The 72,089-nt window shown below is 38.9% G+C and overlaps 1 non-coding gene and 1 pseudogene across 1 annotated transcript; both read left to right on the plus strand.

Moving 5' to 3' along the window:
* Positions 1–16,681: 16,681 nt before the first annotated feature.
* LOC144250001 (cleavage and polyadenylation specificity factor subunit 5 pseudogene) lies at positions 16,682–17,732 on the plus strand (annotated as a pseudogene).
* Positions 17,733–52,596: 34,864 nt separating this feature from the next.
* LOC113186924 (U6 spliceosomal RNA) lies at positions 52,597–52,703 on the plus strand. Its single transcript, XR_003301350.2, has one exon. It is a non-coding gene; the product is annotated as a U6 spliceosomal RNA (small nuclear RNA).
* The last annotated feature ends 19,386 nt before the right edge of the window (positions 52,704–72,089 follow it).

Consider the following 72,089-nt stretch of genomic DNA (forward strand, 5'->3'; position numbering starts at 1 on the left):
GTCTCTGCCACATATTAGCTGACAAATTGCTTAACATCCTTGTGACTTAACCTCTACTCCTGTTGCATGGAGGTAACTTCTACCTAGTCCTTCTCTTATTCCCAGTCTGTTTTTATTCTTCTTTGTAATTCTCTCATTGTAGTTTCTCTGTATTTTCAGAATGTTAGCCTTCTAATTGTATTCATACCTGAAGTCTTTGTATAAGGGGCAGACAATATACAAACACGTATCCATTCATCTACAAGTGTACACACCCCAGCTCTATTTCAATAAGACTGATAAAAGAATAAATTTGCTTAATGGATGCGAAAGTCATTTCACTACTTAAATTCTTCCCATGGCATGCCAGGCAATTGATCATATTCCAGCCAATATCTATATGAATAGCCAATTGAAGGGTGACTGGTTTATGCAACGTTTGTCTGTCAGACTCTCACTAATCCCTTCACTTTGCTTTATAAATAGCTTAAATATGAGTAACTGATGATACATACAAATCATTCTCCTGATAGTAACCCAAATGTCAGGTCTTGGTTAACTTCTTACGAAACAAAGACTTGTTTTAAATTAGCTCTGTAGCCTCTCTTCTAGCTCTAAAATGCTATGATTCTAATTCAAAGAGTCATAAAACCAAAACATTTGTTATTAAATATTTAAAGCCAGGGAAACATGATTTAATGTGCTCTTTTCAGGGCCAGTCTTAGATGCATCCGACTGAAAAGCAGACTTGACCTAAAATGGCCTCCCCAATTCTCTTCCTTTCATTTCAACAAAACCCAGGCTCAGAAATGCAAGGATGATGTGGATGAATGCTCTTAAGCAAACTCTAAATTTTTAATCCCAAGTCTCATTTCCACTCAATTATTTATCTTACTGCAAAAATGTCCTACATCTCCATCAATTTTCTTAAGATCCATATGCATGAAATTTGGACCCCAAAATTAAACTCTGGGATTTTAAGGTTGATTTTAAAATGAAGCTACATAACAAATTTAGATACTGAATATAAATGTGTATGACTGGGTAATGGAATCACTTAGCACTCCCCACCCTAGAGAAAATCTTTTCTACAAATTCCTTTTCTTGTAAATTCTGTGTGATTTTTCTGACCCTAAATCTTGATGAAACTGGTAATCTAAATTCTGATTCATTGTTCTGTACTGAATTAATAATACAAATTTACAAAGACGAATACTTCAGGAATTTCAGTACCCGCCTGGAAACAGAGTTATAAAAGTCCCTCCTTTTTGAAAACACAAATATATGTCACTATCCATATACTCATGACAGCAGATACGTCATCCTCAAAGCGCTCAGCCACCTCCAGTAGGGATGTAAGACTGATGGCTGATGATTGCAATAACAATTTGTCATACTTAAAACTTAGCTGCTAACTTATTTCCCACCTGCTTGTTTATGATTACAAAAACTCAGTAAGTTCATCGGGCTTATAATAAGAGGGTAAAGGATGAACCACTCTGGATAAAGTAACAGCATCAATTAAATTTTTTTTTTTTTAGAGAGAGAGAGAGAGAGAGAGAGAGAGAATTTTTTGATATTTATTTTTTAGTTTACAGTGGACACAACATCTTTATTTTTATGTGGTGCTGAGGATCGAACCCAGCGCCCCGTGCATGCCTGGCGAGCGCGCTACTGCTTGAGCCACATCCCCAGCCCAACAATGAACTTTTAATGATCATTCCACATGTGCCTGAAATGTCTGAAGGCCTTTCCTTGGGGTAACACATATCTTCACAAGGGCCTTTTACAGGTGGAGATGGAATGCCCTATTCAAGGTTACATGGCTGGTAACCATTGGAGTGACAAGTGGAACCCAGGCTGTCTGACTCAGGGTCCAGACCTGCTGTGGTTTGGATGGTGAATATCCCCAAAGAGTCCATATGTTCAAGGCTGGTGCCCCAGGGTGGTGCTGTGGGGTGGTGGTAGAGGCTTAAGAGGCTGGGCCTAGTCGGAGGTGAGTCTGTCACTGGAAGTGTGTCCTTGAAGGGAATAGCCACTTCTGTTTTCTCCTTTCACTTCCTGATGAGATGAGTGGTTTTGCTCTACCATACCCTCCAACAATGATGTGCTGCCACAGACCCAAAGCAATGGAACCAACTGAACCTGGATTTGAACTTCTCAAATTTATGAGCCCAAATAAACCTTTTCCCTTCAAAAGTGAATTATTTCAGTTATTCCATTATAGTCACTGAAAGTTGCCTTACACAACAGGCTTACCCTTGACCCTGTCATCTTAACTCCAGATCTAACATTTATTTATTCAATTGGACACTCATATTATTTTCTACCAATGTTAACAGTATATTCCTACATCTTACTATACGTGTTTTGTAATGTTCCATTTTTATATGATGGTGGAACTAGCAGTAGGATTGAGAAATAATAATCATAATTTAGCTTCAATGGGCTGAGATACTCCTGTTATCGTCCCTAAATCAGTTTGATTCTTGGGCTCAGGCCTTGAGAACAACATCAATGACAATTAACAGAGATAACAAATAACCCAAACAACAACAAAAGACCCACTTGCTGGCTCTACATCATAATAAAGATAGGGGACCTGTCTCTCATTGACAGTATACTTCTCCCTCAGGGGCTGGAAAATCAAATACCTGAAGAAATTAAACCCAGTGGAAACCGTGGGCACAGCCTGATAGGAGGGTAGGCACTCATCTGCTGAGCATGTGCCAGTCTGCAGGGACAACCACTCCACAGTGACTCTGGTCTAGGTGACCATGAATAAAGGTTAGCACAGTATTCTCAGACTCTCCGATTTTTCCAGGGAAGTTATAAATACTGAATTTCTGAATATTGATAATACCTTTAAAACCAAATTCAAAACCCTGCAAAGGCTGAAGAATCTGCTTTGGTCTTGGTCTTGAGGTCTCAGCTGTCAACTTTCTCACTGGATGACATCATCCATGTCCTGGGTTCCAAAGCTGATCTAATGCTTATGACTCCCAAACTGTACTCCTGAACTCCAGATTCCATTCTCTAATCACCTCTTAGACCAGCCCTTTCCCTGAGGCACCTGACACTCAATGGATGAGTTGTTGAAAAATCTTCCTTGCTATAAATCTCCTCCACCTGGAGTGATTTCTGCCTTGGCTAATACGATCACTTCTACGCACTCACACACTGATCTTGGACTCTTCATTTGTTTTAACTGCACAGATGTTATGGATAAATGAGTCCAATTAAATCTCAATCAAAATATTTCTGGAATCTATCCAATAATTACCACACAGTCTGCTGTTTAAGTAAACTGAACATTTTTTTTCTAATTTCTTTAAGCTACAATATATTTTAACAAAATTTTACTTACAAGCCCACTTGCAATCAATATCAGTAGACTGTGTCAGGTTGGAGTTGAATTGGAGGGACACCCACCCACTCACCCTCAGTGTCTTTTGAGATGGCACATGAAAGCATTTCTAAGGGACTCAGTATTCACAAAGCAGTTTGAAAACCAGAAAGAACCATGAACCTGCCAATTGGCTTCTCTATCTTCAGCCTTTCCCTTTGCTACACTGATACAAAAATTATCCAAAACATAGGTGTGGTCAGATTTCTATTTTAAAAGTCTTGGGGGTATACCACGAACTGCAGGGTGAAATCCAAACTCCTTCCCATGAATTCATACTCTTCCCAACCTGCCGGGTTTCTGTTCTCGCTACTAAAGGGCTTGGGGGTCACTCCAGTTGAACTGGGCTAACTGGGCTGTGCAAAATAACCACACAAGAGACACAAATACCTTTTCTTTGGGGTCGCTGTGATGGCTCCTCTGACCTTAAGGATCCACAGGAAGAGAGAGAGCGAGAGCACGCGCTGTCCCCTTTTATTGAGGAGAAGCTATACAAATGAGGCAAGGGGTCAGGTTTCAGGGGGCTGAGTCTATCTTCATGATGTCCACTGTCAGCAGGTTGACTGACACCTGGGTAGGCCATACCCAAGGGCACAGTGAGAGAAGGGGACACACACAAGGCACTTCCATGGAAGATTCTATCCTAAACAGGGCAAGGGGTTATATTACAAAGGAACAGGTGAGCACAGCTTCACCCATGGGGATGTAGCAAGACACACCCATGCAGGAGACACCGACCCTCGGACCCAAGAAGGGTTCTGCCACATTTCTGCGACTGAGCGCCTCAGCACCCAGCCGGGGAGTGTGACTCAATCACGTGTAAGGTTGGTCTCCCACACCAACCTGTGTGTTTATCTAGTCATGAGTCACAACTCAATTGTCAGTAGAGTCACACTGGCTGGTTCAAGTCTCTCTACTACTTTGCCCAATAAAAGATGGATCTGGGTCTAAACTGGCATAGGCAGTAGTAAGCCTAGAAAAGCAATTGCTTCCCTAATTGGACTATTGCCCTTCAACTGTGAATGAAGGAAGAATGCATTTACTTCTGCAAGAGGAGAGGGGTGCATGTGCTCAATTATTAGATTTTTTTCAGAGAGTGACATTCACAAGTATGTTCTGTAGGCCTGTGAGAGTCACCTTGTTTGTCATTAAATTGAACTATCTCTGCTACTACTCATTAAATATCACTTATGCAATCTATCCCTTAACTAACCAAGGCACTTCTAGTTATAGTTCATGGACTACTCATTTTCAAAGAAGCAGTCAATAAAGAAATGTTTTGAACATCTATTATGTGCCCCTAAATAATTAAAATCACATAAAATAGTGACATTGTTTATATGGTCAAAAATGTGATTTAATTTAGAAAAGAGAACTAAAATACTAATTTGTGAGCAGCAAAAATCAACATGTACTTAAGCAAGTAAATATTACAGATGATTAATGCCAAGGGAATTCAAGGGAAGGTGTTCAGCAATGTGTTCTAGCATTCTTAGGAAAAAAACTCATGAAAGTGATTATTTCAAGCTGAGGTTTGGAAGGCAGCAAAGATTTATATAAGAGGAGGAAAAGGTCCTTTAGGACACAGAAATAATAGGAGCAAAAAATGCAGAAGTTAAAGACAACCTGACTTGTGACTATACCAGGATGAGCAAAATGGTCTGGGTGTTGGATAATAGGAAGGGCTTCAAATCCAGAAAAAGTTTCAAGTTTTTTAATGGCATGAAACATCCCTGAAGGTCACATTGTGTGTGTGTTTTTGCACATGTTTTTCTGAAGAAGTAATACGAAAAGGACACTGAAAGAAGAATAGTCTTGTAGACTGGTAAAGTGTACATGATTGTAGGAAAAACAATGGCGTCAAAGAATCCTGTTAAGACAGCGGGAAGCCCACACAGTAATTGAGGCCCAGTAATTGAGTGTAGGTCCGGCCCAGATTGGTGTCCATGGTGCGCATTGGAGACATCAATGTTTATAACAGTTCAATTCACAATAGCTTTTTAAGCTATGGGAACAACCTAGTTGCCCTTCAACTTCAGTGAAAAGGAAAACCAATGGTGCTTTTGAGAATCTGCATTTTAGTAATAAAAGAAAAAATGAGCAATACAAAATGACCACAGGATTTTCATCTGGAGCCATAGGTGAATACTATTCTGTTTGACAGACAGAGGAACGAACTTGAGTGATGAAAAAAAAAATACTCCTTTTCTTTTTTTTCCTTATGTGCTGAATCTGAAGAATCCTCTTAACCTGGTTTCTCTAGAAAACAGAGCCTGAGGCGATGACTAAAGTGTTGATGCATTATTTCAGAGGAGGTGGACATACAGCCAAGGGAGGGAGGAAGGATGTTTAGTGAGGCAGCGCTTCATTCCTGAACTATGTGCCATCCTGCAAGGAGCCAGGGAGAGACACAGCAGGGGCTTATTAGGCACATTCGCCCAGCTTCAGGACTTGGCCACACATGCTGTGAGGGAAAACCACGCTCCAGATTAGGCTGTGGGTGAGAGGAGGGAGAGACATCAATCTGCCTGGCTCCCTCTGACTCCTATTTTTCATTAGTCAAAAATCACTCTGAGGGGCATTAACTTTCCTCAGCATCTGGCTCTTAGGCAGAAGCTTCATATGCCAGGAGCCACAACCTGCAGCATGGGGTTTCATCCAAGATCTGTGGAAGCAGGGGAGCCTGGAAGTCCAGGGTCACAGCTGGTCAGCCAGGGGTTGGGGAGTGGCCAAGGGGAGGGACTGGCACTCCCAGGGAAAGTGACAGGTGGCTGTGGTGGTGTCCTGGAAGTAGCTAGTGCCTTTTCAAGGAAAAGCAACAGAGATGCTCTAAGAAAAATATCTGATATGAAAAATGACTCCTCCAAGTGGAATTGCTTTCAGAAGGTTGAACTTCTGTGATAAAAGCCCAAGGCAATCTTGAAATAAATGGTTTAGGGTCAGAGGTTAAAATTTGCACCCATAAATTGTAACTAGAAGTTGGGAGAAGGGATGAAGCCCTAGAAGAATAAGCACACAGAAATAGAAAGGAAAAAAAATAAGAATTTAACTCTAGAATTGAAGAACAAGAGAAAAGAAGAGGGAAGAAGATTGATATGGTATGGTCACATAAAAATCAAGAACATAGACATCAATGTTTATAACAGTTCAAGTCACAATAGCTTTTTAAGCTATGGGAACAACCTAGGTGTCCTTCAACAGATGAATAGATTAAAAAATGTGGTATATAAAGAATGATGTTATGACATTTGTTGGTAAATGGATAGAACTGGAGACTATCAAGCTAAGTGAAATAAGTCAATCCCCCCAAACCAAAATCAGAATGTTTTTTTCTGATATGTGAAAGCTAAGACACAATTGAAGGGGGAGTGGGCTTCAGAGATGTTGGATTAGACAAAGGGGAATGAAGGGAAGGGAGGAGGAACGGGAATGGAAAGACAACAGAATGAATTGGACATACCTTTCCTATGTTCACATATGAATACGTGACCAGTGAAATTCCACATCATGTACAACTACAAGAATGGTAACCTAATTAGAATAAGTAATACTCCATGTATGTGTAATATGTCAAAATACACTCTACTGTCTTGTATACCTAAAAAGAAAAACAAAACAAAAAGAACAACAAAAATAATGAAACGCAGTGTCAGACCATTTGAGCTACTGTAACAGAATAACAGACTGCAGAGTGTAAGCAGTCTAGAGGTTGTGGAATCCAAGACCAAGGCTCTAGCAGATGTGGTTTCTGCTGAACCAGGGCCTGCTTCCTGGCTCACAGTTGGTTCATTCTCGCTGTGTCCTCACAAGGTGGAAAGGGTGAGGTGGCTTGCTGGATCTTCTCTTACAAGAGCACTATACTGGTTTTGAGGGCTCCACCCTCATGACCTAATCTTTTCCCAAAGGTTTGACCTTCAGGGATTAGGATTTCAACATAAAAATTTGGGATGGAGACACAAACATTCAGACATAGCATCAAGAAGTTTTATAACATGGAGTAGGAATGGGAAAATTAGAGGATTTATGATAGAAGCATGTCCAATACAGGAAATTGTTCCAAGAGAATGAGGAAGAAAGTTGAATCTGGCATCCGGTTATGTGTGTTATTCAATGAAACAAAATTTTTTCATAGTCCAAAACTAGACATGGGATAAAATATTTCTCTGTGAGCCAAATTCTCCAGGAAACATTCGACAAGGGAATAAGGGCCTTAGCATTGGAATCTCCACACATAGGCCTACAGGTTCTGACAAGGATGGCTGACATGGCTCAGGACCCTGGTCAGTTGAAGTGCTTCAGTGCCCCAGATGGGATCAGAGTTCTGTGGAAGCCAGAGTTGGTATTGATGCTGCAGGTTTGGAGCACACTGGTCATTCCTGGGAATTTCAGTCCAAGAAAACCCGAGAATGCAGTTTGAATAGGAGATGAGAAACAGGGTGAATCTAGATAATTCCTGGAGACCAGAGTAAAGAGAAAACTCGGGCACTCTGAGGTAATGCTCAAGAGAGTCATCCATCCTGGGAAGTGAGTCCAGGGAGCGAGAAATCAATCAATCAATCAATCAATCAAGGTATATTTTGGTGTGTACAGAAGTGGGACTATGGCCATGTCACTGTAATATGCTGATCTTAAATCCTTTGGGAATAAACCAACGAGTGGGATAACTGGGTCTAATGGTGATTCCATTTCAAGTTTTCTGCAGAATCTCCATACTGCTTTCCAGAGTGGTTGCACCAATTTGCAGTCCCACCAGCAACGTATGAGTGAACATTTTCCCTTATATCTTTGCCAACTTTTATTGTTACTTATAATCTTGATAATTCCCATTATCACTGGAGTGAGATGGAATTTCAGTGTAGTTTTAATTTGGATTGCTCTGATTACCAGACACTTTTGACATTTTTTGGACATTTTTTCACATATTTGTTGACCACTCTTATTTCATATTTCTTATTTTAAAAAGTGACTATGTAGTGCCTTTTTCCATTTATTAATTGGGTTATTTGCTTGCTTGTTTCTTTTTCTTTTTTTTTTTTGGTGTTAATTCGTTTGAGGTTTTTGCATATCCTTGGAATTAATGTCTTATCTGAGTTGTGGGTCACAAAGATTTTCTCCCATTCTGTAGGCTGTCTCTTTACAATAGCCTCAAAAAATAAAATAAAAATGCTTGGGAATCAATCTAATAAAAGAGGTGAAAGAACCTATACAATGAAAACTACAGAACACTAAAGAAAGAAATTAAAGGAGACATTGAATATGGAAAGATGTCTCATGTTCTTGGAGAGGCAGAATTAATATTGCCAAAATGGCCATACTACCAATAACACTACACAGACTTAATGTAATTCCTTTTAAAATTCCAATGACATTCTTCACAGAAATAGAAATAGCAATCATGTAATTCATTTGGAAAAATAAGAGACCCAGAATAGCCAAAGTAATCCTTAGTCAGAAAGAAAAACAGGAGGCATCAAATATTGGGTCAAATGGTGGTTCCACTTCAAGTTTTCTTAAAATCAGCATACTACAGTGATGCAATGAAGAAGCTTTTTAGTTTGAGGTCATCCCATTTATTGAATTTGTTTTTGTATTTCTTGCACTTTAAGAGTCTTGTTAAGAAAGCCAGTTCCTAAGCCAACATGTTGGAGTGTTGGGCCTACATTTAATTCTAATAGGTGTAGTGCTTCTGGTTTAATACCTAGGTCTTTGATCCTTCAGAGTTTTGTGCAGGGCAAGAGGTGGATATTAAATTTTATTTTACTGCATATGCACTTCCAGTTTTCCCAGCCCTATTTGTTAAAGAGCCTATCTATTCTCCAATATATGTTTTTGGTGCCCTTGTCTAGTGTGAGATAACTGTATTTGTGTGGACTTGTGTCTGTGTCTTCTATTCTATTCCATTGGTGTTCATGCCTGTTTTTGTACCAGTGCCATCCTGGTTTTGATACTATAGCTCTGTCATCTTCTCCAGTTTTGCTTTCTCTCTAAGGATTACTTACACCAAAATTCCATTGTGTACATATACCACACTCTCTTTATCCATTCATCTGTTGAAGGGTATCTAGGTTGGTTCCATTTGTCTAGTAATTAGAGCATAGCAAATCAAAACTACACTGAGATTCCATCTCATTCCAAAGATAACGGCAATTATCAACGATACAAGTAACAATAAAAGTTGGCAAGGATGTGAGGGAAAATGTTCACTTGTACATTGCTGGTGGGACTGCAAATTGGTGCAATCACTCTGGAAATCAGTGTGGAGATTCTGCAGAAAACTTGAAGTGAAACCACCATTTCACCACTTCTATTCAACACAATCCTTGAAACTTCAGAGCAAGTAGGCAAAGGGAAGAAATTAAATAGGATACAATAGATACAAATAGGAAAATAGATACAAATAGAAAAATAGATACAAATAAGAAAAGAAGAGCTCAAACAAAAGAAGTCATGAAAGAGGGCATCCTTTCTTCCAGTTTTTAGAGAAAATGCTGTTAGTTTTTCTTCATTTAGAAAGATGTTGGACTTGGGTTTGTCTTATATAGCTTTTACAATATTGAGCTATGTTCCTATTATCCTTAGTTTTCCTAGTTTTATAAAACATAAATGGATGCTGTATTTTGTCAATTGATTATGTATTTTGTCAAATAATTATGTCTATTGACATATCATGTGATTCTTGTCTTTAAGTCTACTGACATGGTGAATCACATTTATTGATTTCTGTATGTTGAACCAACCTTCCATCTTTGGCATGAAATGCACTTGACAGATAAAATATTCTACATATGTCTTTTAATTTAAAATTTTTAATTGTACTTTTTAATCCTATACTTTCTTTATTTAGTTTTTGTTTGGAAGAATAGAAACCTCTGCTTGTTTAGTATATATCCATGTGAATATATTTTTTCCCATTCTTTTACCTTCAATCTTTGTGTGTCTTTGTCTATGAGTCTCTTAGAGGCAGCATTTTGTTTGGTCTTATTTTTATAATCCAATTTGCCAGTCTATTTCTTTTGATAGATGACTTTAGATCATTTACATTCAATGTTATTATTAATGAGAGATAATTTTATTCCCTGTCATTTTGATTTATTTCTAGCTTTTAATTTGAATTATTTCCCCTTTGATTGACTATTCTTCTAGTGTATTTCCTCCCTTTACTGGTTTTCAGTTTTATTTTTCATATATTTTTCATGAAATATTTTAGTGAGTATATTTTGTAGTATAGACTTTCTAGTTGTGAATTCTTTTAACTTGTGTTTATCATGGACAGTTTTTTTTATCTTCAATTTTGAAGCTTAATTTTGCTGGATATAGTAGTCATGGTTGGCATCCATTTCTTTTCAGAGCATGGTTTATATTATTCCAAGGTGTCCTAGCTTTGAGCATATGGGTTAAGAAATCAGCCAACATCAGGACTGGTTTACCTCTAAATATGCCCTTTCATTTTTCTATAGTAGCCTTTAAAATTCTATATATATATATTTTTTTATATTAGGCATTTTCATACTAATTTTCCTTGGTGTGGTTATATTATAATTTTGTATATTTTGAGTCCTCTATGCTTTTTTAATTTAATTTTACATTTCATTTTTAAGGTTTGGGAAATTTTCTGATATTATTTCCTTGAAAAGACTGTTCATTACTTTAGTTTGTAGAGCCTTTTTCTATCCCAATAAGTCTTAAATTTGATATTTTTTTTAATATTTATTTTTTAGTTTTGGGTGGACACAATATCTTTATTTGTTTATGTGGTGCTGAAGATCAAACCCAGTGCCTCATGCATGCTAGGCAAGCACTCTACCACTGAGCCACAACCCCAGCCCTTAAATTTGATATTTTTATGTTATTTCATATTTCTTGAAAATTCTGTTCATGGTCTCTTCACATCTATTCTCCGAGGTCAACTTTATTTTCAAGATTATATATTTTGTCTTCATTGCCTGAAACTCTGTCTTTCATGTGGTCTTGTCTTTGGTGATGCTTTCCACTGACTTTTTGCTTTATTGATTCCTTCATTTTGAGGATTTCTGATTGACTCATTTTCAGAATCTCTATTTTCTCATTGAAATGGTCTTGGACTTCTTGTGTTTTTCTCTGATTTCACTCCTGCCTTGTCCTTTACCTCATAGATCAGTTTAACTATGAACTTTTTAAATGCTTTCTCTGACATTTCCTCCACTATGGTGTCAATGGATTCTGTTATTGAGGTATGGTTCTGTTATTGGTTTGTTTGGGCTGGATTGTTCCCTTGTTTTTTTTTTTTATATTGTTTGTGTATCTGCCCAACTATCAGTATGAATCTGAGGTGGTGAAGTTTCTTCCCTATGAACTTATAGTGTCCCTGAAGGTTTCTAGTACTTCATGGTTTAGTGGGAGATAAATAATAATCACAACCAATGCAAACAATATACAGCATTAAGCAAAATGCTTAGCTTCTACAATGTTAATTGGTGCAATAAACAGAGATGGCATGATTAGCAAGTTCCAAAAGTTAAATAGTAAGTTTGAAAAAGAATTTGCAATTTCAAAGGTGAACAGGGAGAATTGCTGGTAGCAGGCCTTTCCCAGGCCCCTGAGGCCCAGCCCCCAGGTAGCAGGCCTTTCCCAAGCCCCTGAGGCCCAGTGCCCAGTTCTTTGTAATGCATGTCAAAGTGGCCAGCTCACTAGGCCATGAAAGCAGGCTTGCGGTTTTCCTGCTTGTCTGCCTGAGACATATGTGTTCCACAGGAACGCCAGGAACGTCTTGATCTTTTTCTGCTCTGGTGGACTCCCTGATAAGAGAAGTTTCAGTGTCTAACAATGGCAGATGTCGTAGCCGAATTTCTCCCCTCTCCCTCCCTTTTCTGAGTAATTTTCCACTCCTGCTGCTTGGGGTATATAAGGGGAGGATGTTAGTAATAAAGAGAGACTCCTGGATGAAGAACCTTAGTGTCCTGTGTATTTCTTAACCTCATTGTCCCTCGCCGGACTCGGTTCCAGTTAGCTGGACGTGGCAGAGAATGAAGAATAGATATAGGATATGATGGTTATGAGGGATGAGAATGGAAAATAGAAGTGAAATATTAAAGGAAGAGTGAAAGAAAACAATAGAAGTTGGCTGTTAGCAAAAGAAAAGAGAATCAAGAGACACAGACAAGTGAAAAGTAGTACAAAACAACCGAAATATAGAAACCAAAACCCCTTATCCTCAAAACAGTCATAGAAAAATAACTACCTTCAAAAATGCTAGAAATGAGACATAGAGACAAGTGTGTACATGTATAAATGTCCATGAACCATTCAGCACACAAACAATGAAAGAAAGGGGGGGAAAAGTTTCAAGGAATTGTTTCCATTGTGGGGTTTAAAACTTTTCTGTTCCCAAATGTCTTTCTTTCTGTTTCTTCTTGATTGCACAAGATTATTCTTGTTGCATAAGATTAGTGGCCACAGGCTATCACATCATTCCTATTTTTGTATTGTTACTCAAGTTTCCAGATGGAGTTCAAAAATTTTCAGCCTCCCCTCTGGGCAGCATGAGATATTGTATGTTGTCTGCTCCACTCTCAGGGTGGGGTTGCTGTAAAGTTCTGTGAGAGGAATGAGTCAATCAGAAAGATCTCCTGAAGATAACATTTAGGTCTAATTTGTCCCCAGGTGTTTCGTTGAATATTGATTGATCTAAAGAGTTTAAATAAGTGCACCTCTGGGGCCCAGCAGATGCAAATCCACTTTGGGAGACTGCACCCCAGGAGTCTCCCTAGGTTCCACCATGCTGTGGAAGAACCAATCCTTCACCCCCTCCATCACCTGTGGACCCTGCCCTTCCTGGCCGCCTAGACTCAGTTCCCAATCACACAATCACACTCACCCTAGCTGGTCCTGTAGGCTGTTAGACTCAAAGTGGGCTGGGAGGCAGGCTCTCTTGGGTCTCTATGACCTGTATCAGCCTGGGTGAAACATTCTCCACACCTGATTTTCTTCTGGTCTCCCAGGCACTCTCTGAGTTGTGTAGTAGATATCTGCAAGTCTGTTTTTTGAACCCTGCTTGGATTTCCCAGGTCTCAGCTCCTGGACTTGCCTCCCCAGCTGCCAGCAGAGTGGCAGAGAGAAATCTCTATCTTGGCAGACCTGAGGTATCTTTTCCTACGAGGATATAATGTAGCACACCCTCTGGTTCATTCTGACAATGTCTTTGACCTCTGGTTTCTCTGTACCAAGACACACCACAGTGACATCTGAGATACGGGTTCCCTTAGTGACCCTCTCCCTGCTTTGCTTTCATTTGCTTGCAGTAGATCAGCTCTGGCAGCGGACACCACCAGCAGTGTAGATTTGTTTGTTTGTTTAAAACCATGGGTTGAACTTAGGAGTGCTTAACCACTGAACCACATCTCCAGCCCTTTTTTTGTATTTTATTTAGAGACAGGGTCTCACGGAGTTGCTGAAGGCCCCATTAAGTTGTTGAGGCTGGGATTGCAGGTGCGCACCACTGTGCCTGGCACCAGTGGGCTTTCTGCTTTATTTTATTGTATCCAACCTTCTGAGTTCCCAAACTGTTCTGAGACTCCTTTATTAAATCCCAGTAAAATCCCTGTTTCACCCACCTCACTGAGAAGCTGTTTCTCTGCTTTCTTGGTCTCATGCCATGGAGCAGCTTGGAAAGCAACCTCCTCTACTCCACCACCTTCTGAGAACAACAAATTCGATTTATCAAATGCCTTCTAGTGCTTTGTATTTCATCTTACTACAATTATGTTGAAAACATGTCATTTGTTTTTTCCTCCACGAACACTCTCAAGTCCCCTCTTGTTTACATCAGGGCATGGAAGAAAAATCATCTTACTGTCTGTGTGCCAGGGCGTGGAGGACTGGGGGTAGCAGTGCTCTTATCTACAGTCAAAGCAGCCTTAAGCAAAGCCAATCTGATCAGACAGCTCCTCTGTATAAGCTTCACAATAGTCTCAGAATGAGATCAAGATAAACAAAGTGGACTCCTGCCCTGTGTGTCTGCCCAGGCTACTACCCATGTTCTCCTAGGCCACTCCTTCTCTCACTCTTGGCATTTACCTTGACTCCTTTCATTTCCTAAAAAGCGCTACACTCTTTTAAGTCCAAAGGACCTCGTGTGCTGCTCTCTTCTTTGAAGGAGAGTGGCTCACCCCACCAGGTTCAGGCCTTGTTAATTTCACTTTATTCTATCACTTTCTGCTCAAGAATAGCTTCCTCAAGTAGCCTTCCCTGTCGCTGTCCCCTTCCCAGTCCAATTCAGGGTTCTTAATTATCAAATGCCATGTAGACATATGCTTCTCCTATGTATCCCCAATACCTAATACAGTATTTGGCACTTAACAGAACTTGACAAAGAACTTTTGAAATACAGACTGAGGGTGAAGTCTTGGCAAGACCTGGGTCAGATTATGTCGCCCTGATTCAGGTAAGCTGATGCCCCCTGGGGGGGCGGGGGCTCAACTTGTTCATTATGAACAACTTTCTGTGATAAAAGGGCTGTTTTATTTTGCTCAACTTTGAAAACGTAAAAATCATTAAAGGACTTTTCATGCATGTTATGGTTTGGAAGTGAGGCTTTCCCCAAAAAATTCACGTGTGAGAAAATGCAAGAAGGATCAAAGGCAAAATAATTGAGTTGTGAGATCCTTAACCCCATCAGTGTTTAATCCCCTGATAGGTAACTGGAGGCAGGTGGGGTGCGGTTAGAGAAGATGGGCATTGGGGGCATGGCTTTGTGGTATATATTTGTATCTGGCAAATGGATTTTTTTTCCCTAAAATTGTTCTGATCAAATCTTTTAGTCACAGCAGTGATGAAACTGACTAAAGCAATGCAGCAGCAACCAATGATTATTAATCTTCTTAATATGGCAAAACTATTTTATTTTTGTGTAATGTCTTCTGTTCTTTGTTGAATATGTTCACATTTTCCATAAATGGGTGCACAGATAATGTGATTTTTTTTAAGAAAAATATTACATAGATTTTCTTAACCACTATATAGCCTTACAGCTATCACTTTATATAACTACACAATCAGGTCAGCTGAAATACTTAGTGAAGGGGTTCTCATGAGACAAGTATCATGGAAGAAACAAGGAAGCAATAATTTATTAATTTATATAAAAAATGAGTAAAAATGGGGTAAAATTGTAAAGGAAGTGGGGTCAAGAAAATCTGTGGATCCCACTAATATGTAATGTGAATTGTGCAGTCATAATTTATTGTAAATATATGTACATAACTGCACTTCAGCTATAAAAAGTATCAAATTCTCTAGCATATAGAAGATATGTAAGAGAAGGTGATACTTGAGAAGCTGAGGCAGAAGGATTGCAAGTTCCAGGCCAGCCTGGGAAACTTAGCAAAACTATCTCAAATAAGATTTTTTAAAATGGAATTGGGATGTAGTTCAACTGTAGAGTCCTTGCCTATTTCCTGGGTTAAATTCTCAGTACCCCCAAAAAAGAGGAGGTAATACCCATCTTATCCATAGAATCCTTTCCACTCAGGGTAACTTACAAACATTTTGAATCATTTTCTGCAGATTATTTACCATGGGAATACTGAATTGGTCAGTTCTTAGCAATCAGCAATGCCTCTGTAATGTGTGTTTATTGCAGTTTTACTACACAGCATCGTTAGCACTGAGTCTCTCTCTCTCTCTCTCTCTCTCTCTCTCTCTCTCTCTCTATATATATATATATATATATATATATATATATATATAATATTTGGTACCAGGACTCTATCAAACCCAATGGTGCTTAACCACTGAGCCACATCCCCAGCCCTTTTTATATTGTATTTAGAGACAAAGTCTTGCCCAGGTGCTCAGGTACTCACTAAGTTGCTGAAGCTGGCTTTAAACTCATGATCCTTCTGCCTCACCTTCCCAAGCCATTGGGATTACATCCATGCACCACCACATCTGGCTGAATGCTATATTTTTAATGATATTTTCAAAGTATAATTGTTGAAAACTTCTTTAGTTAGTGAAATTATCAAGTCTTTTAAAACAATAGATTGTCTGAATTACTAAACATGCAAATCATAATGCACTGCCTAATGAACTTTTGGTTAATAATCCCATTAGTTCTATTACCTAGTAATGTTCTAACAGTCTGTTATGTCATGCATTACTCAGGTTGTTGTGGTGATGCTGGTGTAAACCAATCTACTACAACACCATCTATAGAAAAGGGTTTTTGTGTATTTACTACAATATACTTATCATTATTTTAAGCTGTACTCTTAGCTATAAGAAAAAAGTTTATTATAAATCAATATGCTGGGCCTTCTATTGCGCTCTCCTGTTAATGGCGGGCGGCGGCTGCTGAGCGGGACGCTGATAACCGCTGCCCGCACGGGGAAAGTCTCCCCTGACTCCCGCTTTCTGCTCCCCGCCATTTCCGGAGCTCGCCAGCATGTCTGTGGTTCCACCCAATCGTTCGCAGACGGGCTGGCCCCGGGGGGTCACCCAGTTTGGCAACAAGTACATCCAGCAGACCAAGCCCCTCACCCTGGAGCGCACCATCAACCTGTACCCTCTTACCAATTATACTTTTGGTACAAAAGAGCCCCTCTATGAGAAGGACAGCTCTGTTGCAGCCAGATTTCAGCGCATGAGGGAGGAATTTGATAAAATTGGAATGAGAAGGACTGTAGAAGGGGTTCTGATTGTACATGAGCACCGGCTACCCCATGTGTTACTGCTACAGCTGGGAACAACTTTCTTCAAATTACCTGGTGGTGAACTTAACCCAGGAGAAGATGAAGTTGAAGGACTAAAACGCTTAATGACAGAGATACTGGGTCGTCAAGATGGGGTCCTGCAAGACTGGGTCATTGATGACTGCATTGGTAACTGGTGGAGACCAAATTTTGAACCTCCTCAGTATCCATATATTCCTGCACACATTACAAAGCCTAAGGAAAATAAGAAGTTGTTTCTGGTTCAACTTCAAGAGAAAGCATTGTTTGCAGTCCCTAAAAATTACAAGCTGGTAGCTACACCACTGTTTGAATTGTATGACAATGCACCAGGATATGGACCCATCATTTCTAGTCTCCCTCAGCTGTTGAGCAGGTTCAATTTTATATACAACTGAATACCTGCAACAGAGGAGAAGTAAAAGAAGCCGTCTCTGTGAGCACAGCTATACACAGTGTAGAAGAATAAACGTCTTAGTAAAGTTTTTTTGGTTTTTATCCCTTTCCCAATCCCTAAATTGCCGCTACTTTCTATTGTTTGAATAGTAAAGTTAATATGAGGAACTAGAGAGTGGTGTAAACAAATGTGATAATGTTTATTTACTTTTGGTTCTACTCATAATTTTTTGTACAACATTAAAGAAAGCAAACTTCTTTCTATTTGTACTATTATTTTTTAAACTTTAATTTCCATTTTTTTTACTATCATTATAAAATTTTTTCTTTTTTTTTTTTGGTTTTAAATTTTTATTTTTTTTCGTTTCTTCTTTCTTTCTTTTCACTTTTTTTTTCTTTTGTCTTCTCACTTCTTTTCAATTTTCCTATTCCCCCTTCATTGAATTCTACCTGCCTACACTCATTCTCTTTAGTGACTTCTTCCCTCCCCTTCTAATATCTCTCCTCCCCAGTGCCTGCAAGCTAGGCAAACCTGCAACCCACGGGCGGGTCAGGTCCAGCAACCTGCCGAGTGACAGAACAGCTACACGTGTCTGCAGGGAACTCGGACAGGACCCAAAAGTAGGACAGGGCCAGTGGCTTGCTGAGGGGCGGAACCGACCCCTCCCCCAGTGCCTGCAAGCTAGGCGAACCTTCGACCCATCGGGAGGTTAGGCCCAGCAACCTGCGGAGTGACAGAGGTGCCCCTCGTGCCTGCTGGGTAGGTGGACCTTTGACCGACCACTAGGACAGGTCCGGCAGACGGCTGAGGGCTAGGCCCGTCCCCTCCCCCCAGTGTCTGCAGGTAGGCGGGACTGTGAACACCAGCAGAGCGGGCCCAAAGCCTGCTGAGGGACGGAACCGGCCCCTCCCCCAGTGCCTGCAAGCTAGGCGAACCTGCAACCCATCTGGAGGTTAGGCCCAGCAACCTATGGAGTGACACAGGTGCCCCTGGCACCTGCTGGGTAGGTGGACCTTTGACAGACCAGCAAAGCAGACCTAGGGCCTGCCAGCATGGTAGACGGATCACACTAATTGGAGGAGGATCACAGCCACTACCTGCCCTGCAAGGGTGATTTTTCAACTATACAAGAGCAATATAATTAAATAGAGGGGGAAAATATCAAAGACACAACAATTTCACCAAGCAGAAAGAAACGCCAGCAGTATGAAACGACAAGGAAAGAAAGGACCACAGGCAATGCAGGTCAACTCAACTTTAGAAGAGGTAATAGCTGCAACAGATGGAATGTCAGATAGAGAGCTCAGGACATACATGCTTCAGATGATCTGGAGTCTCAAGGAAGACATGAGACAGCAAAATCAGACAATGAAAGATCATATTGACAAACAAATCCAGGAAGTAAAAGATCAATTTCACAGGGAGATAGAGGTAATAAAAAACAAACAAATTGAAATTCTAGAAATGCAGGAAACAATAAACCAACTTAAAAACTCAATTGAGAATACTACCAGCAGAGTAGATCACTTAGAAGAGAGAACATCAGACAATGAAGACAAAGTATTTCAACTGGAAAAGAACATAGACAGCTCAGCATGTCTGCTAAGAAACCATGAGCAGAACATCCAAGAATTATGGGACAATATCAAAAGACCAAATTTAAGAGTCATTGGGATACAGGAAGGCACAGAGCTCCATTCCAAAGGAATAAACAGTCTATTCAGTGAAATAATACGAGAAAACTTCCCAGAATTGAAGATTGAGACAGAATCCCAAATCCTAGAAGCCTACAGGACGCCAAATGTGCAAAATCATAAGAGATCCACACCTAGACACATTATAATGAAGATGTCCAACATACAGAATAAGGAGAGAATTTTAAAAGCTGCAAGAGAAAGAAAGCAGATTACATTTAGGGGTAAACCAATCAGGATAACAGCTGATCTCTCAACACAGACTCTGAAAGCTAGAAGATCCTGGAATAACATATTTCAAACACTGAAAGACAATGGGCTCCAACCAAGAATCGTGTATCCGGCGAAATTAAGCTTCAGGTTAGAAGATGAAATTAAAACCTTCCACAATAAACAAAAGTTAAAAGAATTCGCAGCTAGAAAACCATCTCTTCAAAAAATCCTTGGCAAAACATTACAGGAAGAGGAAATGGAAAATAACATTGATAACCAACAATGGGAGGTAGGACAGTAAAGGGGGGAAAGTAGTCAAAGAGGATAACAAATCAGGTTTAGTAACATCAATAAACAAATATGGATAGAAGAACAAACCATATCTCAATAATAACCCTAAATGTTAATGGCTTAAACTCACCAATTAAGAGACACAGGCTAGTAGAATGGATCACAAAACAAGACCCAACAATATGCTGTCTACAGGAGACGCATTTGATAGGAAAAGATGTACATAGACTGAAGGTGAAAGGTTGGGAAAAATCATATCACTCATATGGACCACGGAAACAAGCAGGAGTGTCCATACTCATATCTAATAAAATAGATTTCAAGCCAAAGCTAATCAAAATGGATAAAGAAGGACACTTCATACTGCTCAAGGGAACCATACACCAACAAGACATAATAATCATAAATATATATGCCCCAAACAATGGTGCAGCCGTGTTCATCAAGCAAACTCTTCTCAAGTTCAAGAGTCTAATAGACCACCATACAATAATCATGGGAGACTTCAACACATCTCTCTCACCACTGCACAGATCTTCCAAACAAAAGTTAAATAAGGAAACTATAGAACTCAATAACACAATTAACAACCTAGACTTAATTGACATATATAGACTATACCACCCAACATCAAGTTGCTACACTTTTTTCTCAGCAGCACATGGAACCTTCTCAAAAATAGACCATATACTATGTCACAGGGCAACTCTTAGACAATACAAAGAGGTAGAGATAATACCATGCATCCTGTCTGATCATAATGGAATGAAACTGAAAATCAATGATAAAAGAAGAAAGGAAAAATCAAGCATCACCAGGAGAATGAACAATAGGTTGCTGAGTGATCAATGGGTTTTAGAAGACATCAAGGAGGAAATTAAAAAATTCCTAGAGTTAAATGAAAACACAGACACAACATATCGGAATCTATGGGACACATTGAAAGCAGTTCTAAGAGGAAAATTCATTGTTTGGAGTTCATTCCTCAAAAAAAGAAAAAACCAACAAGTAAATGATCTCATACTTCATCTCAAAATCCTAGAAAAAGAAGAGCAAAACAACAGCAAAAGAAGTAGAAGGCAAGAAATAATTAAAATCAGAGCTGAAATTAATGAAATTGAAACAAAAGAAACAATTGAAAAAATTGACAAAACTAAAAGCTGGTTCTTTGAAAAAATAAATAAAATTGACAGACCCTTAGCCATGCTAACGAAGAGAAGAAGAGAGAGAACCCAAATTACTAGCATACGGGATGAAAAAGGCAATATCACAACAGACACTTCAGAAATACAGAAGATAATCAGAAATTACTTTGAATCCTTATACTCCAATAAAATAGAAGATAGTGAAGGCATAGATAAATTCCTTGAGTCTTATGATCTGCCCAGATTGAGCCAGGAGGATATAGACAACCTAAACAGACCAATAACAATAGAGGAAATAGAAGAAACCATCAAAAGACTACCAACTAAGAAAAGCCCAGGACTGGATGGGTATACAGCAGAGTTTTACAAAACCTTTAAAGAGGAACTAACACCAATACTTTTCAAGCTATTTCAGGAAATAGAAAAAGAGGGAGAACTTCCAAATTCATTCTACGAGGCCAACATCACCCTGATTCCGAAACCAGACAAAGACACTTCAAAGAAAGAAAACTACAGACCAATATCTCTAATGAACCTTGATGCAAAAATCTTCAATAAAATTCTGGCGAATCGGATTCAAATACATATCAAAAAAATTATACACCATGATCAAGTAGGATTCATCCCTGGTATGCAAGGTTGGTTCAATATACGGAAATCAATAAATGTTATCCACCACATCAATAGACTTAAAAACAAGAACCATATGATCATCTCAATAGATGCAGAAAAAGCTTTCGACAAAGTACAGCATCCCTTTATGTTCAAAACTCTAGAAAAATTAGGGATAACTGGATCATACCTCAACATTGTAAAAGCAATCTATGATAAGCCACAGGCCAGCATCATTCTGAATGGAGAAAAATTGAAGGCATTCCCTCTAAGATCTGGTACAAGACAGGGATGCCCTCTCTCACCACTTCTGTTCAACATAGTCCTCGAAATACTGGCCAGAGCAATTAGGCAGAGGAAAGAAATTAAAGGCATAAAAATAGGAAAAGAAGAACTTAAATTATCACTATTTGCAGATGATATGATTCTATACCTAGCAGACCCAAAAGGGTCCACAAAGAAGCTATTAGAGCTAATAAATGAATTCAGCAAAGTGGCAGGATATAACATCAACACGCATAAATCAAAGGCATTCCTGTATATGAGCGACAAATCCTCTGAAACGGAAATGAGGACAACTACTCCATTCACAATATCCCCCCAAAAAATAAAATACTTGGGAATCAACCTAACAAAAGAGGTGAAAGATTTATACAATGAAAATTACAGAACCCTAAAGAAAGACATAGAAGAAGACCTTAGAAGATGGAAAAATATACCCTGCTCATGGATAGGCAGAACTAGCATCATCAAAATGGCGATATTACCAAAAGTCCTATATAAGTTCAATGCAATGCCAATCAAAATTCCAACAGCATATCTTGTAGAAATCGATAAAAGAATCATGAAATTCATATGGAATAATAAAAGACCCAGAATAGCAAAAACAATGCTAAGCAGGAAGTGTGAATCAGGCGGTATAGCGATACCAGACTTCAAACTATACTACAGAGCAATAGTAACAAAAACAGCATGGTACTGGTACCAAAACAGGCGGGTGGACCAATGGTACAGAATAGAGGACACAGTAACCAATCCACAAAACTACAACTATCTTATTTTTGATAAAGGGGCTAAAAGCATGCAATGGAGGAAGGATAGCATCTTCAACAAATGGTGCTGGGAAAACTGGAAATCCATTTGCACCAAAATGAATCTGAATCCCTATCTCTCGCCGTGCACAAAAGTTAACTCAAAATGGATCAAGGAGCTTGATATTAAATCAGAGACATGGCATCTGATAGAAGAAAAAGTTGGTTATGATCTACATGCTGTGGGATCGGGCTCCAAATTCCTCAATAGGACACCCATAGCACTAGAGTTAACAAATAGAATCAACAAATGGGACTTACTCAAACTAAAAAGTTTTTTCTCAGCAAAAGAAACAATAAGAGAGATAAACAGGGAGCCTACATCCTGGGAACAAATCTTTACTCCACACACTTCAGATAGAGCCCTAATAACCAGAATATACAAAGAACTCAAAAAATTAGACAATAAGATAACAAATAACCCAATCAATAAATGGGCCAAGGACCTGAACAGACACTTCTCAGAGGAGGACATACAATCAATCAACACGTACATGAAAAAATGCTCACCATCGCTAGCAGTCAGAGAAATGCAAATCAAAACTACCCTAAGATACCATCTCACTCCAGTAAGACTGGCAGCCATTAGGAAGTCAAACAACAATAAGTGCTGGAGAGGATGTGGGGAAAAGGGCACACTTGTTCATTGTTGGTGGGACTGCAAATTGGTGCAGCCAATTTGGAAAGCAGTATGGAGATTTCTCGGAAAGCTGGGAATGGAACCACCATTCGACCCAGCTATTCCCCTTCTCGGTCTATTCCCTAAAGCCCTAACAAGAGCATGCTACAGGGACACTGCTACATCGATGTTCATAGCAGCTCAATTCACGATAGCAAGACTGTGGAACCAGCCTAGATGCCCTTCAATAGATGAATGGATAAAAAAAATGTGGCATTTATATACTATGGAGTATTATTCTGCATTAAAAAATGACAAAATCATAGAATTTGGAGGGAAATGGATGGCATTAGAGCAGATTATGCTAAGTGAAGCTAGTCAATCTTTAAAAAACAAATACCAAATGACTCCTTTGATATAAGGGGAGTAAACAAGGACAGGGTAGGGACGAAGAGCTTGTGAAGAAGATTTACATTAAACAGGGATGAGAGGTGGGAGGGAAAGGGAGTGAGAAGGGAAATTGCATGGAAATGGAAGGCGATCCTCAGGGATATACAAAATGTCATATAAGAGGAAAGGAGGGGTAAGACAAGATAATACAAATGGAAGAAATGATTTACAGTAGAAGGGGTAGAGAGAGAAAAGGGGAGGGGAGGGGAGGGGAGGGGAGGGGGGATAGTAGAGAATAGGACAGACAGCAGAATACATCAGACACTAGAAAGGCAATATGTCAATCAATGGAAGGGAAACTGATGTGATACAGCAATTTGTATACGGGGTAAAAGGGGGAGTTCATAATCCACGTGAATCAAACCGTGTAATATGATGTATTAAGAACTATGTAATGTTATGAATGACCAATAAAAAAAAAATAAAAAAAATAAATCAATATGCTGTTTGACATGGGCAGTGCCTTCACACAATCTCTTGTTTACTACACCCCTTGATTGTATTGTTTTCTCTTGTGATTGATTTAATCTCCAGTTTGTGTAAGGGCAATACTGGTGCTCAAATTCCAATGAAATTGCCTTACAATGCATTTCTCAGAATGCATTCATGTCTTTAAATGACACACGACTGTACTCAAAGTCCTAATCTTCAAATCATTTAAAAACTCACTTCCCATGAAAAATGAAAGGAAGGAGTTCTCACTTTTGTAGCAGAAAAAGGTCTTCTCTTTTATAACAAAATGCATGTAGCATGCATTTTTAAAACATTGCCAGTAGAGAACCTTTTCATTTCACTACATTGTTTCAAAAAATTTTGCAAATGATGCCAAACAGGGCACTTGAGGCTGAGAATCAAAAAAGGTAGTTAGAATGGGTGGCATTAGTCACTACTGTGGTGGCTTAGATCTAGTGGAAATCAAATCTTAATAGTGATGATGATCAATGAACAATATTCTCTTCAGTTTCATTCATTCACTTGCCATACATGTAGTTCTCCCTGGGAACACAGCATTTGAGTCCCAAACATCAACAGGACATGAGCTCCACATAATGAGCTCACTAAGATAAGGAGCAAAATTATATATATGACCATGTGATAAATGCTATGCCAGCATCATATAAAAAGTGTCAGAAAAACCACAGAGGAGAGGGCAATTAACTGCTTTTGGAGGGGTGGTATTAGTTTTCTCCCATCGATGTAACAATTAAACATGAACAAAAAGACTGATTATATTGTTTCCTTAGATTATCAAGCATGCTTACTTGAGTTCTATATCTCAAATCACTTGACCTTTCTATGCAACTTGTAGTTTATACCTTGTAAATGAGGAAAGGAATGCAATAGATTGTCTCCATTTAAATCCAGGAAAGAAGCAACAGCCTCGCTCTCCTTTTCCACAAAGAAAGAAAGAATACAGAAAGGAGATGATCTGGGGTTCTGACTTCAACCTTTTGGAATATCTATAAAATTTTCCCAGAAGCCAGAATAAGATGAAAGAATGAACTATTAGAGGAGTGACATCAGCATGATGATGACCAACTAAAAGCTCCTAGCACTCTTGTCCCCCAAATTCCACATGCAAAGAATTAAAAATTATATTTCAAGCATAACAACTCAAGGAGAGTTTGAATCAGCTTGGAACTGGGGATTTTCCATGTAGGAAAAATGCCAGCTAAATAACCCCAACAAGCCACATCACCACCACAGAGACCTACAGTCTTCACTGCTGGAGATTCCTGTAGGCCCACAGACCCTGAGCCAAGCTGAAGGTGCTCTTCAGATTCCACACACTGAGCTAACCCCAGAGCTCCCCATGGCCTGTGCTGATGTACTGTACCATCTTGGCCCAGTAGTCGCTGATGAAGTATGGGCATTCCATCCACCCTTCTGGCCCTGTGGTTTTGTTGTGATTCCAGTATGCCATCCTGGTAGCATGTAATCCCTAAGCCAAACTACTATGCCCTGCCCCTAGGATCAAGCTACTTCCAAGCAGCTCCACTCCCCCAAGTTTAGCTGCTGGAGCATCTACTCCTTAGGGCCAAGCTGAAGTGGTACCACGTCCCCCCTAGGGACCTCAGGACTTCTATAAACTAGAGCATTTATATTTCCCAGCACGGCACCTTCCCCCAGGGATATGGAGTCTCTACCCACCTATGTAGTCACATTTTCCAGGGCCAAGCACCTTGCATCCTATGGAGTCAGAGCCTTAGCAGAGCTGGGCCATCCTGCCCTCCAGGATACATAGCCACATAATGCATTGTGGCTATCCAGAACAGAACTAGCCTCCCACAATCTGACCTGCTGAGAAGTTCTGCCTCTCCAGGAAGTGCAGTCATGATTATGCCACTTCCTGCCCACTGGGGCCCAATCCACACTGGTGCCTTGCCATTTCTGGAAACTCATTGCTGCTACATCCAGACTCATGGAGCTGGACTACTGCCATATTCCACCATCCCAGGGTCCAAGGCCACCATTGATTATACGTCATTCTCTGGCACCTGAGTTTCTTCTGTACCCTGTTAGTTCTCGGTCTCAAACTGTATCTGTATATACTTCTTGGGGTTCAAGCCTTCAGAATAGCCCTTCTTCCTCTACCTGTGATAGGACTTTGCCTTGCCCATCAGTGTCAGAACCCCTACATCCCAGCCTCTGTGGCCCACGTTGTTGAAGTATACCTCAGAACAGGCTTGGGCTTAGTGGGAGACTTGTATAACTTGTATCTCAGAAAATGAATCTGTCTCAAAATCCAGATGCTGTAGTAGTTTCATAAGATCTTGAACTCCAGAATATGGCTCCACAAATTCTCCAAGTGCCTGAACTCTATCCCAGTGTTGCTGTCTGGGTTATTGGCTGCCTCATACCCCCAAACAAGAAAAAAGCCCCTTAGCTATGACTCCCCACTATGGAAAAGATTGAAAAGGAGGATTCTAAAGCTCTTTCTCCTCACAACCTATGCAGCCACCATCATTGCCACAAACTGCTGTAGTCTAAATCACGGAAATGCCCACAGTCATCATTGACATCAATCACAACTGAAGAAGCTGCTTGGAGACTACCTTGCTGAGGCCACAAAAAACCAGAACTACTGAATCCTGTCCAGACAGCACCCTCAAGCCCACCTGCATCTGAATATCTCCTGTGAAAGTCACTCTGAGAAGTCTTGACAAGATGACCACATACCAGATGCACAGAATTCAATGCAGGACCACAGGATGTGTGAAAAAAAAACAAGAAACATCACATCACCATGGAAACACAAAAATTCTTCAGGAATTGAGTAGAAGGAATGGACATTTATAAATTTTCTAGAAATTATATCAAAATCATGATCTTACAAAAACTCAGCAATATACTAAAGAATACAAATGATAATTTCATGAAACAAGGAAACTCTTGTCATCCAAATGAGAAATTTGACACAAATATATATCATAAAAATGAACTAAACAAAAATTTTGGAGCTGAAGAATTTGATCTATGAGAAAACGAACAACTTCAGCTGCAAAATAGATTAAGCAGAAGAAAACATCTGTAAACTTGAAAATAGGTCTTTAGGTCTTTGGAAATGACTCAAAGGAGAAAAAAAATGAAGACACTCTATGGGTCTTCTTGAGCACAATTAAGTGAACAAATGCTCATATTATGAGAGTTGTAAAAGGAAAAGACAAATAAAAATATATAAAGCCTATTTAATGAAATAATTTCTCAAATTTGGGGAGAGATATGAACATTCAAAGGTTCCCCAACAGATACAAGCCAAAGGGGTCTTCTCCTAGGCCTAGGGCAATCAAACTGTCAAAACTCCAAACCAAATAATTTTTAAAACAACATGAGAAAAGCAGCAAATTGCAAATAAGGAATCCATCATTAGACCATCAGCAGGTTTCTCATCAGAAAACTTGCAGGCCCGGGGGGAATGGAATTATACATTTGAAGCACCATAAGACAAACTTCCAGCCAAGAATACTGAGCTCCAAAATGAAAAAGAAATAAAGCCTTTCCCAGATTAGCAAAATCTGAAGAAATCCATCCCCAGTAAAATGGCCTTACAAGAATTGCTGAAGGGAGTTCTTCAAGTAGAAACAAAAGGAGGATAAGTACTGCCATAAAAGCATAAAAAATAAAAATTCACTGGTAGAGATAAATACATAGTCAAATTCAAAATACTTTGCACTGTAATGGTGGCAGAAATCCTATGTATCTCTAGTATGAACGTTAAATCAAAATGGTCAAAAATAACAGGTAAATAAGTTGTAAGAAATACAAGATATTAAAAGTTATAAATTCTAATGTCAAAAACAAAAATTGTATGTGCATAAAATTCTTGAGCTTTTATATATAGCAGAAATTAACTTGTCATCAGCTTAAAATAGCAGACTATAGGTGTAAAATGTTTTAGGTATCATGGTAACTACAAGACAAAAAGGATAGCATAAATACAAAAGATAAAAAGAAAGGAATCAAAACTTATGACATAGAAAATTATTAAATCACAAAGAGAAAAAAAGGAGCTACAAAACAACCAGAAAACAAAAATAAATAGCTGTAGTAAGTTCTTATTTATCAATATTAACTTTGAATGTAAATATTCAGAATGTAAAAGATATAGAATGACTAAATGAATAAATAAACAGAATCCAACTCTATGCTGTTTATAGTAGATCTAATTGAGCTTAAGGACACATAAACTGAAAGTAAAGGGATGGAAGAAGATATTTCATGCAAATAAGAACTATAAGAGAGCAGAGCTATATCTGATATAAGTTATATCTACGTATATCTGATAACTTTAAGTCAAGAACAGTCATAAAACACAAAGAAGGGAGATCCAAGATGGCGGGCTAGAGGAAGGCTGCATTCCTTATGGCTGGGATTCAAGCAATGGGAATACTGCTTCTCTGAAAGTTCTTAGAGGACCCCAATAGCTGCTCCCACACAGGAATCCCAGCCACCATGTCTGCACAGGTCCCCAGGCCTTAACATCTGCACAGGGTCCCCAGCCACTTACCCACTCAGGACTCCAGGCCACCACTCCCATGTGGACCCCCATCTATGATTATGGGTTCCCCTAGTTGTCTTCATCTTGGGACCACAGCAACCACTGACATAGTCAACTGCACCTGGGGAATAGTCTCCTGTACCTGGGAACACTGGACAGGGTCTGGTGCAGTGTTGTCCACCAGCCAACACCACAGAGCTGCATCTCCAAACACACCACCCAACACCACCTTCCATCCAACCTGACACTCCACCTCTGAAAGCAGCCACCTTCATCTTGGAACATGTTGGTTATTCTTGCTACCACTATCACCATCTTTAGTTGGAGCATCTCCCAGCTTGGGACACTGGCTGGGGCCTGGGAGAAATATTAAGGTACCTTTAGCTCCAAACTTCCCCCTCTCCCCTGCAACTACTAACCCAGCTACACCACCAGTCCACAGCTCACAAAGCCTGGCCCCAAACTGCCCAATATAAAACAGGTCTCCACAGCAAGTGCACAGCCCACAGAGCACAGCACACAAGACCTCCACTGAGAGATGTTCCTGACTGGGACATAGAAATGGAGGGGGTGAGTGAGACACAATTTAGAGACTAAATTAGAAATCAGAAATTGTGAGGTCTACAGGTTACAAGGAGATAAGACCAGGTGCCCACATCACACCAGCAAAGGAGATCCTTGGGATGCAGCAAGTGCTATACTTCACCTCCAGGTGCTCTGTGCCCAAGGCCAACCCTCTGACCCTAATAACCTTCACCATTCTGAGGGTGGAAATACCAGCAAGCAATAGACAACCCCACCTATTGGATGAGAAGAGAAGCAAGAAAGATACTAAACTCCAACAGACACGATCCTTTAATTTTCCTTTGAGATGTTTTCTTCTCTCTCTCTCTCTCTCTCTCTCTCTCTCTCTCTCTCTCTCTCTCTTTTAAACTTTTTCTTTTCTCTCTATTCTCCCACTCGCACATCCCCAACTTTTGTGAAACCAAGTAATTTTCATGAGTTAGGCTACTGAGGACTGGGATGTTTGAATAGTATGTTATATATTTTGTCTTCATTGTCTGAGTATATTTGTATATTGTGTTGTATACTCTTTTATCTCATATTTTTACATTTTTTTCTTTTCTTAATATTTATGTATGTTTTTTTTGTACTCAGTACTGTCTTCCCACTCAAATTACTAACATACATGATGAAAAAAGAAATATCACAATGGACACTACAGAAATACATAGAATAATTAGAAATTATCTTGAAAATTTGTATTCCAATAAAACAGAAAATATCAAAGACATCAAAAAATTTCTAAAGTCATTCCATTTCCCAAAACTGAATCAGGACAATATACACAAGTTAAACAATTTCAAACAATGGAATAGAAGATGCCATCAAAAACCTACCAACCAAGAAAAACCCAGGGCCAGATAGATTCACAGCTGAGTTCTACAAGACCTTCAAAGAAGAACTGATACCAGTACTCCTCAAATTATTCCATGAAATAGAAAAAGAGGGAACACATCCTAACTCATTCCATGAGGCCAATATCACCCTGATTCCAAAACCAAACAAAGGCACATCAAAGAAAGAAAATGTCAGACCAATATCTCTAATTGAACATAGATGCAAAAATTCTCAATAAAATTCTGGTAAATTGAATACAAGAACATATTTAAAAGACAGTGCACCATGATCAAGTGGGAACACCCCAGGGATGCAAGGCTGGTTCACCATATGGAAATCAATAGACTTAAAGATAAGAATCATATGATCATCTCTATAGATGCAGAAAAAGCATTCAACAAAATACAGCACTTTTCAATGTTCAAAACACCAGAAAAACTATGGCTAATAGGAATGTATCTCAAACTTGTAAAAGCTACCTATGCTAAGCCCAAGGCCAACATCATTCTAAATGGAGAAAAATTGAAGGCATTCTTGTTCCCATTCTGGAACAAGACAGAAATGCCCTTTTTTGCCACTTCTATTTAAGGTAGTCCTTGAAACTATAGCCAGAACAATTAAATAGATGAAAGAAGTTAAAGGGATATGATAGGAAAGGAAGAACTCAACCTATCACTATTTCCAAGGACATGATTCTATACTTAGAGGATCCAAAAATTTTCACCAGAAAACACTTAGAACTAATAAATGAATTCAGGAAAGTATCATGATATGAAATCAACATTCATAAATCAAACTTTTAAAACTTAATGCAATTCCAATTAACATCCCAATGACATTCCTCCTAGAAACAAAAAAAGCAATCATGAAATTCATCTGGGAAAATAAGAGGTCCATAATAGCTAAAGCAATCCATAGCAAGAAGAGTGAAGCTGAGGAAGGAGGATTGATAGTTCAAAGCCAGCCTCAGCAATTTAGTGAAGTTTTAAGCAACTTGGTGACACCCTGTCTCTAAATAAAATATAAAAAAAAGAGCTGGGTATGTGGCTTAGTGGTTAAGCACCCCTGGATTCAATACCTGGTAACATAAAAAAAGGAAACTACCTAAATACTCATCAACAGATGAATGACTGAAGTGTCCATCAAATCAGCCTTAGAATGGGAAGAAATCCTGTCATGTATAACAACATGAGTGAGGACATCATGCTAAGTGAAGTAAGCCAGGGACAGAAAAATAAATACTGCATGATCTCACCTATACGTGGAGTGTTAAAAAGATGAACTCATAGAAGTAAAAAGAATATGGTTAGTCACCAGAGGCTGCAGAAAGAGGATCAATGGATAAAGGAGACATTTTGATCAAGTGATGAAGTTTCAGTTAGTAGAAACAATCTTTAGTGATCTACTGCACAGAATTATGACTATAATAAACAATAATGCATTGCATATTTCAAAATTGTTAAAGAACAGTTTTTAAATGTTATCACTGCAAAAATGATTTGTTAATTAGTCTGATTTAATTATTCTGTATTTTAAACACATATCAAAAAATCACATTTTATTCCATCAATATATACAATTATTATTTGTCAATTAAAAGTCAAATTTTAAAAATCAATTGACTAGGAATCTAGCCCAGCAAATAGACTGCCAATCTATGAGAAACTCAAAAAGCATATGTAGAAGTGAAAGAAATCATATTTTCCTGATCTATTGCAAGGTTCAAGGGTGATACTTCTATAACAAAAACAGATTAACAAGAGAAAAGCATAATAAATTCATCAAATTTAATCAAATTTTTATGTAATTATCTTCAGTAATAAAGACCCAGAAACCCAGGGAAAACTGTATTTTATACTCAGTAATTGGATGAATGAAGTGGGTAATTGTGGAGAGAAATACACTGGACAAAAGGGGAATATGTTAGCTGTCACTGTGACAAAAATACTTGAGAAAAGCAATTTTGTTTATTTATTTGGTGTTGGGGATCTAATGCAGGGGCACTTTATCACTGAGCCCCATCCCCAGCCCTTTTTTAATTTTTTGTTTGAGACAGGGTTTCACTAAGTTGCTGAGTATCTCACAAGTGGCTGAGGCTGGTCTTGAACTGGCATACCGCCTATCTCAGCCTCCTGAGTTGCTGGGATTCCATTACAGGTCTACAACACCACACCTGGTGGGAAAAGCAATTTAAAGGAGGAAAGATTTATTTCAGATCCTGGTTTCAGAAGTTTCAGTCCATAGTTGGCCGGCTCCATTGGTGGGAACTGAGGGGAGGCAGACCATCATGGCAGAAGAAAGTGGCTCACCTCACAAGAGCCAGCAGGGGAGCGGGGCACTATGGACAAGATACACTCTTCAAGGACATGCCATTGGGACTGCCTCCTCAAGGTAGGCTCCTCCTCTAAAGTCTTCACCAACTCCATCAGTGACACCAGTTGGAGACCAAGCCTTCAACACATAAGCCTCTGTGAAATATTCTAAATCAAACTGTAACCGTGGGTATAACCTAATGGTAATACATTGATTGCAACTTAGCCAAGTCTTTTTGTTCAGATTCTTAGCTTCTCTGCTTGATTCCTTTCTTGTTGGTATAGAGCAGGAGACTTGTCACCCTAGGGTCTTATGTTCTATTGCCATGGGAGGTAGATCAGAGAGTGAGCTTTTGGGATTTTATGGCTCGAGTTTCTGAGCCCTTACACACACCACAGTATTCCTTATATCCCTGCTAACTTTAGGTACCTCAAAAGCCCAAACCTCATTTCTGGTCACTTGCCTCAATCCACTTATACACATTCCTATCAATTCTGGATCTTGTAGCCTATTATTATTATCCAAATCCCTTATATCCCCCTCCTAGTCTCCCCACAATGTTCTCCTAAACTTTTTTTTTAATTCAACCTGTGCTCACTTCTGAGGACATTACTTCCCCCCAAGCTATTTCTTTTTCTGCCTTATCCCACATGATGTTGGGCTTTGGGGTTTTCAGCGCCACATACAGATCATTCTATTCTTTATTCCCTTAAAAGAAAATGCCACCTCCTTTAAGCCTTTTGTCATTGAGTTCTACCACCCAATCCTCCACATTTCCAGTAATTTATTGAAGAAGTGATCATTCTATCTGTACTTCAATTATCAATCCATAGTCCCACTCCCTAGAAAACTATTAAGCATCACATCTGTACCATGCCACCCTTCTGACAGAACTAATAACCTTACTTTTATCTCACAAGAAAATAGAAACAAACAGGAGGAATATTTATCGTTTGCCTATTATAAAATCTACAAACCTTACGAACCTGTGTGCTCTATCTTTCTTTCTGCTACAATAGGCTCATTATATAGGATCCAATCTAAGGTCAACCCCTAGGCTATGCCCATCTCCTCTCATCTACCCGTGATGTCACTTTTGGAACTAAACTTTCTTTCTAAAAATCTCATTTTCCCTCCCTTGAGCAATCAGATCAACTGGCATGCTCAATGTCTTCCTTCATGAATAATCAAAAATCTCTCTTTGCCTTATCATTACCTTTGACCCATTTAAAATAAAACTCAATAAAGAGATATTTGTATGTGTCTTCTCCAATATTTCAGCTTACTTTCCCTCCCCAAACCACACCAGTCATGTTTTGTGATCATTGCTCCCAGCAAAATCATTATAAGGTCACCAAAGACCTCCATGTTGCCAGATCCAAGTTTCAATCAGTATTTTACTCAGCTGCTCAACAATGTTTGATAGTTGATCATGCCCTCCTTGAAATATTTTCTTTGCTTGAATTCCCAGATGGCACACGGGCATCTCACCCCAATAGCTGCAACTTCTTTATCTCTTTTTCTGATTTCCATCTTTTCCTTAAACTGTTAATGTTGAAGGTCTCAGGGTTCAACGCTGAGCCTTTTCTTCATCTCACTAATTCCCTCCTTGGTTTCACTCAATGGCTCAAGTTTTATATGTCATGCTGATGACTCCAAAGTATTTAATCTCTAGCTCTGACCTCTTGCCCAATCTCCAGGTTTTTCCATGTGTATCTTGTGAACCTAGAACATGGCCTTCAAGTATTAGCTTCTCAAGAGATATCTTTAGGTATAAATAAATAACTAGCACTAAAATCATTCAAAGTATAATTTTAATCCTTGAAAATTTTTTGTTATATGTCAATCTGAAGTTTTCATATTTATCCTTACTATTGAGAATTCAGTTAGTTTCTAAATTTTGCACAACATAAAATAGTATATTCCAATTCTCTCCACCAGCCAGGTGGCCATGGCCATGGATTATTGTGTCACTTTTTTTTCTATTGTCACTTCATCTCTTTTTAATATTCTTGCTTTACACAAATGATGAAGAGAATACCACCTCCCTCATATGGGAGTGATGCAGAATACATGAGGTAATATAAATTACTTGTTTTATGCGTGGTATTATGCTATGTGCACAATTCATGTAGTTATTGATACGTCTGTGAGCAAATCTTGAACACATACCAAGGTATTCAATTCATACCTTAGTATGAATTCCTAGAACTCTACACTATCAAAGCATATGCACAGTTTTCCTGCTCTCAGCACATGCTGTTGTATGACTTTTCAGAAAAATTACCTCGTTCGTACTTGCACCAGAATCTTATGAAACTATCTTCCTCATGATACATTCACAAGAACTCTTATCAGATATGTAAATTTATCTGGCAACGTTTATCAAGGATATAACATATACGAACCTTTTATCAGATGCCATCCTGGTTATGATGCCAACTTGTCTTATTACTTATATTGACTTTGACTTAGTTTCTCCATCTGTGAAATGGAGATAAATTCATGGGTAAGGAAGAGGACATATATAATTGGACTAATCTACAAGCCTAGTGATATTGTGAAAAGATAGAATGCTACGGGGCCATGTGATTTTACCACACGGTATATTCAGAATATCCCAATCAAAATCAGTATGCATTGAAAGAGAGTTGTGAACACAATTTAGCTGATAAAGGCTGTCAGGAAGGCATGCTTGTTTCTTTTTGGAGCAGCTGGCTTGTCTGAATTGCTTAAGCAGTACAGTAGCCTTGCAATTATGATGTGTATATCTGTGAGCTTTATTCTTACAAAATCATCTCTATGCTGATCTGCTTAGTCATTAGGTTTTATGGTGGAAGTTGAATGCTTAATGAAATTGCAGATTTCAACTGTTTTATGGCCTCTAAGAAAATCTCATTTACCACAGAGTAGCTATGAAAAGATGTGAATGACAGATGAAAGTGTGTAGCATTATTATAAATGGAAGAAGGAAATTGGTTCCAAGGATACACAGAGAAACAAAGGCAAAATCATTTTGCACCATTTCCTCTACCACTCGATCACTTCCTCCACTCTTTAATCTGGTTGCTAATTCATTCATTCAAGCGTCCATGCAATATTCATTTATTCAACATCAACCTGAAGTCACCAGGACATCATCTATTTTTTACAAAGGTGTAATATAGATAAGAAAACCAATAGAATGTCAACAAGACAAAGCAGCAGTAACTACGTTACTTGTACCAGTACTTTCTTTGGAGTTTTTGTAAAAGAATGGTGATTTCTCACTGGATTCACAACCATGTCTTGCACCAATTAAACTGAGTGACTTCCAAATAGGTTAGAGCAACAAATGGATCAATAGCCTGAAAAACAGAAGCCTTTGACCAATTTATATCATTTGAACATTAATTTTTAAATTTCTTCTGCATGTGATATGTGTCTATCAGTCACTCTGTGTCTATTGCTATAAAATGAAAAGACAGAAAATCTGAAACTGACAGATTGTTATTGTCCACTACCCCAAATTAAGCGGTAAAATTAAGCAGAGTGCTAATGAGCATGAGTAAAGTCAGGGTTAAAACTCAGAATGTACAAACATTCCCTAAGTTCACATTTGGTCAGACTGAATATTTTGCTTTTTTTTTTCCCTATAAATTTACTTGGTTTTAGGAACACAATGGACCATTGGCATGTTATCACATTGATTTCAACAACCTGCAAACAAGTACCTTTGGAAAAGGAACAAAATATAGTTAGGACAACAAAGTATAGTCAGCTCATGAAACAACTCCAGGTCCATGTGGATTAGCACATTACTATCAAAACTACTTTAGTCGGCAGTTTCTTACCAACCATTCTGAAGAAATAAATGTCAGCAGAATGAAGATGCTGGAGGCTTGCCCCTCCAAACAACCACTGCTTTCCACCTTTTCTTCACATCACCTTGATCCCTGGGAATGGACTTTGGCCTGGTCAATAACCACCTTGCTCTCTGGCTTCTGGTTGGTATCAGTCAATGATGGCAGCTGGGCAAGGTTGAGGTTGGGGTATTCATTTCCCTCCATCTGTCTCCAGGGTGAACCTGGACTGACTGCATTCCTCTACTAAACTCCACTGCTCTGGAGGTGAGGCTGAGGCTGGAACTAGCTCAGGAAACTTGCCCTTGCCTTGCCTGCTCAGGCCTAGGCTGGTAGTATCTCCAGCAAACAGCTGTATCCTCTATAGGTTTCTTATCCCAGCACTAATTTTTTTTAAAGTCCTTCATTAAACTCTTTTAAGATTCTATTTGAGTGTTTGAACCACTTCCTGCCAAAGTCCCAGCTGATGCAATTGTTCTCCCAGGCTACTTGTTTAGAAACCCCAGCATAAACTGCAACTTGCTTTTCTCTTTGTATCCCACCATATAATTAGTTTCAAAGCTCTGTTTTCTGTAACCTTCCATGTCTTTAAGTACATTCTCTACTTCTCATATTTACTAGTGCAGTTCTAGTTCACACAAACCTTGATGGTACATGATATTACCCCTGAAAGCACCATAGGAATTATGAATATCATTCCAATATTATTTGCAGTCACTTTTACTGTATTATAATTGCCATGGCCCCTAAGCTCATCTCTCTTTCTTTTCTACCTTCTCCAGTGTATGTATACAGAGCCAATCATTCTTTCTAAAACTTGAGTGTAAGCACATCACTTCCATGTTATAAAGGCTTCGTTGGCTTCTCAGACCTTTAGAATCATCTAAGCTCCTTGGCATCCATTCAAGACCCCATCAGCTTGGCTCTGGTCTATGTCTCTCTTATTTTCTGCTTTGTTCTACCCATGAGCTCTAAGCTACTTTGTACCTCTTTTTGTCCTCCAAAAATTGGCCTGAATTTTTCCATCATTACTACATGATGTTCCCGTGGACTATAGCATCATTTACATAGTGATGAAATGCTATTCAATACTCATGACTTTTCATTTCCAAGGTCACCTTACCACTATACCTTCCCTAACCCCAAGAGGAAATAAAGTTCTTCCTTTCCGACATGCCCTTAGACCTCCTTCAGGATCCACTGAGCTACATGCCCTTAGACCTCCTTCAGGATCCACTGAGGTATCCATGTAGCACCATGGGTTGTGGTTATTTATGTATAAAATAATTAATTTCTCCTGGGAATTTCACACTCGTGAACAGAAATCATTTGGAAGCTCCCACTCACTTTTCATTCCTTCATGTTTAGCAAATAAACTGTTTTATGATGCTTGGTTAATGCATTTGCATGATGACATTTGATGAGAAGGTATTTTTGCCAAATCCATGTATCAAAGGAAGCTATCATACATAGTTATGAATGTCGACAAAATCGAGTTTCAAAATTATTTCGATAGATAGGATAGTGACAGTGAAACTAGCAGAATAGTTAAAGTTAAGATTCTAAATTTTGCATGCCCTCATGAAGGTCTGGCGAGTTCTAGTTGAGCACCAGTTCGAATTTTAACTTTGGATATTTGGGGGAACCCCAGAATTAATAAATGCGACCAAAACATAAAAGTGAATTTCTTATTGTGTCCCAATAAATAATAGAAATTTAGATTAAAAGTACCAAGAGTTTTGTTTTATTTGCTACAATTCAGACTACATCCCAAATAAGGTGTTCAATTGTGGGTGAAGGTTTCAAAGAGGACTTACTGAGAGTCCATTAGTGACAGTCTACAGGGTTAACCAGGATATTTTGCCAAGAAGGAATATGACTTTAAAAATAAGACAAATCATCCTCTGAGACTTATTTGTTTCTATGGACCCAGAGATTCAAAATTACAGCCAATGGATAGAAGTTGCAGATAGATGAAGCTCAGCTAAAAAGAGCATGTTTATAATCAGAACTATTTGTTATGAAATCCTAAGCTCCTTCCATCTAGAATTGTTCAAGTAGAAGCTGAAAAGTCCTACATCAGAGATAAAGTGGAAGCAATCTTCAGCTCAGCAGGAAAGAAGGGGTAGAACTGTTTTCAAAGTCTCTCCACAAATAATTTGTCACAAACAAAACATTCATTGTCTCAGTTCCTTCCTGTGAACGTTATCTGGCTTCACATTTTCTGCTCTGTGGACTATAAACTGGTTCTAGGCCCTCTCACAGTCATACCTACTGGGCAAATGGTTCTCAAGAATTCACAACAGGTAGCTAATAAAGTAATAAGGTAAGATCCTTTCATGCCTCAAGAAAATACCACAGTCTTGGAGTTAGCACTGGTAAAACACAATAAGTCTTTTGAGGTTTGATGTATATATTTAAACATATACATATACACATGTACATACGTATATATAGTATGTATGTATATATGTGTATATATATATATATATATATATATAAATAAAACTATATATATGTGTGATAGACATATATATACATACTATAAAGAGAAATATTGTCTGTAAGATTAAGAACTTTCTTTCCATCTCAGCCCTCTGCACTCTCTCTTTTTGCATGGGGTCTACATTATTCATTATTTAATTAATGGATGACTATTGCTATATAAAAGCACCAGGCTAACGAATGAGGTATAAAATATATCGTGTCTGCCCAGATGTTGTGAACCCCTAGAGGTCAGGGTCTGGCCTACTGGCCTAGAGGGCCCTCTGAAGTGTGTGGTCTCTGAGCACAGTCATACTTCCTTGCTGTGTACCACCGTCCAATTCAAGTCTAAAGGGAGCTGACTCAGAGAGGGTATGAGAGGAGAAAAATCATTTTGGACGAGGACACTCAAGGGACACATTGCTGCAAATTCCACCAATTGAAACGAATTCTCTCAATTGGAGCCTTGGTGCACCAGAGCTCCGCGCCAGCCAGGAAGTCAGGTGGATCCGCACCGAGGCCAAGTGCGGGCACAGCTGCGCCGGTTTGTGTTGCCTGCGAAGCAATGACAAAGAAAACACTCTTCTCCACTCCGAAGAATGATCCCTGATTGCTCGGGGAATAGAGATGGAAGAACACGCGGCAGATATTTTAGGTCCAGAGCCTTTGAGGAATGATCTTGAGTGTTCTGGTGGGTTATTCTTGGGGAAATGCTAACCTAGCAATTCGGGTTCTGAAAATGCCTATGGCTTAGGAAGACAGCGAGGCATAAAATCTGGTTCCAAAATTTGGTCATGTGCATCAGCTTTTCAGCTTTTAGACCACTCCCCCACCCCCTTTCTCTCTCTCCACTCCCCTCCCTTACCCTTTCTTGCCTAGCATCAAAACTAGGAGAAATGAAAAAGATGGATTAGTTCACTTTATAAGGGTCAATTAAGTGATTCAGGTTTGGTGGAACCTAAAATCATTTCCAGTTGTGCTTTATGCTTTACGTAGCAACAAGGAGTACAATAACAATATTCTTCCAAATTCTCTCTGGGACTATCTGTATCATCTTAGGGTGTGAGGGACCTGGTCAATATAAGCAGCATATCTAGGTCTATAAAGCTGGCATCAGAGATAAATGACTCGCTTCTCAGGATTTCCTGAACCACCCAGGAGAATCTTGTGCTTCAGTTTGAGTGTGAAGTCTGCACACAGTGTTCTTCCTGACAGTGTTGAGCATTGTATATTTTCCATTAGAGTATTTCCTAATCTGATGTTTACACACCTCCTTTTCCTAATTGCTCAAAGGTCACTGACAGCCTTTGCACATCCTAACTTACATTCACCCTACCTTTAATGGTATTTCTTAGATGAATAGTCATGAATGCATTCAGGGTAATTAAAAAGTTCTAGAGTATTCCATTGTCCACTTAGCTCTTCATCCCTTCTCTTTGTCTGTTTTTCAGTTTGAAGATCATTCCCCTAGAGTGTTTTCATACTAGAAAGAAAATAAGGATTGTGAAATCTGTTTTATCTTCATTGGCCCCAAATCTCTCTGCCTCTGTCTTATGCTTTTTGGGGGGTTTTAACCCAGTGCAAGTGTGCTACCACTGAGCTACACCCAAGCCCTGCTGTCTTGTTGCACTTGTGAGCTCTCTCAAGAAGAAAGGGAAAGTGACCTACTTCTTGAGTGTTTACTAAATGGAGCCGATAGGCTGATAGATGTGAACAATAGGAACATGAAGTTAAGGAGATAATTCTAGGCTCTGCATGCTGACCCTCAATATTCTTTCTTTTAAGAAGCAAACTATCAAAAAAAAAAAAATCTACCAAAGGCCATTCTGACCCTGTTCTGACTTAAGTCAATAGAATATATTCCTTGATAGGCAACTTGTTTTCCTTGGGGCTGTTCTCTGTACCAGGGGTATTAGACTCCTCCCTGCCAATAAGAATACAAATTGCCCTTGAAAGAGGATTTTTTTGACCTTATACAGATGAAAAATTCCAAAGCCTGGGAAATCAGGATAATATTGACCATAAAATCTGAAAACAGCAATTTCCAATTAGAGCCAGTCAGCATGGGCCAAGGAGACGAAGGGTGCCTTTGAATCTTTAGTATATTATTTTAATCTTATAATAATAAAATCCGGCCCCCCACCCCATGATCATTCCCCATGGGTTTCACTTGGGTACCTCTGGGTAAGATTATGCATAGTTGAGGTTTTAAAAAATTGATGCAGACTGGGGATGTGGCTCAGTGTTAGAGTGCTTGCCTAGCATGCATGAAGTCCTGGGTTCAATCCAGCATTGTGGAAAAAGAAAAAAGAATGTTAAAAAAAAAACAACACAGTTGTACTTACAGTTAACTATTGAGAGATAGCACCTGGATAGAGCTCTCTAGAAACTTCCTAAAGACCCCCAATAAAACGGGGACAAAGGTGGCATGACATTATTCTTTCCTCCTAGAGATGACCCACTCTCTTTCTCTTGAGAGTGCTCCTTTTTCTAATAAACTTCTATATGCTTTCAGTAGTTTCATGTCTTGCCTAAAATTTTCTTTGGCAAGAACACAAGGGCTGAGAAATACAATGTGACTCCCAAATCACCGCTGGTTACAGAGTCGGGTCTTCCATCTCCAAGTATGACAAACACATCCTATGGTGATTCCCAGTGAGTCACTCATCCCCTTGCCAGTAGCTAAAAACTAACCTGATCTTGACCAACAGGATGTAGCAATAGTGATGAGATGGCATAGATGTGATTAGGTTCCTTTACATGGCAAACATAATCAAGGTCCCTAGTTAGCTAACTTTGAGGTAATCAAAAGAGAGGTAGACATAGGTTGGCCTAACCTGATCCACAGAGCATTTTAAAGGGGGGATTTAGGCCTTCCCTAGGCTGAGAGACTCAAAGCAGCAGAGTTCCTCTCTCTCGGTGGCCCTGAAAAAGCAAGCCACCAAGGGTTCTGCAGCTGCAAGGAAATGAACTCTTCTGACACTCCCAGGAAGCTAGAAGATGAGCCCTGCCTCAGATGGGATTGCAGCCCAGTTCAGAGCCTCAGTTGCAGTTTTGTGAGATGCTGCAGAGGACCCAGCTAAGCCATGGAGACTGTGAGACAATAAACAGGTGTTTGAAGTCTGTTTGCATGTCATGGAAAACTAACGCACTGACATAAACCACAATGCCCTTTACAGATAGCCTCTTAACTCCTTTGCAAGTCTCAGTTCTTTTTGCGACAGCTTCTTCCTAACGTGATTTTATTTTACAGTTTTGTTGTGATTGTTTTCCTTCCTCCTTCCAAATTACACAGTTGTGCTGCTTTATGATTTAAACACTTGTGCTCACCGAGGAGCTTCCTGACTTACCATGGTGTGTGGATTCTTCAGGTTCCATGCCCCTTTCTTACTTCCTGAAGGCAGAGCCAGGAAGTTAATCTTTGAGAACCCTGAACTCTTTAGCTCTCTCCTGCCTCTGGAGTTATGTGGTTTGGAATCAAAGAGACTTTTCCTTGAAGATTTGAAAAGCCTATCACCCAAATACAGCACATTAGAATATTCACTATCACTTTATAGGGTTCAACATTTCATAACCCTCAAACACATAATGAGAGCTTCTAAATTGCCTCCTGAGATAGAAAATAAAATATTCAAGTCTTTGGTTTACTGAAAAGAAACCAAAACCCTTAGGGAATAAAGGTATGTCCTGAGATAGCACTTCTACTAAGGCCTCTTCTTTATATTCCCTCAAAGAGACTAGCAAATGCCCCTAACTCAGCCCTAGGGGAACAAATGTTTCTCAAGAAGAAATGAGCCCTTGGAGGAATCTCAAGGGACAAGAGTTATTTGAGGCAAAAAGTGGGTAAAAGTCATCAAGGGAGAAGGAATAAAGCATAAATCAGAAGGACAGATAAAAGGGATTATTGGCATCAGATCAATATTGGCATCAGATTTGCCGTTTTAGGTCAGGAGCCATTTTATCCAAAGTTCCCATTCTGAGGCCGTGCTGCTAAATTTCCCCTAAGAACATGGGCCTGCTACACTATCAACCCCACCCCAGCTTAAGCTCCTAAGCAGTTTACGATCAACTTTACCCCAGCTGATGACAAAACACTTAAGCAGCTTATGAAATTCCTCTTTAGGGGCTCTTAAGCTGCTCTGTGAGTGCCAACAAGGTGCTGCTCTCCTTGGAGGGACAGCCTTGTCGGTTTGCCGACAATAAATCTCTTGTGTGAGACTCTAGTGTGTGGCATGGTCTTTGAACTTTGCGTGGACTCTGTGAGTGTCCTTTCAGGGACTGCAGTGGATAAGGCAAGTATAGAAGCCCATATAACTGGACACAAAGATGTGTGAGCAAGGTAAAAGTCAAAGAAGTTAGGTAGACCTAGGATGTGTCATGATTGACCTTATATGACATGCTGAGGAATTTAGATTTTATTGAAGAAGGACTGGGAACCATTGAAAAAGTTGAGTTGGGAGTACGACTTGATCAAGCTTGTTACTAAATTATTTCCTACTTAAAAATGTGTCCACTAGCTGGGCGCAGTGACGCACCACGCCTGTAATCCTAGGGGCTCAGGAGGCTAAAGCAGGAGAATTGCAAGTTCAAAGCCAGCCTCAGCAAAAAGCAAGGTGCTAAGCTACTCAGTGAGACCCTGTCTGTAAATAAAATACAAAATATGGCTGGGGATGTGGCTCAGTGGTTGAGTGCCTGAGTTCAATCTCTGCTTGGTACAAAAAAAAAAAAAAAAAAAAGAAGAAGAAAATATGCCCATGAATTAAGCTTTATACTCCTTAAATTTGGGAAGGCTAAAACTCTGGGGGTGGGGGTGGGGACAAAAAATAGAAACATGGGTTCACAATGTCACTGGAAGATGTCCGAGGACTCCCAGGAATGGGATCGCAACTCAGGACAAGTAGGGTCTTTGGGATACATGGGGGAAAAGAATTTCAGTACACACCAGTCAGAGACAGATATCTATTTAGGAAAACAGATACACATTCAAGGGAGAATGTGAGCTACCTAAAGAGACACACCTTTAGGGTAAATCAAGGAATGTACTTTCAAGGAAGAATGAATGTGGGCCATCTCCCAGCAAGAGACACTTGTAGGATTCAAGAGACTTGGTGAGGAGTAGGTGTGGGAAGGTATGCAGGGATAATCTCAAGGCAGATTGTGGTGTTCTGGCAATTCTCAGGATCCTTAGGCTAACTTGGTCTTCATTAACTGATCAATAGATAATGTTAGAAAGTCCCCTAAATTAAAAGATTCATGAAACATCGTATCTCTTTTTACTTAATCTCTTTATTGCTGGAGTTAATTTACCATGTATAAGATAATTTTTATAAGTGAGTGAACTTGGAATGTTAAGATTTGCAGGTTTCCCAGAAATTTGTGAATGACTGGCCTAGGAAGCTTGTGGGATTTTTGGATTCAAATTATAGTCCCTTGTTCTTCCTTTTGTTTCCTTTCTACCTATTTTTTTTTCTTTAACCCTGTCTCCATAGCAAGGTCAAAGGTGAAAAGTCAAAGAATCATACAGGACAACCTTTCTGCATCTGCGGGAGCGAGGTGAACTTCACAGCTGTATTCGTGTCTGAAGAGCACCTGTTGTCTACTGCATTTTCTCACCTTTTACAGTACTGAGAATATAGCAGGGCCTTAATAACTGCTAAACAGTGAGTGTGTGCCTGTCTTTTTGAGCTTAGGTTAGTGTTTCCTAGTTGGATTGTTTCATTTGCAGTGGACCTAAATGCGCCTCAGTGACAAGGATCAATGAAACAAGAGAGTGGAACATGGAATGTGGGTCAGACCCTCAGGCATCATGCTTCTAAATAGCATTATTCAACATCTGTCAGTGGAGCACCACAATCCTTCAAGTTCCATATGTGTTTGTTTTGGAAACAACCTGTGCAAAATATGTTGAAGTCAATCTGTGAAAATAAACAAATATTCTTCAACCAGATAGTTAGAAGAAGAAAAAAAATTCACCATTTTTTTTAAAAAAAGAATGTAATAGAAAGTATGTTGGAGTTTATTTCAAGTAGACACATTAACGTTAAAAGAATTAAGACTGAAAAGTCAAGGAGGGTCTTCTAGGCATTCAAGGAGTCTTGACAGTAAGAAGCATTCCACTGAAAGCAGGAAGTGCTGTCATTAAAATACTGTCCTGTGTTAATGGGAGCGCTTGATGTTTCCTCTGAACACCTGAAGGTCCGTCTTTCCAAACAGTTACTAGACATTGCCCATGAACATATCAAGGATAGTCTTCTAAAATCGCTCTCTGATGCTCTCCCTCTACCACTACCTACTGAACTTCTTGAACTTCTCATTATAATTGGCTTCACTGTTATTAACGCTGTCACCCCACCCAGAAACTGTAGTTTTCCTATAATTCCTCTTCCTCTTAATACTGCAAATCTGGTCAGAAGTCCTCCTGACTCTTGACTTCAGATATTGTTCAGTTCCATGGCTTCCTTTGTTTTCTCTCCATCCCTACTTAGCTGAGACCCTTAGCACTCACCTGGGGGATGGTTTTTCTTTTTAAACTATTGAGCTTTCTGTTTACACACTCTTTCCTTTCCTAGTTTTCTGCCACATTACCACTAAAAAAAAATGAGCTTTAAGAATGCAAATGTAGGGGCTGGGATTGTGGCTCAGTGGTAGAGCACTTGCTGAGTAAGTGTGAGGCACTGCATTCAATCCTCAGCAACACATAAAAATACATACATAAAATAAAGGTATTGTGTCCATCTACAACTAAAAAAAATTTTAAAAAAAGAATGCAAATTTATTCATGTCACTTTCCAACCTTAAAACCATTCAGCTATTTAAGAATGGTATACGAATTGGGGGATCATTTGTCTCTGTTATTTGATAATGGCTTGTTTGTCCTGCATAATTATTAACTAACTCTTTTTCACTATCAAAAAATGCCCCAATTTAGGCAATAAATTGTTAGGTAACTTTGTTTGTGACATTCTTCATGATCAGTTTTCTGTCAGTATCTTCTACTCACCAGGCTGATGATGGTGGTCTACTGTTGCAAGCCACCCATGGGCTGCGTGAGGGCCACTGTGCATTAAGCTTAATGGATAGGAACATCTGTTGTCTGGAATGACCAGTGGACATTACTGGTTAAATGCCCTGACACATTGTGAATTTGTATCCCTCTTTGCCATGTCCCACATAGCACCTGAGATGGGTATGACCTGCCAAGATGCCAATCAACCTGCTGACTGCAAGACATCATGAAGTAAAACACCGCCCTTAAAACCTTATCCCTGCCTTTGATGTCCCCTCTTAAACAAAACACTGGAGCCATCTCTCCTTTGTCTATCGCCAGCTCTTGTGTGGAATGGATCTTTCAGGCACCCCCTTTTGTAAATGCATTTCTGATTCTTTTGTTCTTCACTCATTATTTTAGACTCGAAATTCTCAGGTGGCTTATACCCTCCTCGTCAGGAAGAAGAACGCCCCAATGAGATGCTGGCTGTCAATTCCTATAGTCTATTGTCTGCTCCTGCCTGCCTAGGAACACTTTTTCATCCTAAGTCACCTATGTCACTAGAATCACCTGTTCTCTGGAAGGTGATCACACCAGTGTTGAAGCTTTCTCTGATCTTGTCTATAGGCATGGGACATTAATGTAGACCCCAACAGAAGATCAACTCACAAGTGCGTCTATCAAATCTTGCTTTGGGAGCAGTGGAGAACATTGTATACCCTAACCTAGCAAATTGGCCAGATATTCTATCCATAAAATAAATGATTAAACTGTGCCCCATAAATAGTGCCTATTTAAATATGTGTTAACCCTACAGATTAATCTGATATCATGAAATATATCATATTTATTAATTATTAATTATTATTAATAATAGTAAAACTAATGTGTGGGAGACCAACTAGCACGTGACTGAGTCCACTCCCCTGCTGAGCAGGGTGGCGTCCTGTCTTCTAGGGTTCAAGTGACTGTGTCCTCGTGCATGGGCATGCCTTCCCACATCCCCATGGGTGGAGCTCTGCACACCTCCTGTTCCTTTGTAATATTACCCTTTGCTCTGTTTAGGATAGACAGAATGTTCCATGAAAGTGCCTCTTGTTTGTCCCTTTCTCTTACTGTGCCCTTGGGTATGGGCAACCTAGATGTCAGTCAACCTACTGACAGCAGACATCATGAAGCTGGACTCAGCCCCCTGAACCCTGACCCCTTGCCTCATTTGAATAGCTTCTCCTCAATTAAAGGGGTTAACACGTGCTCTCTCTCTCTCTCTCTCTCTCTCTCTCTCTCTCTCTGCAGACCCTTATGGTCAGAGGAACCATCACAGCACCCCCAAAGAAAAAGGTATTTCTGTCTCTTTTGTGGTTATTTCAAGCAGCCCAGTTAGCCCAGTTCCCCCGGAGTGACCCCTGAGTGTTTTAGTCACAAGCAACCTGGCACTAATGACGAGTTGTTCTTTTAAAAGAATTGTAGAGAATAAAATGACATATTTGATGATCAATTAAAAAAATCAATCCTTTGTAAGACTACCAATCTTCATTCAGGTCAGAGATTGTATTTTTTCCTACACTCTATAAGGTGTCTTACATGCTGTCAACACCATGAAGTGCAAAATAGCAGTGATAATTAGGGCTTTATATTGGAGCTCATTAGCCAGAACTAAGGGCGTACATACCACTAAAGTACAATGACATTTCTCATTAGAATATCTACAGTCCTGACAACTTGAAAAGCATATTATGTAGTGTTAATCTAATGAAGAGTTTCACATTCTCACAAAGAAAATATACAAATTTTAGGTAAAAATTAGTATCCACAAGCATTTGACCTCAAAAATATTGAAAACACATTCCATATACATCAAGGTCACCTGAGTGCATAAGCTTGCTAACAATAAATATTTTAAAAACGTCTTTAGCTTTGTGAATATTAAGGCTTTGACGGAGCCAGAGCAATTTCGATGGTTTGCAGGATTTAAATTTGAATTTTCTCTGACTTAGCATTTGCTTTACCCTTTTCTTCCATTAGCATTACTTGCAATCAGCAAAAGGGAATTTTTCCCCATTCATAGGACCCTTCTAAATTATTATACCGACACTACTATTAAGTGCCATTTGAGCACATATCTTTTGTCTGCATGGAATGACAGGGATGGTGAATACTAATTTATTCTAATGGATGTTTATATTGCAAAGGAAATGTCTTTGTCTCGCCCAAGTCCCGTGCAAGTGGTGGAAATGGGGCTCCCCTGTGTGGAATGGACTGGCTGAGAAATAAAAGCTAAGAAAAATAGAACGATGAAAAAACCACAGAACACAGAAAATATTTTCAGAAAGTGGGGGTAGGAGGGGCTAGCTGACCATACAGATCAAGCTTTTATACTAAAAAGGCAAAATGGAGCCCGCACTTACTTTATTTATATTGGGAAACATCAAAGGCCTTCCATAGAATGTTCTTCACCAAAAAAAGGTAGAAGATGGGCTCTCCAGTTCCCAATGGGTTACACCCATCTCCAGATCTACTGTGAGAGAGCTTCCTAGTAGAGTGGAGATAAAGGTCATGTTCCTTGGGCCATCTATTGCATGGGAAAGCCAGGGATAGTTCCCAAGGTCAAATCTAAAATCTCCTGGCTGCCATATCTAGAGAAGACCCTCAAGTAATTCATGGGTCCCTTCCCACATCTTTGTTCTCTAAGATTAATGTTCAGCATCAAGGAGATTAAAAAGCTTGTCAAATCAGGTGTAGTGACACATGCCTGTAATCCCAGCAACTCTGGAGGCTGAGGCGGGAGGATTCCAAGTTCCGAGAGAGCTTTAGTAACTTAGTGAGGCCCTAAGCAACTTACCAAGACCCTTTTTCAAAATAAAAATAAAAAGGACTAGAAATATGACTCAGTGAGTTAAGCACCCATGGGTTAAGTCCCTGCTTATCACCCCTCCCCCCCCCAAAATAAAAACTTGTCCGATGATTGGGAACCTCTTAAAATGTATAAACTTGGCTCTCCATATCTATGGGTTCTTCATTCAGATTCAATCAACTATGGATCAAAAATATTTGAAATTGTGACTGTACTGAACATGTACAGACTATCTTATTATTATTCCCTAAACAACTATCATGATAAGATGTGAGGTGTTTCCCAAAAGCTCATGTGTGAGACAAGGCAAGAATTAAAATGATTAGACTATGAGCACTTTAACTTAATCAACGGATTATGCCACTGATCTAGATTAACTGGGTGGTAACTCAAAGCAGGTTGGTTGTGAATGGAGGAAGTAGGTCACTGGGTTGTATCTTTAGAGTTTATATATTTTGTTCCTGGTGAGCAAAGCTCTCTCGGCTTTTTGCTTGCCATCCTCTGAGTTACTTTCCTTAACCACAGCCTTCTGCTATGATGTTCTGCATCACCTTGGGGCCAGAGGCATGGAATTGGCCATCTATGGATTGAGACCTCTAAATATGTAAGCCCAAATAAACTTTTCTTCCTTTATGTTTTCTTGTCATGTATTTTGGTCACTATGAGGAAAAGCTAACTAAAACAACAACACAGTGCAACAACTATTTACATATCATTTACATTGTTTTAGGTATTATAAGTCATCAAGAGATGATTTTAAGTACACGGGATAATGTATGTAGCTTATGTGTAAATACAATATTATGTGAGAAACTTGAGCATTTTAGATTTGGATATCTGTAAGTGTCCTTGGAACTGATTCTAAAAGGGTGACTGTACTTATCATACATGGTTTTTATGAGATGTGGATGGGCAAACATAGCAATGATACAGTCTGTTATGATGTTGCACTTGGATCCCCAATGCTTTGGCTCTACATCTAGGTCTAGGTCTAATAACTACTGCTATTAGTATTATCAATCATTGAACACCTAATTATAACAGACACTATATGCAGATTACACATAGGGGTCATAGTTAGTAAAAAATGAAGAGATAAAGAACTAATCAAGGCTTTCTGTAGGAGTCTAGGTAGACACTGACAAGCCATAGGTGAATAGGAATTATCAAGATGGTTTGGGAAAGGAAAAAAAGGAAAGTGTGCTCCCAGAGGATGCAAACACATATGGAAAAGCATGTTCCAGGGGGGAAAAAGATGAATCTACAGGACATTCCATTGTTTAGTTTGACTGAATCACAAATTTCAGGATGAAGGAAGTTTTGGTTCATAAAATGAGCCAGAGATCAGAGTAGAATGTGCCTTGTATGTACCAATAAAACAATATGGAATACTTAAAGAGCTGTCATGAAGGGAGTGGGATGTTTACTCTGGAGTTTGAGTTGTAGAATGATTCCTACAGTGCACAGAAGTTTGGAGGGTTGGCCAGACCCAAGACAGGGAGAGTTTCTCAGGAGCAAGTGGCACAGCAGCCTCTGTAACTGACAAGGGGCAGAATTTGGGAGAAATGTGAGAGAGATGAAAGGCGAAACTTGGAGGTTGGTTGAATTATGCTGATGGTTTGCACTCAGGAGGAAAAGAAAGATCCTAAATTGATTGTGAGAAAACATCCAGTTTTTTGGTTTTGGCAACTGAGGGGAGGATAGAGCCCCTCGTTGGGATAGGAAAAATAGGAAGAAAATAGTTTAAATTGGAAAAATGAGAATTTAATAAATACACACATTGAGCTTGAAAAGCTGATAACACCTGAGTGCAGGTGTCTATTGGGCAAAAGTGGGTAGAGGCTTAGAACTCAAGAGTCAAAGCTGAGCTGGAGTCAGGATGAAACCTCATTATTCCTAGATGAGCCATGGAGACTGGTGCCATCACCCAGGAAGATGGGGTAGAATTGAGAAGGGACAAAATTCTCAGGCAGAAACCTGGGGAATACCACATTCTAGGAAAATAAGTGGGAAGAGGTACAGGCCATGAATGCTAAGAATGTATAGGCAAAGAGATCAGAGAAAATCAAAAAAGGGTGTGAAGTCAGAAAATGAGAAAGAAGATTTTTTAAATAGATGGAAAAATTCATGAAGTCTCAGAAAACGAGGAAGAAGACTTTTAAATAGGTGGAAATATTCATGAGCACAGAGAAATTAAACTAAGAACAGACCTGGAAGTAACTACTGGGTTTTAGAACAAGATAAATCAGAGACGATGTTGGGGGGAAAAGCTGGTTTCCGTGAAGATGTTGAGCAGAAGTCAAATTCCAGTGGGATGAGGAGTTAAGGAAAGTAAAGCAGGATGCAGGCTCTCCTGAGGTGCTTGGTGGGAAAGTGTTGAGAGCCACATCCGAAGGGGCCCCAGCAAACTTCCAGCTGCCAGCAAACTTCCAGCTGCTGGCTAATGATTGGCTCACAGCGGCCCCAGCAACATCTAGCTGATTGGCTCCTCTGTGGTGATGCTCATTGGAGATGCTCATTGGAGATGCTCATTGAGCTGTTTCCCCGCCCTTTCAGACTGCCAGCTGATGATTGGCTCACAGCAGCCCCAGCAACATCTAGCTGATTGGCTCCTCTGTGGTGATGCTCATTGGGCTGTTTCCCTGCCCTTTCAGACCACAGAGCTGCTCATTGGCGGACTTCTTTGGCTCCGCCCATGCGAAACAGCCAATCGGCCTCAAGAACAGGAGGATTGTGGGAGTGGGAGAGGTTTGTGTTTTTTTGTGAGAGAGGCTTGTGGGAAGCCGGTGGTGGCATTTGGGCTCTGAGGGTTTTTCCTGAAGAGCTGTTTTGTTTGGCATGTGTGGTTCTAAAAATAAAGTTAGTTTCTTTTGACAAGTGGCTCCTGAATTGTGCCCAGCCAGACTGCGGCAGGAAAGAGAAGAAGCCAAGGACAAGGGCCACCAGCCATGGAGGAACTCAGGTCTACAGGGGGTTTCTTAACATGGAGATACTGTGCATAAACAGGAGTCACCATTGACAATGGGAAGGGTGAACACAGAATAAAGGGAGTGAATGATGACCAGACTAGGTTAAATGGAGGTGAAAGTAGATGGGGTCCAGAGTTTAAGAAGGAGGATTAGCCTGCACTAAGAGGAATCCATTCTCCCACAAGGGAGAGAAGGGGGACAGGGTGAATAGGAAGAAGGCTGATAAGTTCAAGAGCAAAGTAGTGAATACTTCCCATTCTCATCTCATCCTCTTTCTTTTATCAGTACAGCAAGGAAGAAAGTCATTTTCTGAGAGTTAGAATTACATCATAGCATATAGGCTTGGAAGAAATTAATGTTTTAAAAAAATAACATGGGCAGAGAAAGGAGATACGCTTGATTAGAAAGCAGAAGAATTGCCACCTAACCCAGGCAGCCAGTTTAGCTTGGAGGACGAGAACTGATAGAAGCACAAACATGTGGACTGTGGTGTTGTCCCCAGTAGGATTTCTCAGCTAAATATAGGCATTGAGAAATCAGGCTGGTGCCTATGTAGGTATTTGATCTAGACTTTTTTTTTTTTTGCCACTGTGACCAAAAGTCATGATAAGAATAATTTTAGAGGAGGAAAAGTGTATTTGGTGCTCATGGTTTTCACAGGTCTCAGTCCATAGATGACTGACTTCATTGCTCTGGAGTAAGGCAGGACATCACAGTGGAAGCACACGCAGAGGAAATCAGCTCAGGACAAGGAAATCATAGAGTAAATAAAGAGCTCCACTCACCAGGAGTAAAATATATACTCCAAAGGCATACCTCCAGTGACCAACTGTTTACATTCATAACTTTCCTGCCTATGGTTACAACCCAGTTGACCCAGGTCAGTGGATTAATCCACTGATGAGTTTAAGGCTCTCTTAACCCAATAATTTCACCTCTGAACTTTCTGGCCTTGTCTCACAAATGAACTTTTGGGGGACACCTTACATTCTAAACCTTAATAGTATTGTTGAGTAGGTACCATAGAGGGATTCACTGAATCAAGCAAGAGAAGTAGTGCATCATTTTGCCTAATGTTGCTTACCTCTCTACTAGAAAGGCATCCTTACCCCCATTTCACAGAGGATAAAACTTGTCACTCTTGTGCTCGCTTCGGCAGCACATATACTAAAATTGGAACGATACAGAGAAGATTAGCATGGCCCCTGCGCAAGGATGACACGCAAATTTGTGAAGCGTTCCATAATTTTTTCAAGTATACAAGAGCAACATAAATAAATAGGGGGTAAATTTCAAAACACAACAGTTGCACCAAGCAGGAAGAAACGCGAGCAGTATGAAAAGACAAGGAAAGAAAGGACCACAAGCAATGCAGGTCAACTCAACTTTAGAAGAGGTAATAGCTGCAACAGATGGAATATCAGATAAAGAGTTCAGGATATATATGCTTCAGATGATCTGGAGTCTCAAGGAAGACATGAGACAGCAAAATCAGACAATGAAAGATCACATTGACAAACAAATCCAGGAAGTAAAAGATCAATTTCACAGGGAGATAGAGGTAATAAAAAACAAACAAATTGAAATTCTAGAAATGCAGGAAACAATAAACCAACTTAAAAACTCAATTGAGAATACTACCAGCAGAGTAGATCACTTAGAAGAGAGAACATCAGACAATGAAGACAAAGTATTTCAACTGGAAAAGAACATAGACAGCTCAGCATGTCTGCTAAGAAACCATGAGCAGAACATCCAAGAATTATGGGACAATATCAAAAGACCAAATTTAAGAGTCATTGGGATACAGGAAGGCACAGAGCTCCATTCCAAAGGAATAAACAGTCTATTCAGTGAAATAATACGAGAAAACTTCCCAGAATTGAAGATTGAGACAGAATCCCAAATCCTAGAAGCCTACAGGACGCCAAATGTGCAAAATCATAAGAGATCCACACCTAGACACATTATAATGAAGATGTCCAACATACAGAATAAGGAGAGAATTTTAAAAGCTGCAAGAGAAAGAAAGCAGATTACATTTAGGGGTAAACCAATCAGGATAACAGCTGATCTCTCAACACAGACTCTGAAAGCTAGAAGATCCTGGAATAACATATTTCAAACACTGAAAGACAATGGGCTCCAACCAAGAATCGTGTATCCGGCGAAATTAAGCTTCAGGTTAGAAGATGAAATTAAAACCTTCCACAATAAACAAAAGTTAAAAGAATTCGCAGCTAGAAAACCATCTCTTCAAAAAATCCTTGGCAAAACATTACAGGAAGAGGAAATGGAAAATAACATTGATAACCAACAATGGGAGGTAGGACAGTAAAGGGGGGAAAGTAGTCAAAGAGGATAACAAATCAGGTTTAGTAACATCAATAAACAAATATGGATAGAAGAACAAACCATATCTCAATAATAACCCTAAATGTTAATGGCTTAAACTCACCAATTAAGAGACACAGGCTAGTAGAATGGATCACAAAACAAGACCCAACAATATGCTGTCTACAGGAGACGCATTTGATAGGAAAAGATGTACATAGACTGAAGGTGAAAGGTTGGGAAAAATCATATCACTCATATGGACCACGGAAACAAGCAGGAGTGTCCATACTCATATCTAATAAAATAGATTTCAAGCCAAAGCTAATCAAAATGGATAAAGAAGGACACTTCATACTGCTCAAGGGAACCATACACCAACAAGACATAATAATCATAAATATATATGCCCCAAACAATGGTGCAGCCGTGTTCATCAAGCAAACTCTTCTCAAGTTCAAGAGTCTAATAGACCACCATACAATAATCATGGGAGACTTCAACACATCTCTCTCACCACTGCACAGATCTTCCAAACAAAAGTTAAATAAGGAAACTATAGAACTCAATAACACAATTAACAACCTAGACTTAATTGACATATATAGACTATACCACCCAACATCAAGTTGCTACACTTTTTTCTCAGCAGCACATGGAACCTTCTCAAAAATAGACCATATACTATGTCACAGGGCAACTCTTAGACAATACAAAGAGGTAGAGATAATACCATGCATCCTGTCTGATCATAATGGAATGAAACTGAAAATCAATGATAAAAGAAGAAAGGAAAAATCAAGCATCACCTGGAGAATGAACAATAGGTTGCTGAGTGATCAATGGGTTTTAGAAGACATCAAGGAGGAAATTAAAAAATTCCTAGAGTTAAATGAAAACACAGACACAACATATCGGAATCTATGGGACACATTGAAAGCAGTTCTAAGAGGAAAATTCATTGTTTGGAGTTCATTCCTCAAAAAAAGAAAAAACCAACAAGTAAATGATCTCATACTTCATCTCAAAATCCTAGAAAAAGAAGAGCAAAACAACAGCAAAAGAAGTAGAAGGCAAGAAATAATTAAAATCAGAGCTGAAATTAATGAAATTGAAACAAAAGAAACAATTGAAAAAATTGACAAAACTAAAAGCTGGTTCTTTGAAAAAATAAATAAAATTGACAGACCCTTAGCCATGCTAACGAAGAGAAGAAGAGAGAGAACCCAAATTACTAGCATACGGGATGAAAAAGGCAATATCACAACAGACACTTCAGAAATACAGAAGATAATCAGAAATTACTTTGAATCCTTATACTCCAATAAAATAGAAGATAGTGAAGGCATAGATAAATTCCTTGAGTCCTATGATCTGCCCAGATTGAGCCAGGAGGATATAGACAACCTAAACAGACCAATAACAATAGAGGAAATAGAAGAAACCATCAAAAGACTACCAACTAAGAAAAGCCCAGGACCGGATGGGTATACAGCAGAGTTTTACAAAACCTTTAAAGAGGAACTAACACCAATACTTTTCAAGCTATTTCAGGAAATAGAAAAAGAGGGAGAACTTCCAAATTCATTCTACGAGGCCAACATCACCCTGATTCCGAAACCAGACAAAGACACATCAAAGAAGGAAAACTACAGACCAATATCTCTAATGAACCTTGACGCAAAAATCCTCAATAAAATTCTGGCGAATCGGATTCAAATACATATCAAAAAAATTATACATCATGATCAAGTAGGATTCATCCCTGGGATGCAAGGCTGGTTTAATATACGGAAATCAATAAATGTTATTCACCACATCAATAGACTTAAAAATAAGAACCATATGATCATCTCAATAGATGCAGAAAAAGCATTCGACAAAGTACAGCATCCCTTTATGTTCAAAACGCTAGAAAAATTAGGGATAACAGGATCATACCTCAACATTGTAAAAGCAATCTATGATAAGCCACAGGCCAGCATCATTCTGAATGGAGAAAAATTGAAGGCATTCCCTCTAAGATCTGGTACAAGACAGGGATGCCCTCTCTCACCACTTCTGTTCAACATAGTCCTCGAAACACTGGCCAGAGCAATTAGACAGTCAAAAGAAATTAAAGGCATAAAAATAGGAAAAGAAGAACTTAAATTATCACTATTTGCAGATGATATGATTCTATACCTAGCAGACCCAAAGGGGTCTACAAAGAAGCTATTAGAGCTAATAAATGAATTCAGCAAAGTGGCAGGATATAAGATCAACATGCATAAATCAAAGGCATTCCTGTATATGAGCGACAAATCCTCTGAAATGGAAATGAGGACAACTACTCCATTCACAATATCCCCCCCAAAAATAAAATACTTGGGAATCAACCTAACAAAAGAGGTGAAAGAGTTATACAATGAAAATTACAGAACCCTAAAGAAAGACATAGAAGAAGACCTTAGAAGATGGAAAAACATACCCTGCTCATGGATAGGCAGAACTAACATCATCAAAATGGCGATATTACCAAAAGTTCTCTATAAGTTCAATGCAATGCCAATCAAAATCCCAACAGCATATCTTGTAGAAATAGATAAAAGAATCATGAAATTCATATGGAATAATAAAAGACCCAGAATAGCAAAAACAATACTAAGCAGGAAGTGTGAATCAGGCGGTATAGCGATACCAGACTTCAAACTATACTACAGAGCAATAGTAACAAAAACAGCATGGTACTGGTACCAAAACAGGCGGGTGGACCAATTGTACAGAATAGAGGACACAGTAACCAATCCACAAAACTACAACTATCTTATATTTGATAAAGGGGCTAAAAGCATGCAATGGAGGAAGGATAGCATCTTCAACAAATGGTGCTGGGAAAACTGGAAATCCATTTGCACCAAAATGAATCTGAATCCCTATCTCTCGCCATGCACAAAAGTTAACTCAAAATGGATCAAGGAGCTTGATATTAAATCAGAGACACGGCATCTGATAGAAGAAAAAGTTGGTTATGATCTACACGCTGTGGGATCGGGCTCCAAATTCCTCAATAGGACACCCATAGCGCTAGAGTTAACAAATAGAATCAACAAATGGGACTTACTCAAACTAAAAAGTTTTTTCTCAGCAAAAGAAACAATAAGAGAGATAAATAGGGAGCCTACATCCTGGGAACAAATCTTTACTCCACACACTTCAGATAGAGCCCTAATAACCAGAATATACAAAGAACTCAAAAAATTAGACAATAAGATAACAAATAACCCAATCAATAAATGGGCCAAGGACCTGAACAGACACTTCTCAGAGGAGGACATACAATCAATCAACAAGTACATGAAAAAATGCTCACCATCGCTAGCAGTCAGAGAAATGCAAATCAAAACTACCCTAAGATACCATCTCACTCCAGTAAGACTGGCAGCCATTAGGAAGTCAAACAACAATAAGTGCTGGAGAGGATGCGGGGAAAAGGGCACTCTTGTTCATTGCTGGTGGGACTGCAAATTGGTGCAGCCAATCTGGAAAGCAGTATGGAGATTTCTCGGAAAGCTGGGAATGGAACCACCATTTGACCCAGCTATTCCCCTTCTCAGTCTATTCCCTAAAGCCCTAACAAGAGCATGCTACAGGGACACTGCTACATCGATGTTCATAGCAGCTCAATTCACGATAGCAAGACTGTGGAACCAGCCTAGATGCCCTTCAATAGATGAATGGATAAAAAAAATATGGCATTTATACACTATGGAGTATTACTCTGCATTAAAAAATGACAAAATCATAGAATTTGGAGGGAAATGGATGGCATTAGAGCAGATTATGCTAAGTGAAGCTAGTCAATCTTTAAAAAACAAATACCAAATGACTCCTTTGATATAAGGGGTGTAAACAAGGACAGGGTAGGGACGAAGAGCTTGAGAAGAATATTTACAGTAAACAGGGATGAGAGGTGGGAGGGAAAGGGAGTGAGAAGGGAAATTGCATGGAAATGGAAGGCGATCCTCAGGGTTATACAAAATGTCATATAAGAGGAAAGGAGGGGTAAGTCAAGAGAATACAAATGGAAGACATGATTTACAGTAGAAGGGGTAGAGAGAGAAAAGGGGAGGGGAGGGGAGGGGAGGGGAGGGGGGATAGTAGAGAATAGGACAGACAGCAGAATACATCAGACACTAGAAAGGCAATATGTCAATCAATGGAAGGGTAACTGATGTGATACAGCAATTTGTATACGGGGTAAAAGCGGGAGTTCATAATCCACTTGAATCAAACCGTGTAATATGATGTATTAAGAACTATGTAATGTTATGAACGACCAATAAAAAAAAAAAAAAAAAAAAAAAAACTTGTCACTCCTAGAGGTTTACATTTGCCAATCTCTCCTCTCTTAAAGAGGCTGAGTTAGGAAAATCACCTTTTGAGTCAAAGCCCTGCTCTCTCCGCTACACTGCTCTTCTTCTCTTTGAGCCACATGCTATTAACTCAAACATAAGATGTGTTAAGTGCTTTGTCCCTTCTACTACATCAGGTTACACCTTTCTCTAATATAAGTCCAGGTTATATATGTTATCCCATGGAAGAAAAGTATCCATGTAAGTTAAGAGAAATTATATAACCTAATACACATATGTTATATATCAATATATATTGTATATATTATATATAATATACAATACTACATATGTTATATGTAATATAATACTATATATGTTATATGTATATTATTATATAGTACCAATTTGCTCAAAGCAGTTTTCACACAGTGATGAGCTCATTGACAACATACAATAATTAAAAACCGACCTCTAATGTTTAGGGTTCCAGCTAATTTTCATTTGCCTCAATAGCAGGTGCTCTGTACTGGGGAAATAGAAGTGAGGTGAAATGAGGACCCTACATGGCTATATGGTAAAGACTATATCTCATAACGAGGATATAGACTCCATTTCTTCATTGCTTTGGTGGCAATTTATGCTATGGGACTAAATCTACTCTCAAAACCGCAGACAGCAAGCAAAATAGCATTTTATTATTAGATATGCAATTTTAGCTGAGAATTTAAAAGTTTTTAACAAGGCTGTTTCAATTCCCGCTTTCTAGGTCGAGAACTCAACCATGGCAATTCCTCACCTTTGGTTCTCAGGTTCCCAGTAAAATGTTGGGCAACCAGCCAAATCAGTGCTCAGAGTTTTACCAACTCCAAAGTTTAATAAATTTTTGGGAAGCTGAGCCCTCCTTCTCTAAGGCTGTCTTTTCTTGTTGTTGTTGTTTTTTTTTTTTTTTTTCTCCTTTTGCTGAGGAAAAGCAATCGGTCAACAGCCCTGATATTATTGCTGCACATTCTAAGTGGGGGCATGGGTGCCCAGAAGAATGGCATCTCCAGATGGAGGCAGTAAGCCAATTCCAGACAGAAAGGGCTTGAGAAATGGGATGTGTTCAATACCAATCTGTCCCTTGTCAAATACAATGGGAACCAACTTCATGCCAGGAACTAAGCTACCACTGACTTGGCCCCATGGTAGATACCTAATGAATAATTTATTAACAAATTTGCTATCAAAAACACTTGTTATATCATTAAATAATGAATACACACATTAAAGAAAACATAATCCATTGTTTTTTTTAAAAAAGGCAATATGTAACTAACTCACACATCAATTTCATTGTGATGATCTTTAAAGCTCTTGTGTTGTAAGGGTATTTCATTGTTGTTTTTAATGCAGACACTAAGGAAACAGATAAGTTCTTCTCAGCATAAGACTCGTTCCTATGGGAACGTTAAATCTCATTAACATTGCTAGAGCGTACACTATTGTCTTTTGCATGGCAACTCATCAATTTCATTAAACATCTCAAATGGATCATAGAACATGAATGTATGAACTTTATCCCATGTCATCGTATTTTAAAATTCCTTGAACTTCCTAATGTCTGTAAAGAAATTTGTCATCTGAACAGTCCTCTTTGACTTCTGCTCTTTCCCCACTGCTCCATTACTACCAGTTTAAAATGTTTTCCTAACCAGGCCTTTCTAGCGGGCACAGGGTATTTTATTTTTCTTAAAATGGCAGTTAGACAGTAAAGAATTCTTTATTAAGAAAATGATTTTTCTATTAACTTAGATGGAAGGGTAAGTTAACGTTATGCACCATCTGATATAACATGATGTGAGAAATCTAGCATCAGCTATAAATAATTGTTTCCAAAAATGTTCATTCTGAATGCAATCAAGATCTTAGATCTATGCTGTCCAATATGGTAGCTGCTAGCCATGTGTATCTAGTGAGCAAGTGAAATGTGCCCAATCCAAATTGAGAGGTGGTATGAGCATAAAATATAAACTAGAGTTTTGGAGACTTCGAATGAAAAAGTAAGAAAGTAATATAGCCTATTAATGATGATTCTATTGATCCCACACAAAATGATTATAGTTTGGATCTATTGAGTCACATCAAAATATATTATTAAAATTAATTTCACCTCTTTCCTTTTACATATTTAATGTGGCAACTAGAATATCTAAAAACTACACATATGGCTTCTATTTGTGTCTTACATTATACTTGTACCATAGAGTGCTGCCTGACATCCAACTTCTAGTTTACAGAAAAAAAAACAGAAAAAAGAAAAAGTTAAAGGACACCAGTGGAATCAAGTGCTCAAATCCAATATGGAGTCCATTCTATAACAGTGCTACCTGGAGCTTGGATCACAGACAAGTACTGGCTAATTTGTCATAACTAATTTGTTATAAGTCTGCAATAAGACTAGGAGAGGACTAAGAATCCAAATCAACTATGTCATGTCATTACCAATGCTGTTTGGTTCTGGTGATGTGGTCTCCCTAGCAATGAAGAAGACTCCATTACTGGGCCTGTAACACTTTATGGACTAGTGATTTAAGTAGCATTGTTATATATGATAATTAATCTCAACACATAAAGCAATTAATGTCCTAAAAAAGAAATTAATGTCCTAAAAAAATGGAGGCAACTATTTTAGATCAAAAGGTATAAGTATCCGAACGCAATGAGTGAATTTTGATTAGAATCTGATTGGGGGGAGGGGTGGATATCTATAAGCACAGGACAAATGAATAAATGAATATATGCTGGGATAAGAGGCAGAGGAGATCAGAACCCCCTTTCCAAGGTGAGAGGTGCTTTTCAACCTTCATGTGAAAAAATTTAAGCATGGTCAAAAGGTGAAGAAATCACATAATGGATATTTTTCTCCTAGCTCAGCAATGTCAGTCTTTGTACAACTCTTGACCTTGTTTTGTTTCCTGTGGTATGTAAAACCCATGCCAAAAATCATGTTCTGTGAGGAACCAGTTAAGTGGGAGTTTTTAATACTTTCCATTGCACTGATCTTCCTTCTTGATCATCGGGGACTGAATTGTTTGCAGTGATGGTGATACCGCAGGTTATCGGTGGGGAGTCCTGCCTCCCCACATGTTGAAGTCTGAACATTAGAGAAGCTCGCGGAGGCAAGCATATGAAGCAGGGTTTATTTAAAAGGGGGTAACATAGACTTCTCCAGGGAGGGAGAAGGAGGCCATAGCTGGCATCATGGTATCCCCAGAAGCAAGGTGTTCTGCCCTTTTTATAAGTCCTAGCTTTCTTCATTCTCCTGCCTTTCCCCCCTTATCCTTCTTCTTCCTGTGTAGGGGACTAGGCCCAGGAGTGCTCCATGGGAGGGCCAAAAGGTGGGATACAGGTGGGATGAAGGGGGAAGGGCAGGATGGAGCAACCAAGGACACATTCACAACCTGATAGCTCCTGGGACTGGTCACCTTGGAGGCAGGTTGGAGCAGGGGCAGGTTCTGGATAAGGGCAGAGGAAGGGCTCTGAAGGAATTAACATTTTAATCCCTCAGGGGACAGTCTCCAACTTCCCAGACTCACTCAAAATCCAACCTAAGTTGATTGACCTATCTACACTGACTGCCTGTCTAATTCTGTCTTCAATGGAACTTTTGATTCAACATGGGTAATCAGATCACAAGAAGGTTTTTTTTTTTTTCCATTTGCATGAGACAGAGAGATTCCAAAACCTGCAGATGACAGCAGGAACTGCATGCAACCTTGGTATACCTCTCTGGTTGAAGAGATGACTGTAATTCCAATTTTGTATGTGGTTAGGGCATTCCTGATCCGTTTCAGTCCCCAGTACTGCCCTTTTCCAGCCCCTCCTACCTCCCCTTGACCCACTCTCTCTACTTCTTTGGTCTTGCTCCTCTTTATTTATCTATTTTTGACTTGTACCTATAGTTGTATATAAAAGTGGAATGCATTATGATACATACACAGAGCACAATTTGGTCAACTTCACCCCCACCCCCGCAATTCTTCCATATTTTAATTTAAAGAAATGTCTTTCCAAGTCAAATTTAAGACTCAAAAACTAGTATCGGCTTGTGCTTTGTTTAGTGTTTAAAATGGACTTTCACATTAGATAACTCTTCCTTTTTAAGGTGAACTTGTATGTTAAATGGAAGGCGATCCTCAGGGTTATACAAAATGTCATATAAGAGGTAAGGAGGGGTAAGTCAAGAGAATACAAATGGAAGAAATGATTTACAGTAGAAGGGGTAGAGAGAGAAAAGGGGAGGGGAGGGGAGGGGAGGGGAGGGGGGATAGTAGAGAATAGGACAGACAGCAGAATACATCAGACACTAGAAAGGCAATATGTCAATCAATGGAAGGGTAACTGATGTGATACAGCAATTTGTATACGGGGTAAAAGCGGGAGTTCATAATCCACTTGAATCAAAACGTGTAATATGATGTATTAAGAACTATGTAATGTTATGAACGACCAATAAAAAAAAAAAAAAAAAAAAGAAGTCAAAGGCAGGAAATGTAAAACTAGTCAGACATGATACCCTAGGAGCCAGATAAGGTGAACTGTCTTTTTCTGTGTCAAGCTCAGGAAGGGGGGAAAAATCTTGATTTGCATTGTCCCAGAGAAATTTAAATGAAAATGGAGGTGTTAGAGGAGGTGTGTGTGAAAGACTCCCAAGAGGTGGAGGAAGGAGGGCAGACACTGTTGAAAGCAACACTAAAGTAGTGCAGCTTATTCCTGGTTGCTCTGGTACTTTGATAGGCTCCTCCTGGCACTGAGTGAAGAAGCCGCACATTGTCAGCCAGAATATTGAGGGTGCTAACATTTCACACAGTTTAAAAATTCAGTTGACTGGATGAGGGGAAGAAGTGAATAATCCAAAGGTTTTTTTTCCTAGTTTTAGACTTCTAGGTTTCCTGGTTACTGAGTCACACAGTATAACACTTTTCAGGGGTGCAAAACTCTAAAATAGGTCACTCTCCTCTATGGAAGGAGGTTTAGCTCACACCTGGTGTGATAGTCAGCATTTTGTCACTGTGACAAAATACCTGAGAAAATCAACTTAGAGGAGGAAAGGTTTATTTTGGTTCACAGTTTCAGAGGTATCAGTCTATGGACACTTGGTCCTGTTGTTTTGGACCTTTGAACATCATGACTAGAAGATCATGGTGGAGCAGAGCTGCTTACCTCCTGGTAGCCAGGAAGTCAGTGGAGCTAGGGTCAAAATATACCTTTCAAAGCATGTCCCCAGATACACACCTATTCCAAAGAGACCTCACCTCCTAAGTTCCACCACTTCCCAATAGTGCCACCAGCTGGGGGCCAAGCTCTCAATACATAAGTCCTTAGTGGGCATTCCATATCCAAACCATATTACCTGGAAACACTGTAAAACAGCTTCAGAAAAAATGGCACTGCAAAGATGACATCCTAGGACATTTGAGAAGATAAGAATAGATTTTCTTCAAGAACTTCTTTGAGATTCTTATTTTTAGACAACATTTATTTGGTTATTCTTATTTGTATTAATTGAAAAATATGAGCAAACTTTGAGCTAAAACATTGTACATACTTGGTCATTTATGTGAAGTTTGTCATCATTGGCATCCTGTTCATCAGGACACCCAAACTGTACCTCAGTAGTACATGAGGCAAACAAAATGATAGTTTGGAGACCCATACACAACTTTTAAGAGATTAAATAAACAAAATGGACAATGGCCAGACCCTATGTGAAAACAGAACTCTGACCCACAGCTTCTGCAGAACAGAATAATCAGTGCTCTGTCAATGATTGCTAGCTTCCCTATTTTTTTTTCCATTCATCCTTCCAAATCAGGACTGCACACAATCAGATGTGTTCCTCCAATCATTCACAGAAGATGTTCACTTCTGGTGAACCGGCCTCCAGTTTCTCCATGCCAACAGCTTCCAATCCTGGGGTACTGGAAGCCTTCCTTTTCTTCCCCCATAAACTTTCTCATCTCTCTGCTTGCCTATGGGTCTGCAAACCCAAGCAACAGTGGCTGATTTCCTTTCTGCAACAAGTGCTCAATAGATAACCTCCATCTGCTCCCACATAGAAGATCCTCACTAGTTCCCTGGAAGTTTCACCAAGTCTGCTCTATGCATTGGCCTTTGACAAGGTGAGTTACATACAGAGTTCCCTTATGATGTGCTATTTTTCATTGCAGAGTCCGTGCTGATTTAGTGAGTGAGCACTGGATCTGAACTCCACTCCCTTTTCATTGCACCTCACAGCCATTTATTCTCAGTTCGGTTCTAGGTGTTTTGTTAGTGATTCTCATTTTGAGGGGGCAATCTTGGTAGAATTAGGATGTCCTTTTCATCTTATATTTGCTCTCTTTTGTAGTACTAAGTGGTATATTGTACAATTTAAAAGTGTCTTTGGTTGTAAGAATCATAGGGTAGACTACAAGTATAGACCACAGAAGCCTGTCCTTAGAGCCAAACTTCACAGACTGGCAAGTTTGCAGTTGTTATGGAACCAGCATCCACTTGGACATATTTTGGTTACAAATAAAGTCAAAGGAGATTTTTTTTTTTTGGGGGGGGAAGTACTGGGGATTGAATCCAGGGATACTTAACCACTGAGCTACATCCTCAGTCCTATTTATTTTTGAGATAGGGTCTCATTAAGTTTTTTAGGGTCTTGCTAAATGGCTGCAGCTGGCTTTGAACTTGTGATCCTTCTGACTCACTCTCCCTCCCAAGTCGCCGAGATTACAGATGTGCATCAACGAATCTGACTAGAACTTCTATCTTGATTTTGTTTTCCTGAGAGCATGCCTTTGATTCATTGAGAATGTTCTCGGGTTTTGTGAGAGGTACAAATTGTCAGGTCCATGTTTGAAGGTGAACCACTGTCATACTGAAGGTCAAAGACATGAATTGCACATTCATTACATTTCGACTGACTGTCACCAACTCTCTTCAAGTTGGTTATCTTTTCCCAACACTCTTCTGATATTCCAAAATGAAAATTGCCTCTTAAAGATCCATCTTTTCCTATGAGTTATACAGGCAACTTTAGAATTTAAACCTTGAACCCCAGATAAAATAAAAACTGTAAATAAGGATTTTTCTAAACTGAAACAAGACTGGCAACTATTCATATAATAATTTAGAATTCTTTTGGGTAATCTAGAGTTGCCTAGTTGTATCAACATATACACATGTTAGCTGTAATGTCAGATGATAAATCCTGAGTGGTAAAAGCTGATTAGACTGATCTAGGACCTAGAAGATCCCCATTTCCACAGTAAATCTGAGAGTCAAAACATAGGACAAAGTCTTCATATATATTTTTTCTCTTTCCATATTTTTCATCGGTGCATTATAGTTGCACATAATGATAGGTTTTGTTATTACATATTTATACATGCAATATATATAATGCAATACATGCAATATATAACAATATAATTTGGACAATCTCACCCCCTCAGCATTTTCCCCCTCACATTTTAATAAAAATATCAATCATACCATAATTTTCTCTGCAAATAGAGAAACGATGAAACTAAAGGAGATTTGGGGGAAGAAACTAAAACATACCTTCTCAAGACAGTTGCAAATTTAATAAAGTACTAATGTAATAGCAGCCCATTTTGTCAGCACATTTAAACCTGGAATTGAATACTTAGCTCAAAAGATGTAATTTGAATGGGACATACAAACTTTACATGGACTACCAATCATATCAGAATATTTTAAAAGAGACTTAGGACAAAAATGACACAGGTCCCCAAAACGTACTCTTGAAAATATTACCAACAGGAGGGACACTGGAAAAAGACTGTCTCCTATTACAAAAGAAAAAAAAAAAAACAAGACATAGGAAAATCCCACATTTAAAATAGGTGGAAACCCCATCAATTTTTGGTAGGTAAGAGCACCGCTCTTTCTCTATAAAATCCTGCCACCTTTGCCCTGTCTACTTATTCCTCCTTGGAATAAATATACAACACAGGTGATAGGTATTCCAAATATTTTCTGTCTCCTGGCCCTCAGTTGTAACCCTTGGGTATTTGACCAAATACATTTCTTCATGATCCACAATACCACCTCTGCAATTGTAATAGGGTCTTACCTTGCAATGGAGTTGTAACATTAAATGTACAAGAGAGGCTACTTCAGTTCTTCTATAATCATAGTCAAATCGTGTCTGCTCTGGATTGTCTTCCTCCTTATCTATTATATTTGATGCATGCTATAGACACAGCTCTTGATACCATGCTTGACACTCTCTGGGCTGAAAATTCCACTGGCACAGGATTAAAAACTTGAACATATCAAAGTTCAAGTAGATTCTAAACTGCCCCAATATCCTTTGAAGCCAGAAACAGAAAGGGTTCAAAGCTTTCAAATGAAGGATTTTATTGCAAAGTTCTTCTCATTCCCTGTATTACCCTGTAACATTCCCATCCTGCCAGCGTATAAAACAAACAGGCGAGTTCCCTCCACCCCCCACCCCAGGTCTCAGGGCCATCAATGAAATTGTTATCCCTTGCTTCCCAGCCATGTCAAACCCACCAGTCATCTTGTCATCAATTATCCTTCATGGCAGTAGCTTCACTGTAACAAATATCTGTTCTGCCTTTTGTTCAGTGTACCTTTAAACCAGGAAAGTCAGTATCTTCTGCTACTTTCTTCTTAAAAGCAAGTGAGGCTGATTGACTTCCTTAGTATCAACAACTTCTCAATAAATAATTTCTGTTTGTTCTCATTTGGATTCTTATTTTTGTTTTCACTCATTTCTATAACAGGAAACACTCTTAAATAAATAGTAGACTTAAATTTTGCAATATCACATTGAAAACTATTTTTTTATAATTTACTTAATCTATTTATCTAAATTTCCAAATGTGTGACAATCATCAAAATTGATCCTGAAGCCAAATTCATTCTAAACAAAGAGAAACTAAAATAATTTTCTCTAAAAATCAGGAACAGGGCCAGTATGTCCATTCTCACCAATCTTATTCAATATAGATCTTTGAAATTATAACCAGAGCAATCAATCAGGAAAGAGATGGAAATGTAAATAGGAAAAAAAGAAGTCATACTCTCTGTTTGCCAATGACATGATCCTATATACAAGACCCAGAAAGCTCCACCAGAAGACTGCGAGAGCTGATCAACAAACTCAGCAAAGTAACAGTATTATTAGCTCAATATTAAAAAAATCAATACCTTTACAAAAATAAATCTGCTGAGAAAGAAACCAGGAAAAGTATTTCTGTTCAAAATAACCTCAAATAAAATAGAATGGAATACTTAGGAATAAATCTGACTCAAGGAGGTGAAAAACCTCTACAAGTAAACACTGAAGAAAGAAACTGAAGATGACTTTAGAAGATGGAAAGACCTCCCATATTTTTAGACAGTAGAATTAAAATTATTAATATGGCCATACTACCCAAAGGAATACACAGATTCAATGTGATTCCCTCCCCCCAAATATATTTCTTCACAGAACTAGAAAAAAACAGTTTTTAAATTCACATGGAAGAATAAAAGACCCAGAATACCCAAAGCAATCCCAAGTTAGAAGCATCACATAGGACGAATCACAAAACTTGATCTTAAAAGTACACTGCAGAGTTACAATAACAAAAACAATATGATATTGGCATAAAACCAGACATGAAGACCAATGGAATAGAATAGAAGACATGGAGACAAACCCACATATATAGAGTCCTCTTATACTCAACAAAGGTACCAAAGCATACATTGGAAAAAATATAGCCTTTTTAACAAATGGTTCCCAATACCATTTGGGAAAACTGGAGAGCCACATGTAGAAGAATGAAACTAGATTCATATCTCTTACCCTGCACAAAAGTCAACTCAAAGTGGATCTAGGAATTACACCAGAAAGAGTGAAACTAATAGAAGACATAAGTCAGCATTCTAACTTACTGGTGCAGACAACAACTTCCTTAACAGAACCCCTAAAGCTCAAGAAATAAAACTGAGAATCAAGAAGTGGGATACCATCACACACAAAAAAAAAAAAAAAAAGAAAGAAAGCAAGTAAGAAAGAAAAAGTATGAAGAGAGACCCTACAAAATGGGAGAAAATCTTTGTCAGGTACTCCTCCAACAGACGATTAATACACAGAATATGTAAAGAATGCAAAAGCTTCACACTGATAAATAAAGAAATAACCCAATCAACAAATGGACAAATGAGCTGAACAGATATTTCTCAAAAGAAGAAACACAGATGGCCAACAAATATATGAGAAAAATATTCAACATCCCTAGCAATCAGTAAAATGCAAATCAAAATTACACCAAGATATCATTTTACTTTATTCAGAATGGCAAGTATCAAGAACACAAATAATAACAAATTTCTGGCAAGGATGTGAAGTAAAAGGCACACTTACACACTGTTGGTAGAACTGCAAATAGAACCACTTTGGAAAGGCATATGGAGATTCCTCAAAAGACTATGAATGTGAGCACTGGGGGGTTCTTATCTCACACACCAAAAGAATGAAGTACGCAGATGATGGAGGGTGGTCATTCTGTACCAATTTATTAGAAACAAGCAAGGAATGCTTCCACAGCAAGGAGGTCCCGAAGAGGGTTCCCATGGTGGCTATCAGTCTAGGAGTTTTTATACTGTTTTTTTTTTTATGAGGAACTGACTTTCATTGGAAAGTCTCTCTCATTTGTTCTGTTTTTATGACTCAATTGAAAGTGTATAGTTTTGCTTTATTATTCCATTATGATGGAATGGTTTGATGTCTTTGTTAACCCGAACTTGTTGCTTAAAACAAAAGAATTGCTTGGGTTCAGAATAGCTCTCTGGGGTTAATGAATATTTAGGATAGTCAAAGAAACATCATTACCACTGTGGCCTTGCCTTTCTGGGGCAATAACAGAATGCATGGGTACCCAAACAAGAGTGGGGCCTTCCAGTCAGGCAGCCAAGAGCAAACAAGAAAGCAAGTTTTAGCTTAGAGTTTGAATCTGGGATGGTGGGATCCCATTCTCTGAGGTCTCCATTTCTATCTGCCTATAGGAAATCTATCTCCTGCTTAATCACTACCTAACTCAGCTATCCCACTCCTTGGTATTTATCCCAAAGAACTAAAATCAGCATGCTACTGTGATACGTGCATCCCAATATTTATAGCAGCATAATTCACAATAGTCAAACCATGGAATCAGCCTAGGTACCCATCAGTAGGCGAACAGATAAAGAAAACATGGTGTATATGCACAATGGAGTTTTACTCAGCCGTAAAGAAGAATGAATTAATGACGTTTCCTGATGAATGGATGGAAATGCAGAAGATCCTGCTGAGTGAAAAAGAGCCAGACTCAGAAAGTCAAAGATTGAATGTTTCCTCTCCTATGTAAAAACTAGAGGAAATAGGAAAAGAAGATGGAGGGAATCCTATGAAAATAGATGGGAGAACAGTAGAATAAGAGGAAGGGACTAAAGGGTGACAAGGAGGGACAGGAAAAGAAAGGAACTGAGGAATGGAATTGACTAAATCATGCTGGGTACATATGTAATTAGATACCTTTGTCTAATCCTATCAACTTCCATTCTTTCCTCCTACCCAAACCCACCCGCCTTATTGTGTCTTACTTTGCGTTAGCATATTAGAGAGAATATTTGACCTCTGTTTTTAGGGATTGGCTTATTCCACTTAGCATGATAGTCTCCAGTTCCATCCATTTACCAGCAAATGCCGTAGTTCATTTATTTATTTTTTAAATTGGTACTTTGTACCAATTTTAAAAATAAAAATAAATAAATCATTGTTGTTTTTTCAATAGGTAAGGTATATTTAGATTTTCTACTTCTTCTGTATCAAATTTTAAATATATTTATTAGTGCATTATAGCTATACATAATAGTGTTCATTTTGGCATATTCATGCACACATGGAATATAGTATACTCCATCTCAAACCCCAGTTCTTCCACTTTCCTACCTGCTGGGTACTACAAATTCCCCTGTAGTTACATCCATCCCTTGGGCTCCCATAATCAGCTTCCATGACCCAGTTCCAGTTGTTGCTTGGGAAGGGTAAGAGTTTCCTGATTGGCAGTTTCTGTGGGTTCATCATCCCTTTATCTTGCCTACAGCTCTGAAAGCAATCGTTTTTGCTTACTTTCTTACTGAAACATCTGGGGTGAAAATTTCTGGGGGACTCCAATTGACTAGAGTGATCAAAACCCAAGTCATTTTTATTTGATTTTGGAACATATCTTTAATTACCTTTTCATACTAATTTGTTTAGAGTTACAGAAATCCATACCATTTTTAAAACAAATGCAAACGGTGACCTCTAAAATGAGAACTAGAGCAAGGTTTCGTTTAATCCCCTCTTCAGTATTCCTATCCTCTCTTCAGTATAAGCTCCCAGTAATCCATCTTTCAGACAAACACCAAGAACCAGCAGAGATTTACCTACAGGTTGATACGCTCCTCAGTCAGGGGGAATAATTAAATATTTTGATTTAAAAAGCATCTCAGTCAAACAATTGACTGTTTTATGGTATGAACATAGATACAAAATGTCAAATTTGGGCTGCTGTGAATATCATGCTCGGCTGGATTGTATTAATAGCAACTTGAAAGCAATATTCTTTTGATGGTATTCAAAGTGGTCTGTGAAGTGCGGTGAAAGAGGAAAAGCCTGAATTTGATTCTTGTGTTTGAAAATAACTGTGTTATTAAGACCAATGCATTTAATTTCTTGGTGGTTTAGCTTCCCAATCAATAAGAATTTATGAATTCCCACCGACTGTTTTCAAAACAGCTATGAGTCTTTGAGTGGTCAGGGGAAGAGTAAATCCAGTTCTCCACAGGAAGCTTACACTGGTTAAAAACACTTCCCAGGTGATGCTCCATCCTCAGATTCGCTAAAAAAAAAAAAAAAAAAAAAAAAAACTGTATTTGCTCTAAAGAAACTTCTTGTTGCTCTGCAGGCTTGAGAAACCTACAGGTTTACTTACACTGAATTAGCAACGTTCTTAGTGGTTTTTTTCTCCCTTTATTCTTTCCTAAAAGAGGCTAAGTAGCCCTTGGAACATAAGTCTAAAACTGATGAAATTAAAACTATTTCTCATTTCAGCCCAGATTAGTGCAAATATCTGTCCTTTTGGTGAAAGGCCCTGAGGAATTCTTTAGCCCTTTAAGTGTTCATTCACTTACTCAACAATAGTTTTGGGGAGCTAATGATGCTCTAGATCAAGTTGATTAGAGGAAATTAAAAAGAATTAGACATGAGTTGCAACAATGAAACTGTGCTTATGACCCAAGAAGTGTTATTCTGGAAGTAATAAAGTTCACTACAAACCCAAGGCAGAAAATTTACAGTTCCCCAGGGAAATTACAAGGAAACAACTATAGATACTTAGGGAAGAGAGAGAGAGGACAATCACATGTTGTCAGCGAAAGCTCACAGCAGTGGGTGAGGTTGGTAGGGTTGCAAGGGCTTGAAGAAAGACATGGTCCTTCTCTGGGCTCATTCTTCTTCCTATAATAGCAAAATACAGATAATTCCTAGAATTGTAGTACACCAATTAAGACATTAAGAATATTAATAGATTGATAATTATTAATAATGGATTAACATTAATCTGGTTTTTTTATTAATAACAGATTTATTTATTAATAAGTTAATGTTGCTATTCATTATGTCAATAAAAGGGAGATTGGTAAAGTAGAGCAAGCACAGCTGGAGGCAGGAGGAGGGAAGGGAAAGGGAATGTACCAGGGAATGTGATAGATCGATTCACCTTACATTCACAAACATGGCATAACAAATTCGACCACTATGTATAATGATAATGCACCAATTTAAAAATAAATCAAAATAGATGATTCAACTTAAAAAAAATTCAACCTTACAATGGTGTGAAACCATATTTTGAATTTTGTATTTTTATC

This window comes from Urocitellus parryii, chromosome 13, assembly GCF_045843805.1.
Source record: "Urocitellus parryii isolate mUroPar1 chromosome 13, mUroPar1.hap1, whole genome shotgun sequence".
Lineage (NCBI taxonomy): Eukaryota > Metazoa > Chordata > Mammalia > Rodentia > Sciuridae > Urocitellus > Urocitellus parryii.